The sequence below is a fragment of the Martes martes genome (assembly GCF_963455335.1).
Source record: "Martes martes genome assembly, chromosome: 15".
Lineage (NCBI taxonomy): Eukaryota > Metazoa > Chordata > Mammalia > Carnivora > Mustelidae > Martes > Martes martes.
Genome location: NC_137903.1, coordinates 22,918,462 through 22,990,550, shown reverse-complemented (window position 1 = coordinate 22,990,550; position 72,089 = coordinate 22,918,462). Strand labels below are relative to the sequence as shown.

At 34.4% G+C, this 72,089-nt stretch overlaps 1 pseudogene across 1 annotated transcript; it reads left to right on the top strand.

Moving 5' to 3' along the window:
* The first annotated feature begins 17,181 nt into the window (after positions 1-17,181).
* Positions 17,182-52,853, top strand: LOC308355911 (peroxiredoxin-2-like; annotated as a pseudogene). Its single transcript has 3 exons — positions 17,182-17,265; positions 20,917-21,056; positions 52,117-52,853. The product of its transcript is annotated as a peroxiredoxin-2-like (transcript).
* Positions 52,854-72,089: the final 19,236 nt, after the last annotated feature.

Sequence of the window (72,089 nt, the reverse complement as noted above, 5' to 3'; positions counted from 1 at the left end):
GGAGAAGGATCAGCAGACTTGCTGCTGAGCAGGGAGCTGGGTGTGGGACTCAATACCAGGACTCTTGAGACTGACCTGAGCTGAAGGCAAATGCTTAACCAACTGAGCCACCCATGCGCCCCTACATTTTATATTTTCTTAAAATACAACCAACTGGTAGATTTTCTTCTCTTTTCGTGAATCTTGAAAGAGGTTTTTATGATAACTTTTTTAGTACTAATTCTTGCCGATTCATTATCCAACATATTTTAGTATTTTAACGAATTTATGTTATCGTATCCAATTTTAGAGTCAATGTTTAAGATATACTTTTTTATTTAGTACAACCATTTTCATTAAATAGGACATTTTGCAAGATACTCTACAGAGCTTTTCAACTTTCAGTTAGAGAAATCAAAGAAGCATAAAGAAAGAGGTTTATCATGAAAAAAACTCAGAATAAACATTAGCCTATTAGGGATTTGACAAAATGAAGGATAATCAGCAGCACACTGTTCATTGATTATTTTAATATTCTTGACTGTATCAGTGCTTATAGAAACGAAATTATTTTGTTCTCAAAAAATAACTTTGGTCTAATGTTGAAGAGAATGTGTTGTTCATGGAGAATTGTCATTCTCCTCTCCAGCCCTCGGTAGAATGCTTCTGGAATGCAAAATGAGAGTTCACAAAACTGGTATTTTTGTTCTATTAATGTTTAATTATTGGGTATAATTTTGCAAAAGGAGTAAAACACTATTCTGAGAATGATGATGATGTTTAGGGGAAAAACGATAATTTATCTTTTCAATGAACTTTTTCTAAAAGCAATTCTATTTGCAGAAGCTGCACTTTGTGCCAGCTTATCACATGGTTTGGTTAGAAATTTTATCATGGTCGGTGTTCCTTAGTCTTCACAGGAACATTATCATTAGTTATTAAAGTCATATCTTGTGCATTTAGGTTACCACAGAAATGGATTTTTTTTCAAAATCAGTTCATGTTTACATCGCTGCTAAAATCTTAAACTATTTTCTTGGAAAATATAGTCATTTTGGTATTGATAGTACTACTGTTAGGTTTTGTCATTCATAATAAATGCTTTAAATAAAGCTTTCCAGAAAAATAACATGTTTCCTCAATTTGAAAAGAAAAGCAATTTCAAAACCATCATGAATTAAAAAAAAAAAAACTCTTAATTGGATTAAAATCTTAAAAAAACCTCTATGAGCCTGTTAAAATGATATCCCTCCCTTCTTAATAAGAGTAAATACTAAAATAGCACAGTCCCTTAATCATTTCAAGGGGGTATTCACTTTAAGTATCATAAAATATGCCAAAGTACTATGTATTTCTATGTCATAATTCTTCAGATATGTATATTTACACAATGTATGTACATATATGTACACACATGTATATACAATATATAATTTTATTTGACTTTCATAATGCATCATTTTATTTTTTAAAAGATTTTATTTATTTATTTGTCGGAAAGAGAGAGAGAAGGAGCATGCCTGCAAGCAGGGAGGGCTGCAGTCAGAGGGAGAAGCAGGCTTCCCACTGAGCAGGAAGCCCGATAAGGGACTTGATCCCAGGACACTGGGATCATGACCTGAGCTGAAGGCAGACACTTAACTGACTGAGCCACCCACGTGTCCCTATAATACATAATTTTAGTTAAGAAAATATTAAAGGTGGATACGAGTATTAATTTCAATTTCTAAGCCCTTCCCCATCTCTCACTTCCTTATGCCTTCCTACATCCTGTTGCCATTTTTTCAGTGTTCGTCAACGTCTACCATGAAAGAATAATAAACAGATGTACCTACACTGAATTAGCTCTTTGAGCATGCACAAAGTACAGTGAATTATTAACTAGGAAAAAATGAACTTTTTTTCATTTTTCACAAATATGTATTTGTATACCTGTGTTTAACTTATAAATGCCCACCCACCTTGCATCAAAATGAGCGATTCAAATGATTGAATATAAGCTCTTTTTATATAGCTTGTATGGGCAAATAATAAAATATATTACCTAAAAGTCAGTATTTAATAAAGGTGTCTCTATACAATCATGTTTGAAAATTAGCAGTCTTTCAATCAGAACCACTGTGACATCTGCTTTGCCTCCTTGTGGCAATGAGCCAATATAATGCATATTCTAAATACCATCTGGGCACTCGGTGGATTTTAGCACTAATGTTTAGCTTCAATGGCTGAGATAAACACAAATATAGTATTGGTAATCAGTACTATAGAGGCGCTCTTACTAAAATCTCTTTAAATAACTGAATAGTTAAACAAAGACATCTATTTCAATTGTAAAATACACCTGTTGATGCTCATTGGAAGCTAATTACTTATGGGCCAATAGACTGTCATTCAACGTGTTGGCCCACTGCCCTAAAACTGATGATGTGGTAACTTAGATTGGTTCTTAAGTTTATTAATATTAAGTATATTTTATTGTTGTGACATAATTCCTTTAAATATTTATTTATTTTAGAGAGAGAGAGTGTGCATAGGAGTGGGGGGATGGGCAGAGAGAAAGGGAGAGAGAGGATCTCAAGCAGATTCTTCACAGAGTCTTCGGTGGGGTTGATCTCACAATCTTGAGACCATGACCTGAGCCAAAACCAAGAGTTGGAATTTTAGCTGACTGAGCCATCCAGGTGCCACATAATTATTTGTTTATTTATGTTTAACAAGCCAGATCGGAGTCTAAACAGAAAGAAATGGTGCGCTTGGTTGGCTCAGTTGGTTGAGCGACTGCCTTGGGCTCAGGTTATGATCCCGGAGTCCAGGGATCAAGTCCTGCATCTGGATCCCAGCTCCATGGAGAGTCTGCTTCTCCCTCTGGCCTTCTACCCTCTCATGCTCTCTCTTAAATAAATAAATAAAATCTTTAAAAATAAATATATAAAAATGAAAAGAAGGAAATGTCTTTTAAGGATACTTGCTTGAAAACTAGAAACGTAAAAAAAAAAGTTGCAAAAAGTATCCTTTTTCTTATGTTAGATCAGTATAAGCCTACTCTAATGTAGTGATAGGAATGATACATTTCTAAATGATCATCCCTTTAGATTACTTCATGAGAATTTTGAAGTTCTCACCTGATTTTTTAAAAAATCCAAATTGGTAATCCTTCATATTGGGTAAAATAATTCACTATCCTTGGACAGATCCATATTCAAAGGCTTTAGCTATAGGTCAAATGTTCAGCAAAGAAAATGCTACTTATTTGTTTTAAAATAAAATTAAGTACTTAAAACACACATATGTAATTTTTAATGACTTATTGTTTAATCACCTTTTTAGATTAGAATTAGGGGGACTTTGCCTATTTTTATTTTATAATTGCTTCAAAAGTCTTTATGAGAGCTATTATAGTATGATGTAAATAACACTGGATTGGGAGTAAGAGAAATCTGTCCATTAACTGTCTTTTTATTAACCATGTAGCCTTCCAAAATTCACATTCCTTTTCTTTAAAATAGATTAGATTAAGTGATCCTCCAGGAATATTTATATACAGTATCATGGTACATGGTACACGGTACTTGGAAATTGTCCAATTGGTTCGTTTGTACCTGTAAAAGAGTGTTATGGAAGTTGACAAACTTTAGGGAACTAAGAAAAGTATGTTTTGAAAAATCTTTGGAACATACATAAGTCTTTCTGAACAATAAATGGTTTTGAAAAGTAAACCGATTGTTATACCCGGGTTTGGGAGTTTTGTTAGTTTAGGTGATTTTTATTTAATTTTTTGCCTGACTATACTGGAGTAGCGAACTAGTCTTATCTAGCAATTGTGACTTCCTGAAGAACTAATAAAGGAATTCAACCCATGAGCAAACAAAATCTAAATGACAGTTATTTGCAAATCAAAATGAGAAATTACATCACTCCTGAAAACTAGTCTGAGTTACTATTTTCTGAAGGGTTTCTATTGAATTTTAACTATCTCTTTTAGTACAATGTGCATTAATTCAAATAATTTAGAACTAATATATTCTTTCACAATTTGGGAAATTATATAGGGTTATCAATGAGCCTTGGCTTTATTAAGTACTACTCTATTCATTATACCTATCTTGTTAAAATGTGTTTTCTACTGAGGATTCTCATAACTACCATAATTTTATGACAATTTTAGGATCTGCATGCTATTAGAAATATAATATCATTTATTTATCCCTTCACCATTCAGTGAAAATGTACTGAACACTTACTTTGCATCGGGCACATTTCTAGCCACTGTGGGCACAGCAATGAACAAACACACAAATTTCTACTCTATATGGAGCTTACATTCTGATTGAAGAGACAGACAATAAACAGCATAAGTAGGCAAAAACTCCTTACGGTAATAGTGATAAGTGGGAAGGAGGAACAGAGGCAGTGGACAAGAAATGTTTAGGGTAGTGCAATTTTAGGTAGGCAACCAGGAAAAAGATTCAATGAGAAACTGACCTTTTGGGGCGCCTGGGTGGCTCAGTGGGTTAAAGCCTCTGCCTTTGGCTCAGGTCGTGATCTCAGGGTCCTGGGATCGAGTCCCACATCGGGCTCTCTGCTCAGCAGGGAGCCTGCTTCCTCCTCTCTCTCTGCCTGCCTCTCTGCCTACTTGTGATCTTTCTCTGTCAAATAAATTAAAAAAAAAAAAACTTTAAAAACTTAAAAAAAAATAAAAATAAAGAAAGAAAGAAAGAAAGAAAGAAACTGACCTTTTAATAAAGCAAGTTAGGATCTACACATGCAGACTTCAGGGAGAAAAAACTGTAAGTGGAGACATTAGCAAAGGCAAAAGTCTAGAAGAAATGTGACTGCTTTTCTGAAGGAGACACACACAGCAGTTAGACTGAACAAGGGGAAAGAGCTGTAGGAGATGAGGCCAAACAGGAGTATGGACAGATTGCTTGCTACAGGGCTGTTCCAAAAGTGGTCCATGAATTAGTGCCAAGATAAATACAGATATTAAAAGTGTTTAAACAGGGTGCCCAGGTGGCTCAGTGGGTTAAGGCCTCTGCCTTTGGCTCAGGTCATGATCCCAGGGTCCTGGGATCGAGCCCCACATCGGGCTCTCTGCTCAGCGGGGAGCCTGCTTCCTTATCTCTCTCTCTGCCTGCCTCTCTGCCTACTTGTGATCTCTGTCAAATAAATAAATAAAATAAAATAAAATAAAGGTCAAAAAAAAAGTGTTTAAACATTTTTATGGCTATTTGACATTCCTATGGCATCCAAGCGTTTATTAGTTTGATTTTTTAAAAATCTCTATGAATTCATTTTTTAAAAATTTATTAATTTTACAAAAGCATTGGTCCATGAAAACTTGGATGGGTGGGGGAGGGAATTTTTCTTTGCCCCGCAGATGGTTTGCGAAGCCCTGAGTTGGGAGACTCGTTCTATCTCCGAGTAAGATGGGGAACAATTGGTATTTAAAGAGAGGAAAGACGGGATATGGCCTACTCATTAGGAACATCAATCTGGCTTCTGTATTGGCAAGTGACTAAAGGAGGACAGCAGCCTAACAGTGGACGTGAGTTAGGTGGCTGTTGAAGAAACAGGTGAGGGAGGATGATGGTCCCTAAGGCCAGAGTAGAGGTAGTGAGATGTGCTCGGGTTCTGGATATATTTTTAAATAAAGGGGAAAAAATTAGAAAGATCACATATGAAAGATAAGATGAAGAGAAAGAGAATCATCGAGTCATGAAAGTTCTGCCTCAACAAGCAAAGACCTTTTACTAAGTAGTTGAGAGAGGGGCAGTCTTGGCTGGGGGAAGGCAAAATAGTATGCCAGTCAGCAGCTCAGCCTGGGGCATAGTCATTTTGAGAGACCCGTTCTTCATTCTACGGCTAAATGAAGAATGCCAAATAGTAACTGACTTGGAGCAAGAGAGAAAGTGAAGAAAGTGCTAAAGTTAATGTTTAGCTATGAAAGCATTCAAAAGGTAAAAGCAAGTTAAAAAAATTATAATTTCAAACAAATAAAAAGTCACCCTGAATTGTTTATGTACCGAAGTCTGGACCAGTCTTAAATGCTGCACCATGCATTTTCAGATTTGATCTGTATAGTACTTCTTCCAAGGTAGGCATTATTTTCCAAATTTTTGTTACACTTTGGTTTTTTGTTTTTTGTTTTTTGGTTTTTGTTCGTTTTTTTTTCATACAAGAGACTGGTACACAGAAGATGAAGCACTTGTCATAAGAGAACATACAATATCAATAATACTAAAACCAAAATACAATAACTAGAATATATTAAGTCCTTATTAAACAACCATTAAAGACTACACTTACGATTTCATTCCAGAAGATAAAAATTAGAACCAATGTATTGAGTATCTTGCTTCAGCTTTCACAAGCTTTAATTGATGGACAGAATTTTAACACAGTTGATAGATTCACAAACACCAAGATATTAAACAATTATAATCAACTACTTCCATTAGAAGAGCAAGTACTCACAATGAGGTACTACCCATTCTAGAGCTCAGTTATTTTCCTACAATCCCAGGCTATTTCTTTTCAATTTATTTCTCAAAACTTGAATATGTATCAGACACTTGAAGAGTTTCTCACTGGATGGATGACTGGGTGTCATCCCCAGAAATTCTGATTCAGTTCATCTGGGGTGTAGCCTAATAATTTATATTTCTAACAAGCTCCCTAAAGATGCTGATGGTGACACCTCTGGCTTGGGAAATACATTTTGAGAAACTTGCTGTAGTAGAATATTTCCATGCAATATTGTGAAATCTCCAAATAGTGTGTGTGTGTGTTTGTGTGTATGTATGTATGTATGTATGTATGTATGTATCATCTATCATCTATTATCTATCTACCTATCTATCTATCATCTATCTATCTATCGATCTAATCATCTGTCTTTCTGAAGGAACTAAGTTTTAATATAATCATTCCAGTCCTCATACATTCAAAGAGGGACCATAAATCTCAAATGTGTTATCAAGATGATTTTCTGCATGGAACACTGAGTATGGTGCATAAACAATGAATTCTGGAATGCTGAAAAGAAATAAAATAAAATGAAAAAAAAAAAAAAGATGATTTTCTGGCTTGGCCCCCTTCAAGACAGGGTATCTTTTCTGAAAGAGACAGGCAAAGCCACAATGACAATTTTATAAGGAGTGAAATCATGCTGACAGCAGGCAGTGTCTTCCAAGCAGAAAAGGGGTGTCACACTCAATTAGCTCTCTGGAACTATGGTGAAAGGAGCCAGGTGAATAGCTGTATTATGAACTCAGTTGTTTTTTTTTTTCCTTGTAGTTCAAAAGATGTATGATTAGAGAGACTGTGCTAAAGACCTCAATAAGAAACAGGAATGCAGAGTGTGAATAACCACAATAATCATAAAAAAGATGGGGAAAATTAGCTTCTCCACACAAGTACTTCCTCAGTGTAATTTGCCTTTGTATGACATTATTGGATAATCTGATGTATTAATTTCAAAGTCATATTTTTCTCTGTAAGACATACTTATTATTCATCTTTTATCATTATTTCCTTTTTCAATTTTACTGACAAAAATGTATAGTTGAATTCATAATTCACTTCACTACAGTTGAATTTAGTAACTTCATGGAAATCTCTTAATACACATTTAGGTTTCCATCACTTGATATTTGGCTCTATTTCCCACATAACAATTTCAGTGGAATACTTATTAGTGTTGCAGACTAAAACATTCCTAAAGATGCTCTTTTAAAGGAATATCTCTGAATTTATTTCGATAACTTTAACCTCTATGATTTTCATTCTTTTTGTTTTTGTTTTTCCATTTCTTTTTGGCTTCTAGGACACAGATGTATAGAATAAATTGTCCAAATAAGTTAGTTTATTATACTGCTCTAATGTCAAAAAGAAAGCTAAAATGTGTTAATGACATATCTGAAGTTGAAGTCACTCATATGTGTTTTTAAAATGGTCAGTTTTAAAGGCTAGCACAAAACGTTCAAATTAATTAACAGCCCGCAGTGATAGTATGCTGTGATGGCATTGAATGATGTGGCTGCCATCCACGTTTAAGGAGTCAATTCTCATTTCCACCCCTTGTTTCTCTCATTTCATTTCTTTTTGACACTTATTCTTACTGAAATATTAGGTGATAATAATGCATAACTTCTCAAAGTTTAATTAGGAGCAAAGACCTTTCTCTTTCATTAATAAGTAATCTAAATAGTTATTAATTATTCTTTTTCCTTTTAAAAATGAAAATTAGATTAATTTTGACAATTTAATTTTTCATGAGAAAAATTACTCTTTATGGGTCACATCCTTTATCTCTCCTGCTCTGAAGAGAAGTATTTATGACATGGAGCTGTATTTTAATGGATATATAAATACATATATTTTATGTTAAAAATCCTAAGGGGGTTGTTTAAAAATATGAAACCATTTCTTTATTTAGCAGTTGAACACTATATACATTTGATACATTTCATTCGAACCCTACATATTTTATTTTTAGTTTGGAGTATTTATTTAATTCTTAGTAGTTAATGCCTATGTTACAAAATTCACAAGCGCTAAGATATATTTCTCTTGAATTTTGATCCCCAATTTCGTTCCCAGAGACAGTTGCTAATATGACCTTCTTTCTAACTCTTGACCTCTATCCTATGAATCACACAGTAAATTTATATATACTATAGTTTTGTTGTTGCTTGTTTTGTTTGAGACAAAGTACATTAAATTATACATATTGTCTACACTTGCTATTTATACTTAATACTCTCTCTTATAGATCTTCCTACACTAGAATATATGTAGTTTTTTCCTTTAATGATTATGGAGAAATTTCATGTATCTGGTGGGATTCATGGAGCTCTGGATATTATATTGCTTCTAGTATTTTTTAAAAGAAAAAAATTCCCCATGAATAATATTATATATACATTATTTTTCAAACATTCATTTATATCTATAGGAAAAGAACTGATTATGAAATATCTAGATGAAAAGTTACACCTCAGTTTTGATAGGAATTCTTGATGACTGCTCCATAAAGGTTCAATTTCATTCCCACAAACATATGAAAATTACCCAGCAAGAGTAAGTTATTAATATCTGTGAACATACTAAGGTAAAAATTGTGTCTTTAATTTAGCATTTCTTTCATTTCTTTCTCATTGTGATGGAAATTTAACACTTTTTTAAATTAAGAATGATTTATGTTTGATTTTTCATAAAAGGATTAAGAATCATTTCCATTTTCTTCCCCAATTGCATTATTGAAATTGATCATAGTGATTTTCAGGAACACATCTATCTATCTATCATCTAGCTAGCTATGAAATATATATAATAAAAATTACTGATATTTGATTTCTTGGTCTGCAATAAGAGAAATCTCATAGATATCAACCTAATATTAAAATTGTCATTTTGCCTGAGGAATGGATTGAAATTTTCTTTGAGTCTATCTTGTTGTTTTTGCCTTTTGAAAAACTTGATAATAGTTTATTTGTGATTGGGCTTTGCCAAATAGGTCTAAATTTTGTAATCAAATTTTTATTTTTTATTTTTTTGTTTTCCTAATTTTGAGTCCTTTTTTTAGTCCTTTTTGCCATAAAAATTATTGTTATTAAGGTAATTAAATTATCAAATTATTCAAACAATGACAAGAAAACAGTAGACCTTCTCTTTATGTTTTTAATTATTACAATTTAATTTTCCACAGTGAATCTTTAATACACTATAACTGAATTTGATATTTGGTAAGAATTAAATTTTGTTTCCCCAAGTTTCTAATAGATCCATAAAATCTGTTAAAAAATTCATATTTCCTCCAATTATTTGAAATGTCAAATTTACTGTATTTCTGAACTTGCCTTTCTTCTGTTCACTGGTTTTTCTTTTTGTACCAGAATCACTCTGTTTTAAATATTGTGATTTTATAATATGTTTAAATATTTAGAAAGACTACTCCTTCCTGAAATATCCTTATAGTTCTATGCATGATTAATTTTATATAACTTTAGATTGAACTTGGTTAGTTAAAAATTCTGTATTAACATGCTTATGTGCATGCATGTGCATATAAATATACATGCAAATATATATCTAAAATTTTTACTTATAAAAATTTTGTTACCACATAACAAAATTACATGAACTTTGGTAGCTTAAAACAATACATGTTTATTGAAGAAAGGACTGTGGGGGTCATTGTGGAAGTTGGCTACCATAGTCTGTCTTCTGGCCCACAGTGTTCCATATCCTTCCCACATGCAGAATATACTTCTCTGCTAAGGTTCACAAATATCTGATTCCATGACAATAGCAGCTCCAAATCCCGAATCTTGTATCTAGCTCAAGTCCAGTTTGATTGAGTCTTTCATTCCCTCAGTTAGTCAATCAACTATTTGGACTAATCTTTGCAGGTGTTAGGGCATATCAATAGACCAAAAAAAGAAAAAAAGAGAGAGAGAGAGAGGGAAATATCACAGTGCTTTTATTTTAGGAGACCATGAAAAAAATTGTTTCTGAAATAGAAGACTTGTGTTTGGACTGGAGAACAAGAGTATTATTTAAAATCTCTAGACCATAGACTCCTCTACTGAGTATTCCATATTTTAAGACCTAACTACCTATATCATTCTGATTTAGTAAAATTTTGATTAAAATAATGAATCTCAACCTTAAAAAAATTATCTCCATAATCTTAATCTACCTCTTATTAGTAACATTCCTTACTCATATAGCAATTGTTATTCTTATAGCTATTATTCAGATTAAGAGGGAGAAGGTTAGACAATGAGTAGTGATGATCCTTCGATTAAATAAATCAATGGAATTGTATCTATAAAGATTAAAATGTAGTAAAATATAAAATACTATCACTAAATTTTTCTTTTTAGTTACAAAGACATCTCTCTCCTTTTCATTCACATTTTCTTTCTTTTTTTTTTTTTTTTAAGATGTTATTTATTTATTTCACAGACAGAGATCACAAGTAGACAGAGAGACAAGCAGAGAGAGAGGAGGAAGCTGGCTTCCCGATGAGCAGAGAGCCGGATGCAGGGCTCGATCCCAGGACCTGGGATCACGACCTGAGCCAAAGGCAGAGGCTTTAACCCACTGAGCCACCCAGGTGCCCTTCATTCACATTTTCAAAACCATATTTCAGCCATTAGCACATGCGTTGTATTTACTACAATATAGTCTATCATTCCTTTTATCTTCTTAGAGTCTCACTTCACTCTCCTTGATCAGTACTCTCCTTGGTCACTAGATTAACATGTTACTTTTCTCAGGTCACTGATGTTATCTATTTAACTGAAAAATATCCCCCTCCCAACAACAACAAAAAAAGATATATCCATATCCTAATCTCCTAGAACCTGTGAATGCTACTTAATTTGGCAAGGCTTTGCAAATATGACTAAGTTAAGGGTCTCGAGATGGAAAGATTATCTTGAATTATCCATGTGGCTCCTAAATTCTATTATATGTATCCTTATAAGAGAGAGACAGAGGGAGATTTCACACAGAAACACACATATATGCAAGCACACACAGAAAAGGTGATGTAAAGATGAAGCAGAAAGGTATTCAAAGGTCCTAGCCTTAAAGGCTGGAGTGATGTGGCTTAGCCCAAGGAATGCTGGCAGCCACCAGAAGCTGGAAGAAAGGGAACTGGTTCTCTTCTAGAGCCTCTGGAGGGAGTGCAGTCTTGCCAAAACCTTGATTTTGGCTCTGTTACTGATTTTGGACTTTTAGCCTGCAGAACTATGACAAGATAAATTTCTGTTGGTTTTTTTGTTGTGATTTGTTGTTTCTGTTGTAATTTGCTGTGTAGCCAAAGGAGACTAACACACCAATCAAAAGCTTTTAGTGATCCAATGATTGAAATAATATTCTTTGGACTGCCCTTAAGGCACTCACAATTCTGGCTTGTTGAAAACTGTTTATATTTTATTGCTAATGGTTGGCAAGCTGTTTCTGGAATAGCCCAGATTGAGAAAATCTTGGGCTTTGTCAGCCATATGGTTTTTGTCAAAATGACTCAACTCTGTCATTGTAGTATGCAAGCAGCTATAGACATTTCGTAAATGAATGAACATTGTTGTATGCCAAGTAAAGCTTTATTTATAAAAACTGGTGGTCTGTATTTGGCTCACAGGGCATATTTTCTGACCCCTGTTGTATATCATATACTTGCTTTTTTCCAATAATTCTTCTCCCTTTTTTTTTATATTACCCAGCGACTAGGTAGTATTCATTTTTGTATCACCTATAGAGATTATGCACAATGTTGTGCATTTACTGTATTTACCCTAAATATGTGTTGAATGAATAAATTGATGAAATCCTGATCTCCAGTCTTATCAGTACTCAAATTTCCTTCAATACCTGGTGAATATCTTTAATTTTCATCTCTTTCTCTAACTATAGAAAAATAGTTCCCTTTTCACTCTGTCTATGAGTATTCTAATCACTCACTGGGGATTCACTGTCATACTTATCCTCTCTGTGAAAACCACTCCAAATACTGTAACTGTTATTACCCTGTTAATCATTTATCATCAGCATTCCTCATTCAAAATACCATCTACTACCCTCTTCTGCAAACATTGTAAATATTTGACCTAGGTGATTTTCATAATTTCCTTCAAAGACACTGTTTTGGCACCATACAACCATTAGAGGTTTCTGAGAACTTGACTTAACCTTAAGGCTATTCTTACATTCATTCATTTATTTATTTATTTATTTATTTATTTTTACCTTTCAACTTCAAATTCAACTTCTTTCAAATTCAACTTCTTTCCATATGGAGCAGAAAAGATTCTAATTGTACATAGAAAAACAATAGCCTTTATTTTCAGCTCTGTTTTGTAAGTGTAGAAATCCTTAAGTATTCAGCTTGCTTTTCAGAGCAATTTCTAGAAATTTTACTACTTGATATGGACACCCATGTTATCATAGCTGACAGTGAATTCTGCAATTTATAGGCTTATAGCAAATATATATATTTTTTAAATGCCAATAGGTCACTACTCACATTATTGTTTGTACCATATGCTTCCCCCAAAATATTGTGTGCAAGCACTATTGCATGCAAAACATGTAAGAGACGGTCTATTTAATTAAAAATCCTGGGACAGATAAATGCTTCAACATATTCTTAAGAAACATAATCTAGTCAATTTCCTATATTAAATGAGAGAAGCAACACTTGAACTTGAGAACTAAAAAGAAATGAGTGCACAGAATATTGAATCTTGTCTCACATGTTCTTCTTAAATTAAAGTGAATTTTATTGCCATTGCATTATATAAATTTTCTTCATTAATATTATGATTTAACCTTATTAAAACCACCAGCAGCATAACATTTCTGACCACAGGAAACCACAATATATTTTAGCCAACCTTATGAAAATTAAGTTTATGTAGGAAAATATCCTTGCCAATAATGCACTATTTTTTTCGGTATTATTACTTTTCTTATGTCTTCAATAATTAGTTGCTTTGTTGTGCTTCAGTCCTCCCCAAAAATCACCTTAGGGTTTTAAAAGCATTTCATCTGTTCCCACAAAGCCCCCAAGAGAAATTCTTGCAAAGTATTGTAATTGGATATGCAAACACAAAAAGGACATCCTAAATTATAGTAGTACTCTGAGATTTTTTTCTTTTAAAATAGTGTTTTGGGGCGCCTGGGTGGCTCAGCCATTAAGCGTCTGCCTTTAACTGAGGTCATGGTCCCAGGGTCCTGGGATCCAGCCCCACATTGGGATCTCTGCTCAGCGGGAAGCTTGCTTCTCCCACTCCCCCTGCTTGTGTTCCTTCTCTTGCTGTGTCTCTCTCTGTCAAATAAATAAAATCTTTTAAAAAAATTAAAAGAAAAATAAAATAAAATAGTGTTTATACATGATCTTCACTAAATAATATAACTCGTCCTCCAGAGTTTTGTTTTCTCATTAAAATAAAAATAAAAATGACTATGTACTTGGGATAGTATAAAATTAAACAAAAGCAACTTAGGTTCATTCATTTATTTAGGAAGCACTTACTGTAGGTTTAGTATGATATAATACTTTGATACCTTTTTTTTTCTTTATGTATAGCATCTTTAATTTTATTACATTTCAATTTATTTTATTGCATTCTTTATATAAAAGCAAACAGAAAATTCCATCTTTAATTTATATCATTTCCAAACCTGACTGAATGCCTCTGATTTTATAAAAGAATGAAAACACTTTCCTTAGTTATTCTTCATTCTTAATGGCTTTTGCATGGGAACTAGGTGTTCTTCATGTTGAGATAAATTTAAACTTTAGAGTTCACTTAAATCATGTTTTGCTTACACTTCTCAAAAGCTTACTCTTTAAAATCTTAAGACTGACTTATCTTTTATGTTTTGTTTTGCTATATTAGGCCTATCCTCTATTAACCTACTGATATAGTGTAAATGGCAAAATTAATGGTGTAATAACACTGCTGCATCTCTGAATCAAATACGTATTAGTGTAATTTTAAAATTATTTTATGGAGCATACAAAATTAAAAGCATTAGTATTAGCAAATACAAATTTAGATTAAGTCTGAATGTTATAAAATTGCTTTATAAAATACAAACTTTCTTAAATTTGAGTAACTTTTTTTTTTCTTACTTCAGGTGTATTATGTTGCTTTCTACTCCATCATGAAGAAAACATGGGGGCACCTATGTGGTTCTAGCTCAGGTCTTGATCTCAGGGTCCTGTGATTGAGCCCTGTGTGGGGCTTCATGCTCAGTGTGGAGTCTGCCTGAGATTTTCCCTTCCTCTCTCTCTGCCTCTCCTGTTTTCTCTCTCTCTCTCTCTCAATCTCTCTCAAAATAAATAAGTAAATCTTTTAAAAAAAGAAAGAAAGAAAGCACAAATCAGGGCATAGAGTACATTCTGTGCTTTGTCTGCACCACAGAATCTCTTCACCCTCTTCTTTTCTAATAGCACCTAGGGTCTCCCCTGTGAAACTTTATCCCTTTGTTTTATAGCTTTGCTTTTTTTTTTTTTTTTTTTTTCTGGAAGAAATCAGTTGGAGCAAATCTTCCTCCTCTGACATGCATCATTGCTCCCAATAACTAAACCCTAAACTGATAGTGTATATTCTTTCACAGGACCTAAGACTGGTCATCTGTGATCCCGATCAGTGATAGAAGTCTCTGGACACATGTCTGGACACATTCCCTCTGAGTTTCATATGGCACATGAGCAGCTGAAACCAGTTTGTTATCAGGACAAACATGGATATATGGCAGAGAAGAGAGCTAAGTAATACACGGTAAAAAACACAGAAAATTTTGACTGAAACATATTTGAACTTTGATCCACTTATTATTTATACCAGTAAAAATTGTGTTTTCTGTAACTTTCAAGCCGATGCATATTATTTTTTTATAACATTGCTAACAGGAAATTAAGTCAGTATGAGAAGCAATAGATCTTGAGGTGCAGGATTAGCTGAGCCGTGGAGCCAGGCTTAGAAGGCAATGGTGACACACTCCTCCAATGGGCAATGTGGACGTGCTATACTTTCTACAATGGTTGTTTGCACCGTGGTCTCTTTTATATTGAGACTCAAGACTATTTACCTACAGTAGCTGTAGCATCGGGGAGTTTAGAAAAACAACAGCACCAACAAAATGAGTCTGATTCAGTATACTGGATATTTCTACAAGCTACCAGGGATAATCTAAGAAAAGGATGGAGTGAGGTAAAGTAAGAGGTTTGAAAGCTGCAAGGAAAGAAATGAGAGATTTTCTAAGAGACGTTTTGTGGTTGTAGACTGATGTTCAAAAGGAATCAGTCTTAGAATCTGGAGTTTGAGAAAATTGGAAAAATTAAGTGAGATGCCCCATGCTAAGGTTTGCATTACAAGAAATTGAGACAGGACTGAGTAGAATAAAATTATTCTTTTTTTTTTTTTTTTTTAAAGATTGTATTTATTTGACAGAGATCACAAGTAGGCTGAGAGGCAGGCAGAGAGAGAGGAAGGGAAGCAGGCTCCCCACTGAGCAGAGAGCCCGATGCGGGGCTCGATCCCAGGACCCCGAGATCATGACCTGAGCCGAAGGCAGAGGCTTAACCCGCTGAGCCACCCAGGCGCCCCGAATAAAATTATTCTTGAAGCTTTTAGCTGGTCTGGCTCACTACTAGCTTGGTGGTCCTAGATAAATCTTTTAAGATCTTGACATGTAGTTTTTTCGACATTCCATACCCCAAATAAAGTCAACCACCTGCAGCCAAAGAGCAGAGCTGCTAACCCTCCTCCTCTGCCCTGCTTGGCCACGTAGAAGATCTACACCATGGATCTGGGAGCAGCTCCTAGTTAAAATGTCATACTCCTATTGTTGTTACTGAGATTTAGAAGATATTCTTGAATATGTTTCTAAATTGTTAGATGCCTTCTCACCATTTCTCTGGGTCTTTAAACGATTATTTCTGACCACTTTGCCCAATCTTTTTCTTGCTTGTTGGGGAGAGGACGTGCTGACCTCTTTGCTCAGCCATCTTGGAAGTCCTACCCCATGTCTATTTCTCTTTGCATCTGCAGCAGGCAGTTCCTTTGGTCAGAGATTCATCCTTGGTCAAAGCTTTGGGGTTTGGAATTAAACAGTTTTTGTCAAGTTAATTTCCAAAGGTTGATGGCATCAACTGTCACCTTCTTTTATTAAATCCTTACCTCAGCAGGGCTCTTACAATGCCTTAATCTTGTCCTTTAGCCACTAATGGCTTGTGCTGTTGGTGCAGCTTAAAACCTTAATTATCTTCATACCGAATTGTGGAAGCCAAAAACAGAGCAGCGGTGTCGTTCTACAGCTTGACAGTTCAGTGCTGCCTCACAGCCAGCTCCGTCCTCTGACACCTACATACTCCAGTCCACGATACTGACTGCTTCCAAGGAGCCTTGACGGATTTATTGATTTTTCAAAACGTTCTGTAGTTGTTATTAATTCTTCAGATTCTTGCTCCTTTTTTGGTTTTTGAGGGGCAAGTGGAGAAACCGCCAGGTAGAAGTTGGAACAGCGCATGCTACTAAATGTATTCATTCTTCACTATTTGTTGAAAATATCCTGAGCCAAATAGTCACATTTGGCTCCAAGAATGAATGATGTTACCCATTTTCAAACTTTCCTAATTATCCAAAAGATACACGTAAAAGGCCTTCGTGGTGGGGTGTCATGGAATCTGAAGACCATCAATACAGCTTCCCAATTCTTCCTTGTTTCCTGCTCCGTGTTCCAAACAACAGGTCTCTAAGTGATGTATGTGGCAATCGTTTTACACAAAGGGGGTTCCTTGGGTCTTGAAATATCTCCATTTCCTACTCCAGTGATTACTTAGATGAATTTATCATTTTCTAACAGGCTATATCCAATGGGGATTAGAAGCATGGGCTATAGGAAGAGTAGCAAATTCTCTGGATAACATATGAGAAACAATGACCAAAACAGAAGATGTGCTTACTTAGTTCAAACATAAAGGGAGAAGGAATTCTTTTGAAAGATGGAGGTGTCAATATTGGTCAGTTGGGAAATGTATAGTGGAGTTACAAAAGGAGAAGGCAGCTGGAGACATCTCTATGCCCCCTATTGAGCAGGAAGACATTACAGAAGATGAGACTTTCCATCCTCAACAACTTTAGATTTAAGGGACAAAATTGTTCAGGGGCAAAATGATGAGGGAACAGAAGGCAAGCTGATGACAAAGCAGAAGCTGACACCCCACAACTCCACCCCAGCACCACTGCCACCTCCACCCCCCATGAGATATATGTGATGTTCCTCAGGCACCCCGGTTGCCCTAAACCTAAGGAAAGAAAAACAAATAGAGCTCATAATCCTGAGTCTCCCTCACTTTACAAATGTTTTAGCAATCTACAAGAACAAAGCATTTCTATCAATAAACTAGCTTCCAGAAGGAAATGTAGATACAATTCAATGTCCTTATAACCTCCAGCCCATTGACAGACACTTGAAACTGGTGGAATGTAATGTTCCTCCGGGAAGCTCCCAACTATCTTTATGTTAATGCCTTGCTAGAGGGAAAAAAAACCTTAACATGACAATGGCAAGACCTCAAGTATCCTGTGAATCTTCTTTAACATATGAAAATCCTTTTGAAACTTCCCTTTTCCTTACCTCCTCCAACCCCATACTCTGTAATCAGTCACTGCTCACAACACCCAGGCAGCAGCTCTTTCTGCCCGTGGGTCCTGTCCCTATGCCTTAATAAACCACCATTGTGCACACACCCCCCCCCCCCCAAAAAAAAAGAAAGGAAAAAAAAAAAAGAAAAGAAAGAAAGAAAGAAAGAAAGACAGACAGGGATGTTTCTTTAAAATAGAACCAAAATAAGGGAGAAAACATTTATGACCAGCTGTTGTCTCTTCAACAACTTGCTCTTGGGTGGGGGTTGATGGCACAATAGTCTTGATTTATAGCATATGCTAATTTTTGTGATGTGACTATATCACAGATGATTTTAAGCTACCAGTGGATTTGGAGTAAGAAAAGTATGTACACGACTGGTGCGGTGCTCAGTGAACCGGTTTGAGCCAACTCCGCCACACCACTGGCTATGTCTCAAAAAAACATGAATTCTGGGTTTGTTTATCATAAGCAGTCCAGACAGGCCATAAGTATTGTGCTAAAAGCATTCCATAGATTAATATTTTACATGATCTTTCTCTGTTAGAAACTATCAGGAAGATTAATTAGCATGTTTACAAACAATTTTGACAGTCACTTTTTTCATTTTCTTTTAATTTAAATTCCAGTTAACATGCAGTGTAATATTAGTCTCAAGTGTACAATACAGTGGTTCAACATTTCCATACAACATCCAGTGCTCATCACACGTGTGCTCCTAACCCCCAACACCTATTTCAGCCATCTGTAACCCACCTACCTCCCTCGTAACTATCAGTTTGTTCTCTATAGTTAAGAGTCTGTTTCTCTATAGTTAAGAGTCTGTTTCTCTCTTTTTTTCTCCCCTCTATATTCATTTGTTTTGTTTCTTAAATTACACATACGAGTGAAATGATCAAATGGTTTGTCTTTCCCTATGTGGACAAAGTCACTTTTTCAGGCATTATCAAGGTGAGGAGGATGAGCTACTCTCCTGAAGCACCCCGTTTCTCCCCACTTGTTGATGAAGTTCTAGAACATAGGTGAGGTTCAGTGGGGTGAGGTCCAGAGCCGATGACCAAGAAAGAATTCTTGAGACATCTTTGGTGCAAAATGGTGGTTTATTAAAGCAGGGGGACAGGACCCATGGGCAGAAAGAGCGGCTGCCCAGGGGATGTGAGGCGTGGTCTATTATATACCTGTAAGTTGGGGAGGGGATTAGGAATGGCTTAAGCCTCTAAGGAATTTTGGAAGCAAGGTTTCTAGGACCTTGAAGGGCTAGCTATTGTCTGGGGAAAAGGTTATTCATTACCAGTGATAAAACCTTCCCGTGAGACCCTTTAGATGTATATCAGTGGGCCATATGCTTGGGAATGATTGTGGACACTATCTCGGAGGTTTAGAGATAAAGTTTCCAAAGGAATTGTTAAAGTAGACTTACAGGATCCAGGTTGGGGGTTAGGGGTTGGTCAGGCTAGGATTGCCCTTTGCCCTTAGCAAAGCCTTAAGGTAGGGGTAGTTGAGTCCCTAGAGGAGAGTCACTCTGCCTATTTCAAGGGCTTGTCAATAGGTAAGGAAATTTAATAATTTTCTTCTGCCTCTGTTTCCCACATCATTGTCAGTTTGCTTTTTCTTTTTAGTCCTGGAGGTAGAGAGAAATGTACATATGCACATTTTTTACAGAATTTACATATATATTTTTTAAATTTCTCAATAAAGGCATACTTAAAGGGAGTTTAAAAATTGAGATGCCTATTTCTGTCTATTTTATTTTTTTGTCTGTCTATATTATTTTATTATTTGTCTTTTCTATATTTCTGTCTATATTATTTTATTATTTGTATTGTTATATTATAATTAACTTCTATTTTAGTCTTGTAATTTTATGAAGTTCAGTAGCTACTAAGATATTGGAACTGTCAGTTTTTGTCAGACTCTTTTTAGGTATGTTTCTTTTAAATCAAATATTGTGTCCTCATATACTAAAATATTTTTGACAGAAAAGGTACTACAAACTTAGTTTAAAAGATAAAGCAAAACATTTTTGTTACAGAAGGGAACTGATAACGGACATGTGGAAATTAGGTCTATAACGTGGAGTTTTGGAATTTTTCAAAACAGAGACACAGAGAAAAAGCTGCTGTCAGTTACTTTAAGAGTAATAGGCATTCCTGAAACTTCCCCCCAAAAATATTAAAATACTGACAATACATGTGAAAAATATTATGTGATAATAAAGAAAAGTGTTAACAGATGAAGGAACAATAGTCTTATTTGTTATAATTTGCGTGTTTCAACATCTCATTAAGACTATGCGCTTTTTTTGAGAGCCATATTCTATAATCATTTCTATTGAGATTATTTCAAAGAAATGAGCATTTCCCAGGAATGCCAAAAATAATTATATTACATTACAATAAAAAGAATAAACATGTTTTCTCTTGTTAATAGTGTTTAGGTATTCATCTCATTCCTCTTGTGAAATAAAATATTCCACATTTTATAGCTCAGATGGTTCCTGTTTCAAAAAGCTTTTTATCAGAGGGCCTGAACATAGATTTTGTTCTCCTTGTAATTGTCTCAATTACCCCAGGTGTTCCTGAATTTCAGGGTATTTATAGATGACAGATTATCTTGTTAGTCTTGGAATGGATGGAACATATTTTAAGTAATGTCATTTGTCTACAGAGGGATTTTCAACAAGGTCCAAAATATTTGGGATACATTAGTGTGTATTAAATATAATACACAATTAAAATTAATTTCACCTGTTTCTTTCTCCTGCAGGTGCACGTGTATGTGTGTGGTTGTCTGGTTGTGTTGTATTTCTATTCAGTGATGTTTGGCCAGAGTTTAACCACCAGCATGGGAAGCTACAAAAAGTTGAAGAAAAAGATTATTCAAACTGTAGAGTGTAAGAAATGCTGGTAAAATTACTCTGTTGAAAATGTGTTTGTGCAACAGAATCCCAATATATGTGGTGGACAAAAAGGTAGTAAATTGGATACTCATGAAAATAGTCACTAGACAACAGCTAAAGTGTAGGCAAGTGGAGTGGAAAAAATGAGTAAGTGTTCTTTAAAGTATTTGAAGTTCCATGAAATGGAGTAGAAATGGTGTGGGAGTAGAAATAAAGATGGTTAACAATGTATACTCATATTACTAATGTAATGTTCTAATTTTTGTGTCTTTCACAACTAGGGGATGGGTCTTCTAAACAATAGCATTCGATAAAAGGATTGCTGTAAAAGTAGCTTCCAATAAGGAGAGACTGCATTTCAGATGACAAAAGGATCAAATGATGGTACCTGCTGTGTCTAGTTAGCATCTTAAATTAAATGGAAACCAATATGGAAGCCACTTTCACAATTTTGTCTCATTGCAGTGTCGCTCAATATCAATATGAAAAGTTTTAGTCATTATAATGAAAAGTAAATAGAAGCAAAGATACTAAGGTTGTGAAATGTGGTCATGCAAGTTAAATTCTATATGAATGGTGCCTGCTGGGTTTAGATGGTGTGCAAACCAGTGGGAATCATTCTGCAAAGCCAAGGAGGGAGATATGTTAAATGAGTTGTAATACATAGCAAATGGTATGAATGCAGAAATGCTTTCTGTTTGTTTCCATTTTGAGAGAATTGCTCTGTGTGTGTGTATGTGTGTGTGTGTGTGCACGTGTTTGTGTGTGTGTGTGTGTGTGTGTGACAGAGAACCATTTAGAATCAGGCAAAACCAGTATTCAACGGGAGGCTCATTGGCATTGAGTCCATCACTTTAAATCATTCATATTATGAGTTTGTAGAAAGAGAAAATTTAATATTTTTATAACTAATGTGCACAATATTGCTACCATTCACTTAAAAAACAACTTGTATGTGTTTTAAGGTAATTGGTGGGTATTCTTAAGCAGTCTAGTAATAGAAAATAGGACCTTTAATAATAGAAAATAGGACCTTGGAAATCTGTTAATCTTTTTGTTATATAGCAACTGTTATAGAAGGGATGTTATCCATTTTTTTTTAAATAACTTTACACTGATTTCCAACTATACTTGCCTACATCTATTATGACATCAAGCTGTTCAGATAGGGGTTACTACACTTCGCTATCATTCCTGCTTCATGAAGCTAAGGTTCTGAATGGAAAGGGTATGTGTTCTAATGGAATTCTCCCCTGGGGCACATCAAGTCATTTTATACAGTGACATACTAAGAAAGGCAATTTATGATGTGTGACTGACTCTAATGCGACTTTTTTCATCATTTCATTTGTTTTCCATTAGTTAGGGGGAAAAAAACACATATGAACTATAGAGAAATCTTTTTATTATACTCCATGGGGGTTTTTATACTATATTAGAATTCTGAAGGAATACAATATTTTATAAAGCTTATGAAAAATGGATTTTAAAAGCATTTTTTATCTTTAAATCTCTATCAAGAATTTCTAAAACATTCCTTTTTTTCTAAAACATTCTTTTCCTTTTTTGTTTTTTTTTTTAAGATTTTACTTATTTATTTGACAGGGAGAGAGCAAAAGTAGGCAGAGCAGCAGGCAGAAGGAGAGGGAGAAGCAGGCTCTCCACTGAGCAAGAAGACCAATGAGAGGCTCAATTCCAGAACCCTGTGATCATGACCTGAGCTGAAGGGAGCCACTTAACTGACTGAGCCACCCAGGCGCCCCTTCTAAAACATTCTTAAAAGGCATTTACATTTTAAAATATTGTAAATACTGTACAAAATGTATTTTAAAAGATAAATGTTTGTTTAAAACTTTAATCAGTACTTTTAAGCAATGTTCAATTATGATAATTCAAGTTTCTAAAATGTTTGTGATTCAAATAATAAATCAAATAAAATCAGATCGCCTGGGTCTGATTGTATAGTTTAGGTTAACAAAGCTCTACTTTTAGTTATCTGTTTCAATCAAGATTTTTTGTTTCCTCTGCTTGGGTTTCCAATAAATAATCACCTAAAAACATACAAATATATCTATGAAGAAAATACAGTTTGTCATCATATGTAACATTGTAGACCATTTACATAACACCTTGAGTCCAGTTAGTCTTTTCTGCTGAAGGTGTAGTCAGCTTTTTCCTTCTCCACCCTCTTGATTTTACACCAATTCCAATTTCTTTGATGTTATTTTCATAAGGTCTTTACTATCAGTTCCATTAGTTCTTCCACTTTCTCTTCCCTTCCATTTATCCTTTTCACACGTTTACTTTCCTCGCATTATTTCAGATAAGCTATAAATTTCAGCTCATTTATTCAAGGTAGTGGCTTGTCCTGATTCTCAGAATTCAGCCTAGTTCTGCAGGAAGGAATGAATAGCCCTATAGAAGGTAACTTAAGGGTAAAAGTAAAATATAAAATAATGATCCATTAAAAATAACAATGTACTTTTGAGTTTACACTATATTTGGCATCAAGAGATAGTAGCAAAACAATATAAGAGAAAGCATAAATGGTTTTAAAATTCTATAAGTTCCTGCTATATTTTGAAGTGGTAAAGCATGTTATATGGTGTATTTTAAGAGTCACTTCTGCGTTGTGTAATCTCTAGTACAACTACTAAAAGACAATATAATAAATGAAGTAGAAGTATGAAATAACCTTTAAAATTATTTAATTTATTCTAAAGAAGACAGAAAAATGCAGTGAGAAGAACCAAAAATAATTTAGAATGTATAGAATAAGTACTATTATGGTAACTTCATATTGAAATATGCCAGAAAATTTTAAATGTCATCAAATATTTCAGTTATAAGTAAGAATGATCCAACTGGATATTTAAAAAGAAGTAAACAGGGCACCTGGGTGGCTCAGTGGGTTAAGCCTTTGCCTTCAGCTCAGGTCATGGTCTCAGGGTCCTGGGATCGAGCCCCACATCGGGCTCTCTGCTCAGCAGGGAGCCTGCTTCCCCCACTCTCTCCCTCTGTCTTCCTCTCTGCCTACTTGTGATCTCTCTCTCTGCCAAATAACTAAATAACTAAATAAAAAATAAAAAAAAATAAGTAAACAAAAGTAGATGACACACCATGAATAAAGTGGAAACACCAAATAAATGAAAAGCAAACCAGATGTACTGCACTACCAAACTGAATACTAAGAGTCTGAATCTGAGGTTATTTTGGATCCACTCCCAAATTTCTAATATTATATTTTCCTGCAGATTGTTGGTAATAATTATTTGTAATTTTTTCTCAGAAAAGGATTATATTTTATCATCATTCTTCATTTGATATTACATTTTTGTCCTCAATCATTTTAACTTAAAGTTTTCATTTGAGGTAATTTTAGATTCAAATCCAGTTGTAAGATGTAGTGAGATCCCATGTATACTCTACTAGTTTTCTCAAATGGAAACATCTTGCAACAGTATCATACAATATCACAACCAGGAACTGATATTGATACCTTGAACATATAGAACATTTCTATCATGAAGAAGATCCCTTATGTTTCCCTTTTATAGCCAGACACTTACCTTCTCAAGTGTTCTCCATCTCTATGGTTTAATCATTTCAAGAATGCGATTAAAATGGAACAATGTTGCATTTTTCTCTCCATAAACATGGAATATCTCTTCATTTATTTAGTTCTTTTGATTTCATTGATCAGAATTTTATAGTTTTTCTCATATAGATCTTATATATTTTTTGTTTGATTTGCCCTGAAGTATTTCTTTTCTCTGCATGCTAATGTAAATGCTATTGTGTTTTTTAATTTCAAGTTCCACTTGTTCATTTGTGGAATATATGAAAGTGATTGACTTTTCTATATTAACCTAGAATTTTGCAACTTTGTTATAATCATTTACTAGTTTTCAGAAGGTTTTTTGGTTTTTTGTTTTTTGTTTTTTTTTGGTCAATTCTTTTGGATTTCCTATGTAGACAATCATGTTATTTGTGAAAAAATTGTTTATTTCTTCCTTATCAATATGTACACATTTAATCCTCTTTCTTGTCTTATTGTATTAGCTAGAACTTCTGATAGACTATTCAAAAAGAATTGTGAGGGGCGTATCCTTGTTTGTACCTGATCTTGGAGGGAAAGCTTTGAGTTTCTTGCTATTAAGTATGATGCTAGTTTTAGGTTTTGTAGATATTCTTTACCACATTAAGGACGTTCTCATTCATTCCTAGTTTACTGAGAGTTTTTATCATGAATTGTGTTAGATTTTGCCAAATGTTTTCTGCTGTGAAATTTTGGGGTCCAGGATTGAACATTCAAGAAAGAATTCTTGAGACAACTTTGGTGCAAAAATGTGGTTTTATTAAAGCACAGGGAAAGGACAGAGAGAGTTGCACTGAGATTACAAGGAATGACTGATTATATACTTTTTTAGTTAGCAAATGTTAGAGAATAGTGTAAGTCTCTAAGGAATTTGGAAACAAGTGTTTCTGGACCTTGAGGGGCTAGCTGTTGTTAGGATAAAGTCATTTATTACTGTCTAGTAAAATATTAGTCATGAGATTCTTCAGATATGTATAGTGAGCCATATGTTTGAAGAATGATTACTAACATATATCTTGGGGGGTGAGTAGAGATAAAGGAAGCCAAAGGGATTTTTATATGTTGAAGAAGGCTTACAGGACCCTGAAGTTTGGTAATGTCAAACTAAGGTTGCCTTTTGCCTCTGGCGAAGTATTAACACTGAGGCAGTTGAGTTCCTTGAAGAAGGTCACTCTGCCTCTCTCAATTGTCAATAGGCTGAAAGTTGTAAGGAAATTTAATTATTTTTCTCCTACATTTCTTTTGCCTTTTTCTCCACATCATTTTCTCTGCATTTGTATGGTCATGTAATTTTTTTTTTTCTTTTTTATCCTGTTGTTATGATGCACAATATTAACTGATTTTCAAATGTTTAACCAGTCTTGCATACATACCCTTCATTCATGGTGCATAATTCTTTTTATACACTCCTGCATTCCATTTCAATATTTTGTTTAGAATTTTTACATCAATGTTCATGAGAGATATTGGTGTGTAGTGTTCTTTTTTTGTATTGTCATTGTCTGGTTCTAGTATTAGGGGAATTCTGGCCTTATGGAATGAGTTAAAAAGTATTATCTCTGCTTCTAGCCTCTGAAAAAGATTGTAGAGAACTGGTATAATGTGTTCATTAATGTTGTTTTGGTTGTTGTTCCTTAAATTTTTTTTAAGATTTATTTATTTATTTTAGAGAGAGAATGGAGGGTGCAGAGGGAGAGGGAGAGAGAAAAAGTCAAGCAGACTCTTCACTGAGTGTAGAGCCTCATGTGGGTCCTTAGCTCATGATCCTGAGACCATGGTCTGAGCTGAAGTCAAGAGTCAAATATTTAACCAACTGAGGCACCCAGGCACCCTAGTTCCATAGATATTTAATAAAATTCACCAGTGAACCCAATTGGTCCTAATGCTTTCTGTTTTGGAAGGTTGTTAATTACTGATTCAATTTCTTTAATAAATTTAGGATCATTCAAATAGATTATTTCTTCTTGTGTGAGTTTTGGTAAATTGTGTCTTCCAAGGAATTCATCTATATCTTCTAGTTTATCAAATTTGTGGGCATAATGTTATTTATACTACCCCTTTATTATCTTTTTAATATCCATATGGTCTGTAGTGATGTCCCAAAACATCTTTTTCTACCCTGAGGTATGATATTATCATTGCTTTTTTTAAAGGTGTTCTTTATCAAATGAAGGCTTTCTCCTGTATTATCTCCTCTTCTATTTTCTGGAGAGAGTGTGTACAACTGGTGTCAATTCTTTAGCCTTTTGATAGAATTCTCAAGGAAAAGAATCAAGGCCTAGAAATTCTTTGAGGGGGGGGGCGTGCTTTTAAACTACAGATTTGATTTCATTAACAGGTGCAGGACCATACAAATATTCTCTTGCATATTGGTGAGTGTGGTAATTGGTGGGATTTTTTTTTTATAAAATTTATCCATTTAATCTAGGTTGTTAAATTTTTATGTGTGAAGATATCATTTGTATTTCTTTATTATCCTTTTGATTTCTGCAGACTCTATAATGATATCCCCCGTTTCCTTCCTGACATTAGTAATTAGCGTCTTCTCTTTGTTGGCCAGTTTTCATAGAGGTTTGTCAATTTTATCGATCTTTTCAAAGAACCACATCACTGGTTTTTTCCTATTGCTTTTCTGTTTCCCTAATTTATTCCTTCTCTTACCTTATTGTTTGTCTTTTATTCTCCTTTGGGCTTGTTTTGCTCTTCTATTTTGCTTTTCTTGTTCAAGGCTTCTGAGAAAGGAAACTAAGAATATTGATTTTAGATATACATATTTTTAAATATAGGTATATAATGCTATAAATTTCCCTCCCTGACCAACTTTAAGTCTATCCCACCTCTTTTGATATGTTGTCATTTCATTCTCATTCAGCTCAATGTATTATTTGATTCCCCTGACCCTCCTGCCTTTGTCTTACAAGGACCCCTATGATTACTTGTGTCCCATCCAAATAATTCAAGATAACCTCTCTGTCTCAATATCTTTAACATAATCATACCTACAAAGTTTATTTTGCTATGTATAGTAGCATAGTCACAGGTTCCAGGGATTAAGATGTGGAAATCTTTGAGGGAAGTGCATTATTCAATATACTACAGTAGATGTTAAGATCCCAAGAGCAGGGATAACCCAGTAGAATCTAGTGCATGCTCTGCTGAGCCGGAACTGGAGCCATGGTGGAGACAGAGCCACTGCCCCAAACACCATCTAAATAAAAAGAGGGAAAATGTTATGGCTTGTCTCACTCCATACTCAACCCTTTTGTCAATACCTCCCAATGGTGGATCTAGCTGGAAACTAGATGACATTGAAGCCCAAGGAAGGCATCCTGGACGTGTTAGTCTCCATCACTATAGAATCAAACAATAAGGGAGAAAGTACAGTATCTTAGTGGAATTCCTTTGACTGTAGGGAAATGAAAAATCTCAAAATCACAATAAACTACTTCATAATGCCAGATGAACTAATGCTCTTCTAGGAAATGAAAATTCACAAAACATGAGAGGTGTTTTGTTTCTCATTTGGGATGGCTTTTACAACAAAAGAACTCTGATGCATAAAGCACTTTGTAGAGGTAATATTTTCAGTCCTTTAAAAAGCAATGGACCTTTTTATTTAATATGCTTTCATTGATAAAAATTTAGTGCACTGGTTAGTCTTTTAAAGGGGATGGTTTTACAAATTTTTGCCATTTTATGACAATCAGACTGTGCTGCAGCATGGGCTTCGGAATCAAAGTCCAGAGGCTTAGATGGTCTAAGAGCATGAAAGCCTCTCATTTAGTTTCCGCTTTTGCTTTCTGGACATACTAATCCAATTTAAATCAGAATGGACCTTTATTGAATGTGACATATCATTGCACTCTGTGTTTTGAGGTAGCTCATTTCAAAATATATGCAAGGCCCAGATGATAGCTTGTTAGAGAATTAAACAGCTCTTAGGCAGAGCTCCGTCTGTAAGCGGTGGAGCGCAGCTGTGGCAGGAACAGGCACCTGCAGCCCAAGGAAAGTCAATTGAACTAAATACACTCAAACAGCTCTGCTCCAAGGGCGAAACAGAAAATGGATGACCGCTGTTTCAGAATGGAAATGAACCTGCAATCACAACACCAAGTGGTTCACTTTAGACAGGCGAATCTGAAGCCTAGAATTAAAATAATTAGCCTCTCCAAAGAATGGCTCTAATTCTATGTAGCAGCTATAGCTCTAATCTGTTAGTTTATTGACAGCTAAATACCACGGCAAAGCTGAAATATATGGAAAAAGATGGTCACTGTATCTATACAGAATAATGGAGCCTGAATATATAGCTGTGTTGATTATATTGCTTGGCTTACATGGGGAACAGTAGATTAGAAAACCAATATATCTAATTTGAGAAAGTATATTTTGAAATGGATGGCTCTTCTTGGGGCATGTGTACAGTTACTTATTTGATTTAATTTTTTTTTTACTCCAAAATGTGTACAGTAAAGTAGATACTGTGTGTGTTAAATTAAATTTTATTAAATTAATTTTTAATTTAAAATTAGATTAAATTTTAAAATTTCATTAAATTAAGTTTTATTAAATTTTAAATATTTTATTCTATTACTGAGTACCCCCTCTCTTAGACACTATATACACTATATATACCTTATCAGTAATTCTACAATCACTCTATGGTGTAGGCATTATATTATATTACAAATATGGAAATAAAGCCTCTGAAACTAGATAACAGTAAAGAATATATCAAATCTGAGAATTTATATCTGTTTTCATGGAAGGTTTTTTGTGTTGTTTTGTTGTGCTTTTTAAATGAAACTCTCTTAGTTTTCAAGTTTTTACTTATTTTTTTGTTTTTATTTATTTATTTGTTTTTGAGAGAGAGAGAGAGCATGAGCACATGGGGGTGCAGAGGAAGAGGGAGAGGGACAAGCAGACTCCCTGCTGAGCATGGAGCCCAAAACAGGGCTTGATCCCAGTACCCTGGGATCGTGACCTGAGTGGAAGACAGGTGCTTAACCAACTGAGCCACAAGTTTTTAGATTCTGGGAGGACTTGTACCAAGTTTAAAAGGAAACTAACTTGTATGACAGAAGAAACACATCTGGGGAGGGAGAAAGAGAGATGAAAGGAGAAGCAAAGTGAAAGAATTCTTCTAAATATGTGAACTGATAACATCCTGTTTTTCTCAAAATTTCAGTAATATCTATAGTGCATAAGACATAGGTTTTACGTATGTGGATTTCTTATAAAAACCAGTGAAAGAGTCACTGATGTAGGTTAAAGAGGTACAAAGCATGCAGAAGGGGAAAACCACCTCCACATAACAGGATGGTTGGAAATGATTCACTGTAGACTTTATGAGAAATTATAAATTTCATTGTCCACAAGGTCAATCAAAACCTAGGCCATACTTAACCACCTATTTTCTTTTGGTTACTTTATCTTTTACATTAAATACTAAACATACAAACATACTAAACCCGTCTTTATGAGAATATGCCTTACACTTTCATACATCTACAGCTTTTTGGCAAGAAGCTGCCTCTCCTGAAATTCATTCCCTCTCCTCCCCCCACGTCTTCCCCAGTATAAACTTCTAATTATCCTTCTGATTTCAACGTTCCCTGAGTGCCAAGTTATTGAATCGATTTCATTTTGAAGTCTTGTCATACTTTATAGCTAATATCTATCATGCAGTTTTTAACTTATATTTTTACCCCGTGTCTACTAATCCCTGACTTGAAAGTAAAAACTCAAAGTCGGGCACTGGTATTACGACTTATACAACCATCAAAGGACAGAGTAGGCACTTTAAAGAGTTTGTTGAATGAAAGAAAGTACTTTAGTTGACTTTTTTTTTGATTCTTTGAGAATATCTTAACTATGTATTTATACATCCAAAAGCATGCATGGTATGTTGGTGATTAAACGTGTCAAAAATGAAAAATGCATTATTTTTTACAGTGTAATTCTTCATTTTTGTTAAAATGTTACACTATGTCATTTTCTTATAATTCAATATTATGGTCTACATTTTTATGCAATTGAGGAAATAACTTGTAGGACTTTTGAAATATTAAGCTGGGGACATTTGCAAGGACAATAAAACCAAATCAGTATGATTTCTTTTGGCAGTATTTCACAAATAAATATGTAGAGAAACTCCAGAGTGAAGAGATCTTTATTGGTTTCTAAATGCCTTGAGGGGTGCATACAAAATATGGTTTCAATGGCTTGTACTGACTTTGATATGACCTACAGTTTTTCTGTAACTGTTCTATGTAAAGTGTGTTTATCACGCCTAAGTTGTTTCTTCCTGTGTTACAGGAAGCAGTTTAGAAAGAGAGGAATAACTCAGTTACACATGTACAGTGCAATAGCCAGTTTTTAAATAAATCCCAAGGACATAGGGTTTATTTTATACATGTTTTTCTATTCTTTTATTTCTTTTATTTCTTATTTATTTCTTATTTCTTTTATTTCTATTCTTTTATTTCCTCCAAGATTCCAATCCCTCCTAGTTCTTCCTCTTTTTTTAGTTGACCAGACAGAACATGTGGATTATTGGTGATAGGAAACTCTGAGGGCTGTTTAGGATAAACGCTGAGATACATAGACAAGAGGAAACAGGTGCTCACATGAGCTCATCTCCCATGTGTTTGCAAATGTAATAGGGACTGATTTTATTCAGTCATGTGTTGGTATCTAACTCTTTGAGAAAACTTTTACCCTTCAAGGAAGATGATAATTTACTGTGGGGCGTTGCATACACTGTCTTTGTTTCCTTTTATTATATGCCTTACAGTGTTTTGGAGCAGGGGTTTTTTTCAAAATCCAGACTCCTAAACACTTGCACTAGAATTGCCTAGAGAGACTGGTATAAATGCAAATTTGAGACCTTATCCCATAACAGTTACATGACAATCTCTGTGTTGGAGCTTTAACAAGCTCCTCAGTGATGTTAATGTAGTTGCAAGTTATTGACTTACCAGCATCTTGGCAGGAGTTTAATAAAAATCTGTTTATTGACCTTGTTTTTGCTCATGATCAAGCTATTATCACTTGTTTGCAACTTAGTATCACTACATAACTACAAAATTCTTCTAAAATAATGAACTGTGTGATGTAGTTGTAAATATTTTTAAAGTAAATAGAAAAAAAGGAAAGAAATGATTGCAAAAAAATAAATTCTCACATTTTCATGTTAAATTTTCAATAAATTTTAAATATCCAACAACAACAATGCCCCCAGTATGCCTGTTACTTAGACCTCAATCCCCGCAGACAAGAGGATCAAAGGGTTTGCCATGGATACCAAGTTCTTATGACAGAATGGTCATTTTATTTATCAACAAATATGTGTTGTCTCAGACCCCTGCCCCCAAAATGAATAATTTTAAGTGGATTTTCCACCTCTTCCTATGAGACCATCAGGATCCATCTTTTCAGTTCCAGCAGAGAATACGACCCTTCTCCTCTCACAGACACCTGTGTCTGGGTATTTAGGGGCACACTGACTTCTGGCCACAACATCACCCCCCACTCTGGGTGGTGAGAATGCATCCACTCTCCCCTCTGAAATTGGAGGGCTGTCAGAAGCAAAATTCTCTAACAACCATCACCTTGTAGAACCTTCCCTCTGACTTTTTTGCTTTCTCTTTCTCTAAAACTAGTCCTATTCCCTGACTCCCACCTCCTTTGGCAATCAAGAATCCCTGGGGCTCATTCAGAAAACAAATTTTATTTTAATTTTCCCATATTCTTTACATTTCCAGTTCTGAGTAAGAGTGGATGTCTTTCTTGCTCTGAATTATCATTTCCAGATACTTCCTGTGATGTACCCGTTTAAAAAATAAAAAGGTTCAGGGCATGAGGGGAGGGGGTAACTGTGTGATGGGTATTGGGGAGAGCATGTGATGTGATGAGCACTGGGGGTTGTGCACAACTAATGAATCATTGAACACTATATCAAAACCTAATGATGTACTATATGTTGGCTAATTGAACTTAATAAAAAAATAAAAATAAATGAATTTAAACAAACAAACAAACAAAAATGTTCTAGAAGTACATTCCGTACTAGTCCATCTCAATGCAATCAGGTACCTTCATTCTAACCAGGGCCTCTAATTCATAGTGCCTAGCTTACTATCACTTTCTCCAGCATTTATAGTGTCATCACTCAGTGACTTAAAAAAATCCATGAAAGAGGGTCTTTCCACACACCTGGTTTACCGGTCTCTTAGGTTTCTCACTTCTGAGGACTACGTCCTCTACTCTACATCATCCACACATTTCCAAAAAAGTCTGTGTTAAATCATTGATATTACACATATATTTTTTTAAAATTATCATCATCTTTTCCCTGTTCTGCAATCACTGTCTTCATCAGAAAACATGCAAAACTGTTTTGTATGAAATGTCTATGCATTTAGTAAAATGTTAATAGCAAGATTTCCAAGAAGCATAATTAGTGACATTTCATAGCTAAGTATTTCCATTTTTAATTTTTTACTGTTAGTTTCAAATGTTTTTAAACGTGTAATTTTTGCCTTGAAAGAAAATTGTATGTGTATATATTTTTATATAGACTTCTTTTAATAGCAAAGAGAGGTCACGGATTTATTGCTTCATGCTTTTAATGTACTAAGTTCCAATTAACCCAAATTCCGGTGTTAAATTATTGGTAAAATTCTTTGGTCCTAATTCTGTTTCTTCTCATTGTATCAGCAGAGAGGTAGTATCAGGAACCGAATCAATGTTGCTGAGACTGCTATTTCTGGCCAAGATGAACTAACAGGGATGAGATTTACCTTCCTGCTTGAAACAAGCAAATAAATAAAAAGCACTGAAACATAAAATGATGGTATTTTAGGTGCTGAGCATCAGACAACCTAGTAAGTCAAGCGAGACCTGAGAAAAGGAAAAAGAGGTTAGGCCTGCGTTTGCCTTGATGATTGTTTTAACAGTTTCCAGGACTTCAGATAGGAAGTGTGGAATCTACAAGAAGCGCAAAGCTGGTTTCTCTAAGCTGAGGAAACAGAACTGAGACTCGAGGGAGACCAAGGTGGCCAGAGATAGGAGAACTGTGTATCAGAGAAGAAGCAGCTGTGCAGAGAGAAAACCCCAGAAATCTCAGGAGACTGTTCTTCAGATATGCAGCCTATGATGCAACTGGTCAGCAAGGTCACGTCGTGAGGAATCTGGGAAAGAATGATCTGGAAGGATTAGAGGGAACAGTTCCCAGTGCCTACACTGGGTCAGGAATAGGGCCTCTTCCCACCACTGTGACTAAACAAAACTCAATTCAGAGAGTGCTGAGTAGAGTTTTCAAAAAGATCTTGTTTCAGCAGTGGGTAATAATTAGCCCTATGCTGAGTCTGTCTGTGGAATTGTTTAACAAACCATAAAATCAAGATGCATAATGAACAGTTTCCATGTTGCTTAACTGTAAGGAAGAAGAATTTTTAAAAATCAAGAATATTTATAGGAATCACCAGCTAAGCACTCAAATGGCCTCAGAGTTCACATAGCCTGTCTTCCACTACAGTCTACTGATGGAAGCAATCATAAACCCAAAGGGATCGTGCCAAGGAATTTGGGGGAGGCATATTTCAAAACCATCGCAGCCATACCTCAAACTTATTTTGTTGTTACTGCATGAATATTGGTACCAGAATTACTGAGACAATTATAGAAACTGCATGATCAATTCATGATTAAAAGAAAAAGGAACTACTCCAGTATGTAGAAGCAAACGAAAGTGTTTTAGATATTCAAAGCATTTAGATATTCATACAAATGTGTAATATAAATTTAAATATACATATAAAACAAGTGAAAATCAGGTAATATCATTACATTGACATGTTTGCTGTGTGAGTATGGTTATTCCCATTACTTCCCAATTTAGTTCCTTGGTTTGGCATATGGCAAAATGGAAAGAAATTTGATAAAGTACTAAAAACGAATTAGTGTTGTAGGCATACCTTCTGTTTCTGTCAAAGTATCCCTGTGGGATCCAATTAATATGGTCATGGCAATAGTATGCGGCAATGAGTCAAACTAAAACATTTTTTCTGTGATTTTCCACATAGATCACAAAATTTATGTCAATGATGCAATTGACTATTGGTTAATCCTGTGTTTCAAGTAAAGCAATATAAAATAGATCAGTCTACCATAACCACCCTAAAGCAAGAAATGTCTAAGAATTGAAAGGACAATTTATATGCTTTGATCATTCTAGAATTAGTTTTGTGTATATTTTAGTTCTAAATCTTTTATATTCTTTACCCTACACAGACAATTAAACTATATTGAGTTATTCTTTTAGAGATAGAGATGCTAAAGGGGTAGACATGTACTTGATCTTAAAAACTTTTAAATGGTTTTACAAATTTAAGTTAATAAAGCAGTAGAAACGTCCTAAAATGGTAGTATGCTCCTCATGTTAAAGTAACATAGTCTTAGCAATATGGAATAGAGTTTCAGACATTCACTAATAACATTTTCAGTATTTACTGAATTTTAAAATTTAAAATTATGCTTATGTGAGGTCATTTACATCCATCTTTAAATTGATTTTGATCTTTTAATAAGGTGACTTAAACTCTATCCATAGCTATTGTTTTTGTATACAAGCCTAGTCAATATTTCCGTGAAACTGACTGATTCAAGCTTCTCTATACGGTGAGTCTAAAATGTGTCAGGACTGGTAAGAGACAAAACAAATCACATAGACACCTAAAGTGTGCAATGTTGAAACTCATGGCATATTCATACAACCAGGTTACATTTTTACCTAAGTTTTTCTGGAAGAACTGATAATCAACTCATTACTAATCATCATACTTTACAAAGAGAAATGTATTCAAGTAGTGCTTATGAGTTGAATATATTACATTTCATTAACTCGAAAACACTGCCAATTATAAGATGTGTCATTATTTCATGTACATTCTGAAAAGAAACCAGCTGCAAATTAAACTACATAACAATGTTTTGTTACTACCTATATATTTTCTTTATTTCGTACACACAAGTTGTAGTCTTCTGAGTTACTTAGGATTTTCTGCAAAAATAAAAAGAAAATATACACGAGGTAAATTAAGTACTTCTGAACTGCAAGCACAAAGTCCATTTCTTCTGAATAAATATTCTTTAAAAAGATTTTATTTATTCATTTGAGAGAGGGAGAAAGAGAGAGAATGGGGGGAGGGGCAGGAAGAGAAGGAGAAGCAGACTCTGCTGAGCAGGGAGCCCCACGTGGGCTATATCCCAGAACCCAGAGATTGACGTGAGCCAAAGACAAACACTTAACCAACTGAGCCACCCACGTGCCCCCTGTAGAACTCCCCCACCCCACCATAGCTAATTCTGACATTTTGCTATGGATACCATGTTTTGTGCCACCAGGAGCATTGATGATGATGCATTTCTTTTAAAAGTTGCAATTCTCTTTTTAGGTTCTTTTTCCAGGCAATAGGGGAGTAGCCAAAAGATCACTGAAGTGGGTTTCAGTTACATGTTGTTAATCAAGCTCACACTGGTCTTAGCCAGTAAAATTTTCAGAAATTTTACACAAAGGGAACAGAGCAGCATCTCAGCAGCAGCACCAAAGAGCATCATAGAAGACTCATATGCATAAATATGATTCCCAATGTCACTGCCCCAAACAAGTTATGTTTGGTCTTGAGACAAGACCTAATGAAAGTGAGGATTACATGAACACAGCAAAGCTAAAGAGTCTAGACCCTCCCAACATAAACATCTTGCTAGTGGAGTTGAACTTTAAAGGGTATGGACCATTGTAGTGCTGCTGAAGTCAGAGTTACATGTTACACTTCTAAAAATATTAATAACCAGTTTTTGAAATTCAGAAACGTTCTTGAATCAATAATCAATACATAGCAACCCCAGGAGGATGCTCATTTGCCTCCAACTGAGTATATGGTTTCAATGAGTGTTTCAAGGAATTTCATGAAGGACAGACATTCCCTTACTTTTCCTTAATACTGGAGTCAAGTGTTAAACTTTTCCACTAGTATCTTTGGCATTATTTCAGGAGTCTGATTAGATATGCAGTTTATCCCTTTCATTCATGTTACTTAGTTTATTTTAATTTAGATTTACCTACTCTATTTTGAATTGTTCTCTTATCCCAATTTCTTGAGGTATTAATCTTCATTGTTTCTGGATACTGTCATTCATAATAGACTTCAAACAGATTTGATAATAATCCATCAAAAATTCTAGGGCTTTTTCTAGGGTGGTAGAGTGATGAAAGTGTATAAATCAAGAACTATGTTACCAAAACTATAAAAGATACATTGTTTTTGAACCCAGTATCAAACCCTCATGAAATATAATTAGTTCTGTCCCTCATAGTTCTTTAATAAATTGTTAAGATAAATAACACCTTTTTTTTTTTTTTTTTTTTTTTAGGCAGTACCCTATCATTTAAAGGATTTCTTTCTGGTCCCTCTCCAGCCCTGCTGTTCTTTATAGATGAGGAATCTGGGTTAAGGAGATAATATCTGCCCTTGATGGTTTTCTTTGTGCCTCCTATTCTGGTCCAGAATTCTGAGGGTCCAAGAATTCTAAACCCAAACTTAGTCTTCCAGGTTGTTATGAAAGTATAATTTTCAAGATGAGAGGATAGAACATATTTTATGTAATGTTTTAATGACTCAATTTATATGTTTTAAGTATCAAGACACATGGTATGTAGGCCTTCTTTTTTTTTTTAATGTAGACCTTCATTTTTATACCTTAACCAACCCTGTAGATGCTAAGGGCTGGTCTTATCTCAGGATCCAGTAAATGTAAATATCCGACATACTCAGAATTTTCCTTTATGCTGGCTTACTGCAAATAAAATGGAGAATGTTTTTCCATGTTTATGGGTTGTTTCAATAATATATTTTCCAAATTTCTCTTCCTTCTAATCTTGTAGTCACTTTTCTTTTGTTGGGAAATAATTCATTAAAAATGGATAAATTATGCATAAGAAGTATTTTAGAGTTTTTTTTCTTCAACTCACTCCTTTCTCTTGGTAGTAAAATGCAGCATGCCAATGTTTAAAAATGCAATTAACACTATTTATTTATTCAGATTGTCACAATTTTCACCTCCTAAAACTAGTGAGAATTTTGTGCCACTTCCTTCCCAGTTTCTCCCAAGAGTAAATGTGTTAATGATATCTGTAATACCTCATGCTGTAGCAAGAAAATAATGAAGTCTCAAGCTCAGACACCCTATTGTTTTTTACATTATGCTTTTCTAAACAAAACAACTGGAGTTTTCTTTATTAATTTGAATTTGGGGTTGTTATAAAAAAAATTATTCACTGATTATTGCTTGTATTTTCTTGTATCTAACAAACTGATAATGTAATCTAGCTATAACACTATGCCATTAATGGTGTTAGTAATTGCTAAATAAATGTCTCCATTCAAACTGGGTTTCAACATAATAGAATATAATAAAATTTATTATTGAATATTTTATTAGATTGGCTATTTGGGGGGAATTTCAGAGCTCTAAGCTTTACCTCAAAACTTTGGTGATCGTTTTAATGATTGTCACAGATTTAACAGTTTCTAAGAAAAGAATATTCCTCTGTATTGTACACCTGCTCCTCGATTTGGTAGATTCCTCCTGAATTTGTCTTACATTTTCTTGTGTTCTAAGATAAATACATTTGATGCTTTTAAAATATCATCTTTTAAAAATATATATAATGTAAAACAATGTGAGAGCATTATATTTGAAATTCCTGATTTAATAGTGCATATAGTCTGTAAAATTAAAACTGACAATTTCTGTTGAAAATTTGCAATGTGAAATTGATGAACGGTGTAACAATTTTCTCCTAAGGTTTTAACTAGATTACTACAAAAATATGACTGTAAAAATATCTGAGCATTTTATTAAAGTGATAGAATTTTATATGCAAAGAGAAAACTCTAAACACTGAACAATGTTTAATTAAAATTATTTTGTTATCATCCTTAAAACTTGAATGATTGATGATGTTTTTCCCCAGAATATATATTTATTTGTTCAACTTTGGGGGGAAAAAAGTCAATAGCACAAATACTCATTTACTTTACCATTATTTCATATATTTAGACTCGATAGCTTCAGGGTACTTTATATCTTCTGTACCTAAAAATAGTGAGCTAAAACTTCTGACATACTCAAGATAATTTTTTCCCTCAAGCTTTACCTTTCTTCCTCTTAATTGATATATCTCTTGCCACACCACTATGAAAAATTTAATTCTCCTTCATTTTAATTGCCAGTGGAGTCAGCACATTCAATATTTGTTGAAAAACTTGTAATTAGTTTTCCTTTCTATCATAACTTTTCCAATGGACAGAAAAAATTTGCATTGAATTTGGGAGTTCTTATAATTTTCACTTGAAAAGAACTTGATTTTTCTTTCTTGTAATGCATTATTACAATGTACAAAGCATTCCTTCTCTTTTAACAATACTTTCGGCTAATTAGTCTCTTTTTTACAGATGCAGAATGCAAGATTCAGATAGAATAGATGCTAGGACTGTCATTCAAATTTTAGATATTTGCCTGTAGACTATAAAAGTATTTCTTTTGTACAATATTATTTTGAGGGTTTCTGGAGTAATAATAATAATGAGAAGAAGAAGAATAAAATTAGGTATAAGACTTTGAAAAAGTTTGAATAGGAGTAGTTATGCAAGATGTCCTTGCCTACATATGGATTGTAGGAGAAAGGCATTACCTTTCAAAACTAAGTATGATGTTAGTTGTAGATATTTGTAGTTTTTCTTTGTCAGATTAAAGAAGTTCCCTTCTACTCGATATTTGTTGAGAATTTTTAAAAAATCATGGCCGAATATTGAATTTTGTCAAATACTTTTTTTTCTTCCTATTGCCATGATTTTACTTGTTTACTTTTTTTTTCTTTTTTTTTTCTTATTTATTCTTAATATAATGGGTTGCACTGATTTTTTAAATGTTGAACTTGCCTTTGCATTCCTAGTAAAAACCCTCTTGATCTTTATGTGTTATTGTTTTTATAAAGTATTTCAATTTGTTGTTATTTTCTTCAGAATTCTTACATTTATTTTTATGAATAATATTGATCTTTTAAAAAAATAATCTCTGATGTGTCAGGATATACTGACCTCATAAAGTAAGATGAGAACTGTTGTTTCCTCTTACATTTTCTGAAGACATTTTTAAGAACTGGAACTAATTCTTTTCTAAATGCTTGGTATAATTCACCAGGGAGACCATCTAGGCCTGACTCAACCCCAACTTCCCCCAATTCCCTAGGAAAGTTTTAGCTACAAATTTAGTACAGTTGAGGTTATCTATTTCTTCTTGGGTGAGGATTCATTTTGTGTTTTTCAAGGAATTGATCTATTTCATCTAAGTTGTGAAATTTTGTCAGTTGGGTTCTCTACATTCCTTCATTATCCCTTAAATATCCGTAGAATCTACAGTGATAATTCCTATTTCAGTCTTGATGTGGGTGACTTGTCTTCTCTCTTTTTTTCTTGATCAAACTAAATAGACATTTAATCAATTTTATAGATTTGTTTGGTCAAACAAGAAGTTTTTGATTTCTTGGATTTTCTGTAGTGTTTCTTCATTCTCAATTTTATTGATTTCTGATCTTATATTTATTAATCCCTTCTTTCTGTTTGCTTTGGTTTAATTTTCTATTATTTTTTATAGTTTCTTGAGGTAGACACTTACGTTATTTACTTGAGATCTTTATTTTCTCCAATAAGCATTCATATATTTATCTCTAATCTTGTTTTAAGTATATTCCTCAGTTTTGATATGTTTGTATTTCACTTTCATTTTGATCAAAACATTTTCTGTTTTCCCTTGAGACTTCCTTTTTGATCTGTGGATTATGTAATACGGTGTTATGTAGTAGGCTTGCTTTTAAATATTTTTAGGTCTGCCAGATAGCCTTCTTCTATTTACATTTAATTCTCTTTTTGTCAGACAGCATAACTTGAGCAGTTTTGATTTGCTAAATTCAATAAGGTTTGTTTTGTGACCTAGAATGTGATCTATCTTAGAGGTAGATGAGGGCATTCCTAAATCATGTGGGTCAATTCTTTTTTGTGTAGAATTGTTTTATGCATTGGAGAATGTCTAGCATCTAGGTCTTCTGCCCACTAAATGCCAATAGTTTACAACAATCATTTTGCCAGGATTTTCATATTTTCCTCAGAAATGAGAGAGAGGGAGGGAGAGAGAGAGAGAGACTACATGAATAAGAGCTGGAGGTGAGGAGGGGGATGGCAGGGGCAGAGGGAGAAAGAGAGAATCATAAGCAGACTCAGCCTGAGCCTGAGCCTGACTTAGAGCTCCATTCCACGAGGCAGAGATCATGACCTGAGCCAAAATCAAGAGTCAGATATTTAACTGACTGAGCCATCCAGGTGCCCCTTCCTCAGAAATGTTTAAATGCCTGTTAGGAACAACAATGCAGTCTATTGAAAATAACTGATTTAAACAAAAAAAAAATAAAATTATTTCTTAGGCTAGGTCTTTGTATTCAGGATATTTTAGATTTGCTTGTTCTCAATCCTATTTTAACCATTGTAAAATGTGATAATTATTCATTCATTTTACCTTTGTCTCTTTGAATTAATTACTTTATGTAAAGAAGTACATTCAGGAAAAAGTACTTATCAGTAAATTGGTATTTCAATTTAGCTTTCTTCTTTCTGTGTGTGTGTGTGTGTGTGTGTGTACGTGTTCAGTAGTACAGGTTAGCCATTATTAATATTGGAGATTTGAGAGGTTTCTTGTATCATATTCATCTATATTTGCAGACTAATAACAACTTTACATTAGGAAAAAAGTCACCCCTTTCATGTTTGTAACTTTTATTGTGGTGAAATTGATGTACATTTTTAAAAGAAAATAATTACTTTGTAGTTTTTGTCTAAGGGAATGTGGCTTGAGCAAATGTCTCTTGATTGGTGATGGTGGGCAAATTGTGAACCATTTGATAATCACTTAATAATGATAGTTTTTGAGGTAGCAATTTAGACCAGCTGCACTGGACAGTCTGATCTCCTCATTATTTCTTCTCTGTGAAATAAGCTGTCATTATGGTCCACACAAACACATTTCTGTTTTTTTCATAACTAGACAGTTCACCTGGGACAATCAACAAGGGAAAAAATCTACTAGAGGATAGCTTGCTATAAATATTATTATTAATGGATTTAGAAAGGCCATTTCTCTTATTTTGTCCAGTCAATGGTGTTTTTATTTTCTTTACTTATACTGATGATAATGATTTAAAAAGTCACAACAGTTCCTCTCTCAGCTGAGATAAGTAGACTTTCATTGCTGATTGTATCAGCCTTGTCCTCATAGATTTGGTAATGACTGGTTATAACTGATTGATAATAAGTGATAGTTTTGTTTTGTTTTGTTTTTTCAACTTTTCCATGTCTTAAAGAGTGTTGTGAAAACAGGGCACTTGGTGAATTTACAAATTATTTTCTGTAAACAACTTCTATACATTTCTTCAACTTCTCTAATACATCAAATATTCCAAATCAACATGAAATACATTATTAAGGTCAAACTATGCTTTGCATTCCAAGAAGTATCAACACTTTTTACAAAACCAGTTAGTAGTGATCATATTACTACTACGACTATCATATTCTTGAAGGCTTGCTTTGTGCCAGGTGCAATCCTTCAATGTCTACTTTAGTGTATTTCAATCTTCACAAGAAAACATGGGTTGATGCCGTATCTAGCAAATGAAAGACATAGAAATTTAAACCAGACCTGACTGTTCCACAGCTCTCATTCTCTAGTACTTCTCTATTACCCTCAAAGTGTAGAAATTCATATAGGATGTTGAGAGTAGGAAGAATGTGCAAGGAAGTAAAAAGAGGATGTTCGAAGGTTCGAAAACAGCCAAGCGTGTGGCTTTGTTACTGATCTGTAAGGAGATCTGTGTAGGGTTAGACAATAAACTTCAAAGTGCACATTTACTAAAAATGAGGCTGTGTTGATATTCAGCAGCAAACTCAGGAAGGACTTGCAAACAACGTTAAGCTGTCTGGACTTAACCCTGAGCATCAGGGAATCACTGAATTTTGAGCAGACAAGTAATATCCTTATTATGCTTAAAGAAACTTTCTTTGTATTTATGGTTAATGTATTGTAAGACCATAAGAGTGAAACAGAATTTATCAAATCAAGTCTGCATTAAAGTTGCTGGTTGGCTGAGTCTTGGATTTGGGTCATGGAACCATAGCAACTTTTGGGGTTTTTGAGAAAGTAAGACTTAAGAATAACACCATGGTTTCTGGATAAGAGATTTGCTAATTTTCATTTGTTTGTCTGGCAAGGGCTTAAGTATCCTGAGAAAAAATTGGAGGGCACAGCAGTCTGAAGATGTTGGATGCATTTATCTTCATTACACTATTTTCATCTTCTGCAGAACTCTGTACTATGGCCAGTTTCAGCATACAGCTTTCTTATAAAACTTTTTTCTCTACCAGGTATTAATTATGTGAAAAACCAGTTTTCTTGTGGGTTTATTCGCCTATTCTTTTAAAAAAGAAACATCTTCTCTACTCTCCTCTGTCTAGTTCCTGCTTAGGAAAGTCACTGGGCAAACCTTACCTGATTTCAGACCATTCGTGGTGTGTGTTTGCTTTACAGCATTGAAGAATTTAAATCTTGTTCCCACATTCGCCTTTTGGCTGTTCTCACCACCTACCACACCTGTCAAACCTGTGTATTAGTGGAATGCGTACAAAGGTTTTCCAATTATTTTCTGAGAATCATTCTTTATTAGGAGGGCAAATTGTCAGTCTTGGCATTATTTTTTAACCTTGTTTGTGTGTGCTACACAAAATGTGTTCAGTTTCAAGAATCAATGCAGGTTTGTTTCCCTTTTATACATAGTGTGACTCATTTCATTTGGGATGAGAAGTTGAAGGTATAATTAGCATTTTTAAAGTCAAGTCATTTCATTACTCAGAACTATTCTTTCCTTTACTTTCCTGTACTTCTTTTCTACTGTGTTCTGTTTAGCTCACTTATTTTACCCACGAGTACCAGATATCTATCCAATAATTCCACTGAACACTATTCCCAAGGAAATCATGGCATTCACTTCTTGTTTCTGTTCAATCTGATTCATCTAAAATTGACTTCTCAGGCCCCAGGACTTCTTTGACACTTACTCGTATAACATATCTTGCCATTTAATCATATTCTATTGTTCTTACTTTTCTGTAAGCAACTGATAATCCCATTACTTAATGAGATGGTGTTAGGCATCTGAAATGATGGAGTCTTTTCTACTTTTATACTATTTTCTTAATGATCAAAGGGATCCATTTAATCTCAGAAGGATTTAGCAAATCAATGAGATGTTAGTGGATTCTAGCCTAAAACAAAAAAAAAGGAGGGAGAGAGACCTCAGGCATTCTCTGCACACAGAATTTCACTTTCAGATGTCTTAATCATAGGTGTTATTACTGCTTCTGGTTTGGTCCGTAGATGCCTTGAGAGATTTTTAAATCTATACTCCTGAAATGATACCGTTGTTTGGCTTTTGGTATAATGTATTCTGTCTTATCTCCTAGTTTCTCTCTTATTATTAATTTTCAGCCTCATTCACAGGATGTCCTTTCTTTCTTTGCTTCTTTTATGTGTTGCTATGCCCCATGTTCTTCCCTAAGACCTCTTCTCTACCTGTTCTAATGCACGCCTCATCTTTGTACTTGTTTTCTCCCATGCTTCAAATTCCATCTCTTTTAAGTGGTTTTAAAGATTATTTATTTTGCCCATCGCATCCTCAAAAGTTTTGTCCTCTGTATCCTGGTGCTTGATGACTCCACGAAAAAATGCCATAGATATCTCTGTACTTTTCCTCTTTTTCTTTTCTTGACTACAGAGATTTCCTCCATCTCATTTAGGAAATAAACCTGGGAACTATCTTTTAACCTTAATTATGTTTTTAATCCCTGTTCCTACAAGTGCCAACTTTTGTATTTTTTCACCTTTTGTTCATGTGTTCAGTTTTAACTCCACAGTCAATGCCCTAGTTCAGACTCCCATTTTCTCTTCTCAACCATTGTCATATTCTTCAACCTCATTCCTCTGGCTCCTAACTTGCTTTTCTCCATTCAGATTTTCCATAACAGTCAGAGTGATTTTTCTAAGATGAAAGATTACCATATTACTCCCTTGCTTAAAAATCTTCAATGGATTATAGTTTCTTACAGGATGGAACCCAAATTTCTTAGTATATTATGCCTGGGCTTCCATGATTGGGAGGTTCCCAGTGCCCAGTTGGGCCTTTTTTCACTTTACCCCCAATTTTTCCAAACCAACCTTATCAAAATATCTACAGTTCTGCAGAGCACCTTATTTAATGACTCAGGTGCCTTTTGGGGTTGTTCTTAATTTCCAAAATGACTCTATTTACTGGGCAGCAACTACTCATCTGTCAACATTCAACTCATTTGTTACTTCTCCTGAACTCTTCAAATGAAATAATTAATTCTTCCTTTGTGATCTCACTACAATCTATATATTCTGTCCCTAAAACATCCTAATAAATTTATTTGTTTCTGTATCTGTCTCCCTCATGTGAATTCAGGTATTCAGTCAAGAAATAATTAATGAGAATGTCCTTTGATAGGACCAGGGTAATTGAAGATGAGTAAGACATAGTCTAGGGAATCATAATTTTATACACAATTTACCCTTTCCTCCCTTATTCACAGAATCAATATTTAGCAGACTTTAGAAACATTATATACATATATTTGAACATATATGTGTAGCATATATATGTAAGAGTCATTAAAATTACCATTACCTTAATAAATGATTAAATGATTCATTGGTGAATGATTGCATTAGTAAGTAAAATAATATCCTCTCAAACTCTCTCTATATAGCTTACTCCTATTGACTATGTAAGGTCAATTTTTACTATAAAAGTTTCCTAATTTATTTCATTGAGACCTGGACTCACAATCTGATCCTGCTGTTATGTTGCCCAGTTTGTGTGTGTTTCCGTTTATGATTAGTGGTACTTATTTAGCAGTCTTCTCAGGCAGACTCAGGGAGATGCCTGTATTCAAATTCTAATATGTGTTAGGTGCATAATACATTCTTGTGTTGTTGATTCAACGCCCAAATTCCATAAAGTTTAAATTATAAAGTAGGTGCTCTAGCCATGTGGTCTGTAGCATATTTTTTAGCTTATTTTTTTTAACTCCTTTGTGTATTTCTTAATTGATCTTTTAGTAGCAAATTACTCCAAAATGAATAAGCATACTTTTTATTTCTTTTTATCCTTGTTATTCTTTAGCATGGTGCCTTATATTTCAGAGTTGCTTAAAATAATCTATTTGTGGAGTGAATACATTTATTTTCCATGTGCTACCCCCTTCACCATACAAAATACAAACACCCCTACCCTACATCCAAACAAGACGGATATTCAAGGCTCCTGAATATAAGATTGTTGCACTGAATTGTGAAAATATATTATGAACACTTAAAATAAAGGAAATGCTTGTTGTTATTGCCAGTAGAAAGGAAAATAAGAACCTGTTCATAATAGTAAAAAAAAAAAATACAAAAATGAACCCTAAAAAATGCAGAAATAAATTCAATCAGAAAGCATGGGATATATATATATATATATATATGTATATATATATATATGAGAAAATTATAAAATTTTATTTAAAAATTGGGGTGCCTGGGTGGCTCAATGGGTTAAAGCCTCTGCCTTTGGCTCAGGTCATGATTCCAGGGTCCTGGGATCGAGCCCCGCTTTGGGCTCTTTGCTCAGCAGGGAGCCTGCTTCTTCCTCTCTCTCTGCCTGCCTCTCTGCCTACTTGTAATCTCTGTCTGCCAAATAAATAAATAAAATCTTTTAAAAAATTAATTTTTTAAAATTTTAAAAAAATTATAATTTTTATTAAATTTATAATTTTATAAAATTTATAATTTTTATAAAACAGAACTGAGTAAATGAAAAGATATATGTTGTTTATATCAAGATGGTGTGATGGAAGTTGAAATATATTGTGTTCAATTATTAACAAGGCCGTAATTCCTGCATTGTTCCTTTCTTAGTTTTGTTTCCTAAAAAGGATAATTCTGGAGTATGCTATGATGTAAAGTAGTGCATCATGATAGTTGTCAGATAGTAGCTACATAACACAGCAGCCTTTTGGAGATGTGGGGGAAGTGAAGAGTGATGTGGGGGGGTGAATCAGGCTACATGATCTTCATTATTTCTTTCAAAAAAAGGTAATACCATGATTTCTTCAGGACAGTTGCAACCTAAACTAAGATTCTTTTTCTAAAAGTATATACCATTGAAAACTAAGTTTAAATTTCTCAAGACAAACAGAAAGAATGCAAGTATTTTTCAAAGAAATGTCTTGTTTACCTTTCTTTCTTTCTTTCTTTCTCTCTTTTTTTTTTTTAACAGAGCTAATAGCAGTCTGTCTTCAGGGAGTAAGTCCCAAGTATGATAGTGCATAATCCAGTATAACATTACTCATCTTTTAGCCATGACATATTTAGTTTCTAAACTTTTATATTTATAGACCAAAAATTACTTAATTTTTATTCAATCTCTCACTTTAAATTTTCGATCTCATGAATATTGTTTAAGAAGAGACAAACTACAAGCTATTTTCCACCTATTACAAGTGTCAAAGGTCTAGGATATTGTTCCCAGGATAGTTTTGTTTTCAGCTTAGTTTTGTTTTCAGCTTAGAATGAACAATACCAGTAACAATATGATCAAAAATAAAGTTAAAACAGTATCTTCTCCTTAGGATGGGGTAGTTTTTTTTTTTTTTTGTTTTGTTTTTTTTTTTCTTTTTTCTTTTTAGCTCAGAGTGGACTGTTCAGTCTGAGCAGATTGGTTTCTGAGAAAGCAGAGTGATCCCCCTGCACCCGTATTTTCAGTAAGCTCCACTGTCCTTAGGTTCTAATGCGGCATTTAAACAACTTCTTGAAAGCCTGTTGAACCTCAAGCATATTCACAACAGTTCAAAAGAAGTCCCATGCATCCTCTTACACTATTTATGCAACACACATTTTTAAAAGGAAGACTTATTTTTAGAGCATGGAACTCCCTCACTTCCAAAGGATCCATGCTGTAATGAGATAGAGCTGGATGAGAAAGGGCTCCTTCCTTCCCCAACCCCACATCCATCCCATGCAACACCACAAAGATTGTTTCGCAAATATTTCTAAATGTCCTTCCATGAGCATTGAATATAAAGTGTTTCCCCCCCTTACTGCTAAACAAGCCCACTACAGCCTACTGCCGCTCCTATTTCTACTACTATTACCATCACAGCTACTATTGAGGCACTTAATATGTTTCTGATGGCACTGAACAACACTGTTATTATCATTTTATGAGACTGACGCACTACCTACTGCGCTGAGGCACCTTGTTATTATCATTTTAAAAAGACTAGTAAGCTGAGACAAAGAGGTTAAGTAGGACAAATAGAAAAATGACATAAAATTGGTATACAGTCTCTTTAAGTCAAGAGAGAATCAGAAAACATGATACAGAGATTTACCTTTTACTTTAGTTCTTCATTTGAGTTGTCCGTTATTCTTATAAATACCAGTGGAATACCAGCTTGCTTCCTGGTTTAGAATGAAATTCTCTGATGTGTAGTTTTGTGGGTTGCCATCCTCACAGAGGCAGCAGTGCACCTGTGCTATGTCAAACGTTTTGTCTCACTTAAGTCAAGATGAGATTATTTATTTATTTATTTTTCTCCCCAGAAATGAAAGTTCTATTAAATAGTCTGGGTCAGTAAAGAGAAACTCCTATTAAGTGTTTTTTTTTTTTTTTTTTTTTATTTTATTTATTTATTTGACAGAGATCACAAGTAGGCAGAGAGGCAGGCAGAGAGAGGAGGAAGCAGGCTCCCTGCTGAGCAGAGAGCCTGATGCGGGGCTTGATCTCAGGCCCCTGAGATCATGACCTGACCTGAGCCGAAGGCAGAGGCTTTAACCCACTGAGCCACCCAGGTACCCAGAAACTCCTATTAAATATTGCTTCAAAATAATTATATACTTTATACTTCAATACTTGTAAGTGTTGTGTTCTGGTTTAAAAAATAAAAAAGAAAGAAACGCATCTTCCTAGGATTTAGAAATCACTAAATACTGTTATGAATGTCACTTTAGTACAGAAGACATTTTTTCTTAATTAAAAACAGTGTCACAAAAAGTAAGACCAACAAAAACTTACAGACTGAAGGAACATTTACTGTATATTAAAAATGATAATGCAGTTTCAGCAAAAATATTTTTTTCTAGCTATTGATGAGTGTATATAGATTCAAAACGTATGAGTTCAGAAGTTAATTCATTTTTAGAAGCATTTAAAGAAATCTAGTAGTAAAGTGGCTGAGGTTTTGAACAATTTGAAGTCATATAAAATTAAATTTAAATCACAGTTAAAACTGTGTAAACTTTGATAAACAACTCCACATTGTTGTAAAATGGTCATGATACAACCCAGATCACAATGTCATTTTACTATTATGTGAACTAATTATGTAAAGCAAGACACAGTTTACTGCACACAATAGATAATTAAGTTAATGTCAACTTAAAATTATCAGCTTTATTTCATTGTACGATAATTTTTAAAATTAAAATATTGGGCTGCCTGGGTGGCACAGTTGGTTGAGTGTCCAACTGTTGGTTTTGGCTCAGGTCCTGATCTCAAGGTCAAGAGATCAAGTCCCGCATCAGGCTCCGCACTCAGTGTAGTCGGCTTGAGGTTCTTTCTCCCTCTGCCCCTCTCACACGTGCTCACTCTCTCTCTCTAAAATAAACAAGTAAATATATTTTTTAAAGATTTTATTTATTATTTGACAGAGAGGTAGAGAGAACAAGTAGGAGAGAGCAGCAGAGGGAGAGGAAGAAGTAGGCTCTCTGCTGAGCAGGGAGCCTGATGTGGGCCTCAATCCCAGGACCCTGGGATCATGACCAGAACTGAAGGCAGAGGCTTAACTGACTGAGCCACCCCAGGCATCCCTAAACAAGTAAATATTTAAAAAAAAAAATTCAAAGAGTTTAGGCAAATTAGATTGACAAGTTATATTATCTATATCCATGAAAGTTTCTATAATATATTCAAAGAGGCCTAAAATAACTTAGGAGATCCAGAAACATTTTCTTTAAGATTATCTCCAAAAGAGTGGTCTCGGTATGCTAGTTTCATCCATATGTTCAAGAGATACTCTATAGATACTCTGTTTCAGGCACTGTGCTAGACTACTGATTAAACATTGGTAAATAGAAGAAAATACAAGTAGCCTCTACCCTATAGTATCTGTTGTAGTGTTTTGGATCAATTGCCCAGTAAAATGAAAGACCACTTGTGAGTTATGTTGGCACTAGGAGTCTAGTTACAGCAAAACAGATAACAATGCCCTGAAGTAAAACAATAAAAAACATGATTATTTTTAATAAGTTCTCACAAATTTCAGTTAGGAAGAAAGGGAAGGATCCAGAATCCAACAATTAGTTTATTCATAATCAAATACATGGCAATATACATACAGAGAAGCTATTCTATTAAGAAAGAAGAGACATTATTGAGACAAAAGAATAGATACTGAGATAGACAAGAAAAGAGCCTTAGAATGGAGCTTTTTTTCACAAAGCATGGTGAAGCCTAGAGAACTACTATAATAAAATAACAGTTAATATTTTGTAATTGCTTACACAATGTCAGAAAGTGACAAGCCAATATGTATGTTTCATATCCTGTAATCACTTTAAATAAAATTATTACCATCTTATATATGAGAACACTGGATTTAGAGAGTTTGGTAATTTGCCCAAAGTCACAGAACATGTCCTGTGAGCCAGAATGGGTTCAAGCACAAATCTTCAGGTCTCCAAAAACCAACCACTCATCCACTATATTCTGTGGACAATGACTGATAAATTGGGGACACCAAACTTTCTATATCTTTTTAAGGGAACCAACTTCACCGGTGCTTTCCTTTGTTTTGTCTGGATGGTAACTAGCTCAGAATATTTACTTTGTGAACATAATAAAATTAAGGAAAATTAAGGAATGAGAGGAAAAACAATCATGTGAAGATGCAAGCCATGATACATTTGATTTCTGAATAATTTTATTATTAAAATTAAAAACCTCTATTAGAAAATTATCAAAAAGCTTATTTGACAATTAATTGGCTATCATTTAACTATTGCTCATATTTTGTGAATATCTATTACTGATATTAATCAGTGTTTAAAATTAAAGTAAAATATGTAGGATTAAAATACCCTTATGATTTTTTTCATACAATATTATTGGACATACAGAAAAATAAAGAAAATCACATAAAATAGCATATTTAATAATTTCCTCTATATGACTGAATATGTTATCAAGTATAACCTAATTTTCAATTGGATTCCAACCTTAATTGGAATTGTCTTGTTCAACAAATAATTATGCACCAATCACACAAAAATATGGTAATATGCTATGCCATGTGCAATAATTTTGCTTTCTTGAATTACTGGAAGGATTTATAAAGCTCTACAGAGTGTACATAAATGTGAAGTATATTATTCAGTAGGAGGGGAAAAGCACAGGCAATTATCAGGCAAGAGTGAGACATTCAAAAACAGCTTTCAAATTGTCACCTCATTGGCACAGAACACTCTTTATCTATGGACCATAAAGCACCAAGCTAGATATCAGTTACGCTGGTCTCAGAAGCTACAGTCTCATCTGAGAATGGGTATTTTGTATGCTATCTGGTTTTACTGTCCAAGCTTGGCTACATGATCTGACTCAATAACTCAAAAACTAAAACTAAAAGTTAACTCAAACAACTAAAAGATAACAGAAACTCTAAGACTGAAATTTATATTATATATGGATGTGTGTGTGTGTTTGTGTGTGTGTGTGTGTACTTATAAACTGGATACAGGCTGGCCCATGATATGTTTCAAATCTTACCACAAAATTATTTTAGCCATTAAGCAACACATGTAATCTTTCATTGGCCATGAATCAGCAGCACGGTTCAGGCATGTCTAGAGAAAAATCCGGATTTGCAACAAAGCAGCTGAGAATCATCCTATGTATATATACATATGCCATTTAAAAATCTCAGCACGTGGATTTTAATCGAATGCAACACAAAACCAGTTATCTAAGAAAGCCGTTTTGTAGTATTTACACAAAGGTATTCATTGATCTGGAATTTAGGCTTAAATTTAAATGAACATATTTTAAATAATTATAAAGAAAGGAGAAATTGTAACGGCATTAAAGCATTTCCAAGGAGGGGGCACGGAGGAGACGGTCCGTGAGTCTGCCATCACGTGTGTCCCGCTCTTGCTCCGGCAGCTTTCAGTCATGACTTCCCAGCAAAACACACTTGGGAAAGCCCGCCCAGAACTACCAGGCCACCTTCCAGGAGGGGAAGTTTTGTGACTACAGAGAGAAATATTCAGACCTCTTTTTTACCAGCTGGACTTCGCCTTTGTCTGCCCTCTGGAGATCACGCCTTCCAGTGAGCATGCCATGGACTTTGGCAAGCCAGGCTGTGCGCTACTGGGGGTCTCTGTAGACTCCCGGATCACCCATCCAGCTTGGATCAGCACTCCAAGGAAGGAAAGAGGTTTGGGCTCTCTGAACGTCACCCTGCTGGCTGATGTACCAGAAACCTGTCACAAGATTATGGCCTGCCGAAAGAAGATGAAGGCATTGTCTACAGGGACATCTTTATCATCTATGGCAAGGGTGCCCTTCGTTAGATCACTGTCAGTGATTTGCCTATAGGGTACTCTGTGGACGAAGCTCTGAGGCTGGTCCAGGCCTTCCAGTACACACATGAGGATGGGGGAGTCTGTCCCGCTGACTGGAAGCCAGGCAACAACACAGTCAAGCCCAACATGGACAACAGCACGGAACAGAATACTTCTCCAAACACAAGGAGGCTGGCAGACAGGTGGAAAGCTTGGGCTGTTGGTAACACCTACATCCCTACCTGGATACCTCATGCTGACCCAAGAAAGGCCAGACCCTCCCCTTTAAACTCCATAATCCACGACCCTGGAGGGCTAGGCCAAAGCCTTCTCATTCTCTCTGCTGGGAGCTGGTGAATAGTGACGCCCTTCCAGGAGCCCACCTAGCTGGGCATAGGCCCAGAAGTGGCCAATAAGGTATGAGGACAAAAAAAAACAAAAACAGAAGCAAACCGAACAAAAACAAATTTCTGAGAAAGGGAAGGCCTTATACTAGTACACTTTTACAATGAGAACAAAATAATTACACATTTATGATTGATTAAAGACCTATATCCAGAATATATAAGGAATGCCTACATCTCTTACACATCACCAAAGAAGATTTACAGTTGGCCAAAAGATGGTGAAAAATGCTCAAAATCATTAGTCATTAGAGAAGTGAAAATTGAAACAATGTCGTACTCTTATACACCACTGCAAAGGCTAACATTAAAACAACTGATGCAGTAAGCTTGTGCAGTTGGTAAGAAAGTCAAAACATAACCACTTAGGTTGGTGGTTTCTAATAAAGATGAGCATAATACACTTGATTATCTCACGTCTGGGTATTTACCCAAGAGAAATGAGAATACGTATCTGCACAAATCCTTCGAGCCCACATAACTTACTGTTCCTCTTGTAGACTTCATCTTTGGAAGCATTCAAAAGTTGTTTTCTTAAAATCCTGAGGGGAAGAGTCAGGGTGCTTTTACTGTGTAACTTGAACACATGAAGGGACGTGTTTGTCACATGTCGCACCTGGTTTATATTCTCCTGTGTTCCACAGGCTACAAGATTCACTTTTTCAACCTGCCTTTAATTCACCTGGTTTCTCTAAGGGTTGTCCTCGTTTTGTTAATGTTTTTCTTGACTAAAAATTCCAGGGGAAAGGAGGGACAAGAATCTCAAGCTGCCTTTGAAAATCTTTAACGGAACATCATTACATTTATGGTACAAACCGTGATCACTCTTAGAATTTTTTTCTCAGGAGAAAATTATTTGATTTTGGCATGGATACTGCTGAATAAGGGAAGATTAGTTTATGTGATTCTAAATCTTATATAAAAAAAAAGTCCATGTGCATGAATGTCCTTGACTGAAAAAGATTGTTATTTTGTGAGTATTAATAAATGAGCAATATCAATCATTATACCTTCAGATTATACTTAAAATGTGATAGTCCTTGGAAACACTATGTTTAATAAAGGGAGTAGTGAATAAGTAAAATAAAAACTCCATTTGATCACAAATATCTTTTTTTTGTTTTTAAAGGTTTTTATTTATTTATTTGACAGACAGAGATCACAAGTAGGCAGAGAGGCAGGCAGAGAGAGAGGAAGGGAAGCAGGCTTCCCGCTGAGCAGAGAGCCCGATGTGGGGCTCGATCCCAGGACTCTGGGATCATGACCCGAGCTGAAGGCAGAGGCTTTAACCCACTGAGCCACCCAGGTGCCCCTACAAATATCTTTTTATCTCTTTCATCTCGTATTAAAAAGTAAAATTCTGGTTATAATAAATTCTTTGAATTATTATACATAAAATGAAAGATGCTTTACACTTGTGTGTGCATATATGTTTTTGTGTGTATCCCTTCTTTTCTATACAAAGTAGATCCTTTTTTGTTACAAACAATTCAGTACTACACGAACTTTGCAAAGTTAATTCTTGAAATTAAAAATAACTCTTTTACATTAGAATTTGGTAAGAAAATTACAATAGATATCTGCTATTCTTTTGAACATCCATATTCTTTGAATATCCCTGTAATGTTTTTATAAATTTCCACTTTAAGATTCATGACTTTCTGAGGTAAGACTAAAAACAAAACATGCTCATAACCTACAGGGTGATCCACATTTTGTAGTATCTATTTCTGCCCGAAGTGGGCATACCTTATGACCCAGCAACCCCAGGCAACAAGGAAAATGAAGTCTTCAGCCACGTCCAATAAACCGGATAAAACTTAACAGACATGATGCTGAGTGAAAAAAAGAAAAAGGGGTAAAAAGCAAACAGTATATATTACATGTTTCCATTTATATGAAGTTAAAAAAAATTAAAACTGAACAATGGACTTTGAGGTCAAGGCAGCAGTTAAATTGGGGAAGGATAAATGGAACACTTAGGAGAGGGTAAATGGGAATTCTTAGAGAGACGATGCAGTTACACCTCTTTTAGTGGTATTTACCTGATTGTATTCACTCTGTAATATTTCTTCAAATTGTAAATTATGGACTTCTTTTTTTTTCTATGCACATTATACTTCATTATAACTCTTTACAAAGTTTTAAGGAAAACCACTAACCACTGGTGGGGGGAAGCAAGCTGTTTTCATACTTGGCAAAGCTATGTTCAGCCAAGCAGACCCAGACGCATCTGACATGGATAAGGAAGAGTATATTACATTAAATTGCTATTAAGGTAACACGCTTTGTGTTCATTATTAATTTAAAAATCTATCTCTTATAAAAAAAATTCTGATTCAACCTAGTAGAGTAAGAACTTAACACATATTTGCTTCCTAACACTGAAATAAATCTATGGTGGCTTGAAAAAACAGATCAGAGAATGGGGGTTTGGGTCATCACTGTTGAAATACAGATTTTAACAAATTTCCGTGAAGAGAAGATGAAAATTAGAAGAGAAACGGATGAAACAGGCAGAGAATGACAATGTAGAATCAGGGTATTGCTGGGGAGGTGGCTGATTGTAACAATAGCAAATATTAGTTTCCTCAAATCAATCAGATACTCAATGTCCTATGCTATGCAGGCTATTTCTATATAATAAAACATTTTCTTACCCAAAATGCTGTTATTATTTCCCTAAGAAAGCTGCCAGAGTGTTTTGAGATAAGCATATTTATTGTGTGTAACTGCTGACATTTGTCCACTGAGATAAGCACAAGAGTAAATTGTTTCTCTGTTGACATTTGTTCTCAATGAAAGTTTTTGTTTCCTTTTCTAGTACGTAATGCCCTCGAAGTGTCCACTGGGTATTAAAACTGTGTCTTTTGAAATTGGCAAAGTGGTTTTTTTTACACTTAAAAAGTAAAGCTTCTCTCTGGTTTGAGGGCTTTTTAACAGCACCCTTTTGGTATTCTAACAGTATTTACATGTTTCTACTCAGTTGGATATTAGCTCATTTATGGTTATTATAGCATTCTTTAAATTAAATGAGTAATTGATTGAAATAGCTCACAATACTCCTGGAAACATTAATTAATGTCACTGAATTGTGATCTCCTCTCTCAGCAGGTTATACACAAACTTTTCTTCAAAAACAGAAAAATATGTAAGAACTGCTTAGCTGAATACGAATATTGCATAATTGGGGTTCTCAGCTGGCTCAGTTGGTAGACCATGCAATTCTAGATCATGAGGTTGTGAGTTAGAGCCCCATGTTAGGTGTGGAGATTGTTTAAAAATAAAATTTTAAAAAATCTTTAAAAAAAAGAATATTATATCATTATTTTTAACCAAATAACTGACCTCAATTTGTATAGATAGACAGATGGATGTAGAGTGGGACAGCATAAGCCTTGCTCAGTGGAAAAATGAGATTAGGGTTTGTAAGACTGTCTTGAGGGGCGCCAGGGCAACTAGGTCAGTTGAGTGCCCATATCTTGGTCAGGACTTGGTCCTTGTCTTGGGGTGTTCAGATCAAGGCCCCCACCGAGTTCCAAGCTTGATGGGAGTCTGCTCGGGGATTCTTTTGTCTTCATCTGCCCTTCCTCCCACTCACATGTGCTTTCTTTCTCTAAAATAAATATATCTTTGTTTAAAAAAAAAAAGACTGCCTTGAAATCTAAATTGGAATGATAGCAATAAAAGGACATTCAAGTTTCTAAGACTTTTAGTAAATTCAGTAGTGTCAAAAAAAGAAAAAGGTAATCATGGCAGAAATTCTTTCTAGAACAGATTGTGTGAATGACTGGATCTTGCTTTGCATAAAATCATATTAATATTACCAAATGTGGAAAGACATCACTCAAACTATGTAGTCTGACCCTCTCTAAAATGCATTATAGATAGGAAAAACTGAAAGAAGATGCAGAAAACTTGTAATTGCTCATAGCTAATTATCTCCAATAAAAAGAGATTTTAGAGAACAGAAGTCAAAAGAAAAAATAACTAAAAAGAGATCTACCAAGACAGTAGTGGCAAGGGAAGAGATATATGCAGAGGGTTCCTTTTAAAAGTAACCTAGCCCTAATATCTAACTCAGCTTTCTTGCAATTAACATACTTACTATTATCCATATTTAGACATTGTTATAAAATTAGTAGCAAATGGAAGCACAATTATTCTAGTTTTGTTCTTTCTCAGGATTCTTTGGCTACTCTGGATCTTTCATGGTCCCATATACATTTCAGAGTTGGCTTTACCATTTCTGTGAAAAATGCTATTGGGATTTTGATAGGAATTAACTTGAATCTATCACTTTGTGTAGTATGGTATTTTAACAATATTAATTCTTCAAGTCCATGAACATGGGACATTATTCCATTCATTTGTATCTTCTTCAATTTCTTTCATCAATATTTTATAGTTTTCCATGTACATCTTTCACCTTCTTAGTTGTTTATTCCTATTTATTTTTTGATACTTTCATAAATGGAATTATTCTTATTTTTTAAGGTTAGTCAAATGAAACAGTGAGAGTTAAGAAGGAATAAGGAAGTATGTAACTGGTTATAATCAACTAATTTTAAACACTGCTCTACTTGGTTCAGTTAGAATTGCTTTCTTGATTTCCTTTTGTTGATGTAAAAAAATACAACTGATTTCTGTAGGTTGATTTTGTATCCAGCAACTTTACTGAATTTGTTTATTAGTTACAACAGGTTTTTTTTTCTTTAAGATTTTATTTATTTATTTGACAGAGATCACAAGTAGGCTGAGAGACAGGCAGAGAGAGAGAGGAAGAAGCAGACTCCCTGCTGAGCAGAGAGCCCGATGTAGGGCTGGATCCCAGGACCCTGGGATCATGACCTGAGCAGAAAGCAGAGGCTTTAACCCACTGAGCCACCCAGGCGCCCCAAGTTACAATGTTTTTTTTTGCATATTTAGGGTTTTCTACGTATTGGATTATGTCACCATCAAACAGATATTTTTACTTCTTCCTTTCCTATTTGAATGCCTTCTATTTCTTATTTTGTTCTTTCTCATCTGCTTGTTTGTGTTAGTACTTCCAGTACTCTGTTAAATAGAAGTGGGGAGGGTGGACATTCTTGCCTTGTACATATTTTAGAGGAAAAGCTTTCCCTTTTTCTTCACTGATTATGATGTTAGATTTTTTTAGCAGTGGTCTCATTGTGTTGAGGGTGTTTCCTTTTATAGCTATTTTGTTGAGAGTTTTCATCAGATATTTACACTGAACATTTCAAATGCCTTTTTTGCATTTATTAAGATATTATTTTGACCTTTTATTTGGTTATTGTGGTATATCCCAGGGATTGATTTGCATATATTAAATCAATCTTTTATTCCAGGGATCAATCCCACTTGGTCTTTGTGCACAATCTTTTTGATGTATTGTTAAATTCAGCCTACTAATATTTTATTGAAAATTTTGCATCTATGTTATTTATTTTGAATACATTTGATAGGTAATATGTAAGTTACTTTATCCTGAAGATACAACCTGTAAGGTATTTTATAATACAAAAAGAAAACTTTTATTTAATAGACAAAAGAAATTACATAAAAAATTAACAGGATTCAAAAGACACAGAACCAGTGACATAGTAGCGATGCAATGGCTAATTTATTTTCCACATGAAAGATTAAATGCCCTTATGTACATTTAGAAAAAAAAAAAGGAAATGCATTATAAGAGTGACACATATTATTTATCTTAAAATGAAAGTTTGAATTAATATCTAAAACAAAAACACCATTTACAGATATAAAAACAAGTAGTAAATTAGAGATGTTATTCTTTCCTTTTTTTTATTGTTAGTATATATTATTTCAGCATGATTTTATCAGAATTCTTATTGAGAAATGTGTATAACTCATCAAAAACAAAAACAAAAAAATAAATTATTATTTTAGAACATAAAAGTTCAGTAGAATAACTTGTCATCATTGAGTTTAAACAAACAATATCAAGTTAAAATGATTGTGTAGTTTCAACACTTTTCTTTAATAGCAGCTCTTTTTAAAACCTATGCTTATGATTTTTATGCAAAAGTGTAATAATAATTTTTTAAATTAAGTTCTGTTGTATGAAAGCTCCTTTTCTGTCAAAAAATGAGAGAATATTAAGAGCACCAGAATATTAACTACATATGTGAAGAAAGTAGAGGACCTTTCTGAACTCATAGGCTGTTATTTGACTCACGACATCTCTAGTTAGATGGAAAAAAAATAGAATCTCAAAGACTATATTGAGGTATTTATTAAAAGTGTAAAATTTTATGGTCAGATAAAAAATAAGAACCTATGCATTCTTAAGACTTTAGTTGTAAGGACAACTCACTGTGATGTATGAAACTTTCATTATTAATATAATAGGGTACATTTGTAGCAATTTTGCATGAAATTCAGATGTGACCAAAAAAAAGATATAGGGTTTATATATGGTCTTTTCAGTACTTAGCTTATCAGTTAAAATAAAAAATTATTATTTTCATATGTAAAGATGATTTAAGTAATAGAATGCATTTTTTTTATTTATTCATTTATCAAACAAAGATATAGGAAATGACTGCTATATTCTCTATTATTTAATAATTCCTCTGTGTGTGTGTGTGTGTGTGTGTGTGTGTGTGTGTGTTTTACAGTGGTGTCTGACTTAGCCACTGAGTAAATACCCAGTGAAACAGATATTATTTTTGTTTTCAAGGAGCTCATGACCCACTAGTGCACATACAGAGTAAGTTAAGTTTCAACAGAAAATTTATAGACTAGAGAGTAAATTGAACTGACAAAGAAGAACTGATCTGAGAACACGTTCGATGATGGTAAGTCCAATATGTCTGAATGTCAATGAGCAACTTCAAGTGAAAGATGGTTCAGCTTAAGAGCTAATTGTGAATGAAGAGTCTTTTTTTTTCCTATCACTTCATGGAATGTCAAAAAAATATTGCAGTTTCTACCATAAGTCAAGAAAAGGGATTCCAGTACAAGACTGAATAAAGTTCCAAAATGCCACAAAGTAAAAAAAAAAAAAAAAAGCAAGCTATTAGCTAAAGGTGAATTAAGAAAAGAAAGAAAATCTATTTCTCCTGCAGAGCAAGAGAGAGCATGAGAGGTTTGGAGGAGGGGAAGAAGAAGGGTGAAGGAGGAGAAAAGCAGGAGTATGAAAAGAGGAGGGAGAGGGAAGAAAGAGGAGAGAGAGGGGTTTGTATTTAGTAACAAAAGTAATAAGCATTAACTGTGGAATGTTTAGAGAATACCAAAATGCCTAAAAATAAAATAAAAATCATCTATAAACCTAGCAGCCAATAAAAATGATCACTAATATTGTAGCAAATGAGCTTTTAGATATATGGTTTTTTATGCATGGCAGAGGTAGCTCCACTTTCAATATTTGTCCTCTCTTCATCCTGGGCATACAATCAGCTTATCTTTTTCATATTTCTGAACAGTAATTTGAGGCTTTGTGCCTAAATTTTGGAAAAAGCTACCTATTCAGAAGAGTTGAATGAGGCTGTACTTTTCAGTAGCCTGATCAGCAGGGCTCTACAGGGGGTTAGGAATTCGAAGTGGAAGTAGAATCTCTCCTAAAGTTGCTTGACTACAAATTCTTACACTGCGTAATGAGAAATGAACTTTTATTGTATAAGGTCCCTGGCTTTTTTTTAAACAGCAGTTTGCATATTTTTAGTATGATCTCAATAATTTTGGGGCACCCGGGTGGCTCAGTCGGTTAAACATCAGACTCGGTTTCGGCTCCGGTCATGATCTCTGGGTTGTGAGACAGAGGCAGGCTTTGGGCTCCATACTCAGTGGGGAGTCTGCTTGAGATTCTCTCCCAATTTCTCTGCCCCTCCCCTGCTTGCGCACTCTCCCACTCAAAAAAATAGATCTTTTAAAAAATAATTACTTTATCGTACCATTATTTTGACATGTTGGGGATAATTAATTTAATGTTTCATAGAGCAAGATCAACAAATAACTAACTGCTTCACAAAGCATTGATTTTGGAGAAAAGTTTACCAAATTCAATAGCAGTGGTTTTGAGGTGCTTGACGCATGTGTTTAATGAAAGAATGCAAAAAAAAAAAAAAAAAAAGAATGCAAAGTATGCAAAGTAATTTTTTATTGAAATTATGGCTTATATTTAATTTTCAATGGTACTCTGTTTAGACATTGCACATTTAATAATAAATATTTAATTTATAGATTTACTATGCTAATAAATTGTTGCTATTAATTAGATGGAATGGTAATGATTAAAATATTTTAATTTAATATTTTAATTGAAAATATGATTCCTCTCAACATCCCCCAAACTGGAAAATAATGTGATTCTTTTGCAAACATCTATAGTACCGGGAATCAAGCTGATTTTAAAGGCACCTTGAACTCTCAGAAACAGCCTCAGTTTTAAAATCGAATCAAGCCATAAATGGATAAACATTGTTAAGAGGACTAACAAGCGATAGATTGGAATCTCATAAAAGTGAAGTGAGTGGCTATATCTCACCATCCAGGCTGTAATAACCTAGTTTTCTTTCCAAGACCAGTACCTTCTATGTCACTAGGTTAGAAACTAGATAAGACTTTAGGAAGAGGTGATTGGAGTTCTGAAAGCAACCTGTGAAAAGGAGAGGGATTTATCTTTTTTGAGTTTTTATAAGAGATGTTTAGTAAGATATACTGTACAGGTACAGAAATTTAAATTAGCACAGGCAAAGATTTCATAGAATACTTATTCAATGTTTAAGGTAAAAAGAGAAATACCATTTATTTATCATATTCTATGTAATGATTTCTAATGAAAAATATCTCATTTATTTCTTTTTTTTTAAGATTTTATTCATTTATTTGACAGACAGAGATCACAAGTAGGCAGAGAGGCAGGCAGAGAGAGAGGAAGGCAAGCAGGCTCCCCGCTGAGCGGAAAGCCCGACGCGGGGCTCGATCCCAGGACCCTGGGACCATGACCCGAGCCGAAGGCAGAGGCTTTAACCCACTGAGCCACCCAGGCGCCCCCTATCTCATTTATTTCTCTATGTTAGTTACTATCACCTCATTTTATAGAAGAGACTTGGAGAAATCTAAGCTAATGATGCTAATAAATGTTGGACTTGAAATTAGAAGGTAATTTCTGTGATCTTGTACCAGTATTATTTAATGGGCTAACCATGGTTACAGAATGTGGAAGACAAAGACAGGGAAAAACAACAACAACAACAACAACTGGGCTGATTACAATGTTTGTATAAGGTTGATTTCAGATTATATACTATGGACAGTTTTAAATATTATGAAACTATGAAAGAACTCTCTGAGAATGCTCTGAGTATTTTTGTCTTCATAATATGTCCATTGATAAGGAGAGGCTTAGTATCTTCTTTTAAAATAGATGCCAAAGTACATAATACTATATACATATTCTTGCCAAAGTTAGGAATACCCAAGTACTAAATGGTGAACAGATAACAGAGGGATGGCTGATAATTTATTAGTAAGGTATATCGGGCCTTAAATTTTAATGTCAATAAAAATAGCACCCAGTAACCCAAAACAAAAAAGGGCAACCCCTAAATCTGAATCCAGATTTTAAAACCTACAGATTTTCATCAAAAGTTTAGGTTGGAACAATACGGTGACTTTCAGCTTAATAAAGTTTTTGAAGTCCTGCTGAAATCCTTTAATCACTGGGAATTAAGTTAGCCCCTTATTCATTAAAGAGGCAATTAGTTCAGTACAGGTTGTGCTGGAATGACATGAATATGACAAATAAAGCTATGAGAGAAAATATCCCACATTTTTCACGAGTTATTTTCATTTATATTCTAAACATGAAGGCATTCCAATCACTCTAATGGTTAAATAGAATATAAGATTGCCCTTACAGGAGAGTGGATACTTGCACATTTGCTTTGAGAGCATAAAACTAAATTAAAATATGTATAAATATGATACTTAAGAATATTTTAGTAGTTAATGTACTCAGCTTTGGGAACATCCCCAATAAAGGGCATTTAACAGGTATGCTGTGAAGGTCCCAGGTTGTGAATTTTGCCAGTGTACATTTGAGATTTGGATATATCTAGGGCAGTGTTTTGCTGTTCTAGCATTGAATGGTATTCAGAAGTTTAATTAGTAGACAATCTTATTTCACACAGCAAGTTGCATGGGAAGCCGAGGTATTGTAGGTCATTTTCAGTTATCAACTTGCTTTATTCACCATGCTTGATGACCAAGCAGGTAATTTTTCTTCCCTTAGGTCGTGCTATCAGGACCTGATCCCATAACATTTTCCGTGCTTGCACATTCTCATTCTATCACTGGTGAGCTCTTATGAAAGTATCAATTTCACAGTATCAGTCCTTTCCAAGTGATACACCAGATACTAAATATACTATCTGGTTACATTTTACACTCAGGTTGCTAAGGTTCACCCTTTCATCTAGAATATTGTAGCATATTTTCACTTTCTGTTACTTCATTTGTAATGTTCTCCCAAATATCTCAATACACTTTCCTTTTCTTCTTTTCACCCTGACTGTGGTCACTTATGAAAAACTTGTTCTCACCATATGATATAAATTATAATTACCTTCTCTGACAGTCATTATCAACTTACTCTGTTTCATTTTACTTCTTACACTCCGAACTTGATATTTGTATTCTACTTGTATATTTTATTTTTCCTCCATTAAATTGGAAACTCCAGGAGCTCAAAGATTACAGTGTATCATTATAGTATACCCACTGTTTGTAACAGTGCTTGCCATGAAGCAGTATGCAGTCAACAAATATTTGTCAGATAAAGCAATAGTAGTTATTTATCAGATAAAGGAAAGAATGGATAAATTCTTGGAGGCAACAGAAAAATATCCCTGAGTTTCTATGAAAGAGGGTTTTGTGTCTCATAGACAGTTCAGAAATGGTCAGTTCAAAAATTTTACTGACCAGCGAAATATTTAAATGTAACTAGAAAAATTCTATGGATAAACTTAATTAATTCCACTTTCTACTTTGTTGGTTTCTAAAAAAAAAATTGAAAACCTTGCCTTGATAATTTTTTGTAGCAAGTTTCATCCATTTATTGAATAATATAACTGATCATTTTTATATGAACTTACATGCCTAATAACAAAATATTTGCCCAATTGGAAAAATTTATTTTTACCATGACTTGACAACAGATTTATAAAAAGTATTCCTTAGGAGTCAAAGAAAATATTAGTTTTAAATTCTTTTAACCAACTGAAAGAGTCAAGTCTCTATTTTAAACCTTTATAAAGATGAATTGAACCTATGATTGTAAAGCAAACACAGTTTAAACAATTAAAAAGCTTTTTCTCCAGATGAAGGCAACTTTCTCAAAAGTGTGGATAGGATGGGAACATTAATTTTTATCAATCATATTTATGATAAAAAATTTTGTATGGTAGGTCAAAAAAAATAAAAAATAATGTTATTTTCTTGAAAAAATAACAAATAGTTTACCAACTCCAAGTGCATATTATGTTTTGGTTGTAAGTTTTATATGATACTATGTATAAAGTAAACTGAAGTCTGTTATTCATTTTTTTCTTTTGCTACTAGTGTGTCTAATTATGGGTGTGTATAAATCATGTACAAAATTGATTCTTATTTAAAATGACAAAATATGCCACTTATGAAACAAATACTTGTATAATTTGAAATAATTCCAATTTCTAAATCAATATGAACCATTTTTTCTAATAATACTATTTATTAAAATATTATACCAATTTTAAAGAGCCATCCTATTAATTATATTATTATCTACAAGTATAGAATTTTTAAGTTATTGAGTCATACTGGTCAAAGCTTAATAAGAGTTTCGTAACATTCACTTAACCATATCTAAATATTTAATGAAGTTAAATTGTCTGGTAGGAAAGCAACATGATGTTGCACAATAATTTCTACTGTGGATCCCTATGTATATATTATACATGTCCATAACATATCCTTTATATATACATATAAAAATAATATATATTCATCCATATATATTTTTGTTGTTGTTGTTGTTGAAACCACCACTAATATTTAGTTCAGAAGGAAAGCATTTTACTACCATAGCAGTGAATTAAGACATAATTTGAAGGAAATTATGAAAAAAATATTTAATGTCAAAACTGAGTTAAAATTAAAATAAAATAAAATTTGTTGAAACTAAAAATAGATTAAAAATAGAAAAGAAGGAGAGCTGTGCTCATCGAAGATGAATACATTTATAGTTTTGAAACAAGATTTACTACTAGGATTAATAGGAGAAATTGAGATCACTCTGCTCTCATTAAAATTCATCAGTATATTTATTTATATGGAAGCAGAAATTTTTAAAAACATGTTAAGATGATACAGTGATATATATATGTCCAGATGATGTTTTCAGCTATTAGCACAGCTAACATTTTTCTACCCCATTTGACTGTCTTATCTTTCTGGGGCTCCAGATATATGTAGAGATCTGTCTTTATGGCTAGGTAATGAGGTATGTGTTTTAGCATGAAAAATCAAACAGGCAAAAATATTAGCAGACTTTAAACTCGTATCAGAATTATAGTTGACATTTCAGAAAAGTGAATAAAAGATCTTGATCTCCTGTGAAAAAGAAACACAAAGACATTCTTTTCCAAATTTGACAAAAGACATCAACCTATATATCTGAATATTTAATTAAATTCCTAGTAAGTTTAAAAACAACAACAACAAAGAAAACTAAACTTAAATGTATGATGTCTAATTCAATGGCCACAAAATAGTCTCAATCAATAAGAACAAAAGCAAAAAGAATCCAACAGAAGTAGTTGTATATACCAGATGTCAACTATTGGAAAGATAATAGACTTACTCAAGTATAAGTTATAGAATAGAAAATTTTGTTTCTAGTTTTATTAATTATTTTATTTTTTAAAATATAGGGGCACCTGGGTGGCTCAGTGGGTTAAAAAGCCTCTGCCTATGGCTCAGGTCATGATCCCAGGGTCCTGGGATCGAGCCCCACATCGAGCTCTCTGCTCAGCAGGGAGCCTGTTTCCCCCTCTCTGCCTGCCTCTCTGCCTGCTTGTGATCTCTGTCTGTCAAATAAATAAAAATTTAAAAAAAATCTTAAGAAAAAAATAATCCAGAGATCTTATTCTAGTAACTTGTAATTACAGTGCTTGCTTGTCAAAATGGTAACTGAGAATAAGTATACAAAACAGTTGATGTGTATTGAAAGCAGTAAGAGTTTCCAGGCACCAAATATACCAGTGATGAGAATTTCCCCAAGATGAAGCTGAACAGCTCCAGTTTCTTCAGTGTTTATCAAAATATAAAAGAAAAAAGTAGAGGTTGTTGTTTTGATGGCAAATCTGACCCTTTCAGACTAAAAGTGTGAAAGCATATGGAGAGGGAGGGCTCCGAAACTCCAGGCATGGAGGCTCTAGGATGACCATCATGGTCCATTCTGCATGGTCATGATAGGGGCCCTATGATTTGGTCTGTCTCGGGTCATCCTGCAACCCCTAGCGTTTGTGCTTGCACTTGTGCTTACCTAGCCACCCAGGAGATGGGCTCGGGGCTGGGGTCACCGTTCATAGACCCCTTGGAGGGACCCCAGCCTTCCCTTGAGTCAACTTGGGCACTCTGGCTTGTTCCAGGCTCCCTGGCTTCTCACCAGCAGGAGGGCAAGCAGGCAGGCCAGTCACACTAGACAGACTATTTTTACAAAGCTAGTTGATGAGTCTATGACACATCATGCCTGTATATATTTGTTTTTGCCTGTAATGTCTGCATTTTGTAGAAAATTGCCAATTGTTTGCTACAACCGAAGAATGCTGTAGCACAGGACAATTGGTTAAATAAGAAAAATGTAGCCAAATTAGGAGTTATTTCTTCTCTTGATTCTAACATTTTTATCCATGAAGATATTTTCAGCTGAGTAATAAAAGACACAAACAAAAATAGTTTAACCACTGTGCCAAGTAATTATGTGATAGATGGAGAGTTATTCCATGATTAGACCAGTTAACATACCCATATCAGCAAATCCTAAATTCTTTGTATTTTTTTTTTCCAATGTGTGTTTCTTATTAAGTCTTATCTTAGCTCAGGCTACCATAATGAAACACCATAGACTGAGCGGCTTTAAAAAAAACAACGTTTACTTCTCACAATTCTGGAGACTAAGAAGTCCAAGATGCCAGCTGATTCAGCTCCTGATGACAGATCTCTTCCTGGCTTCCGAATGTCTACCTTCTCACTGTGTCCCCAGGTGACTTTTCCTTAGTACAAATCAGTGGAGGGAGAGAAGGAGCTGAAATTTTTTTCTCTTTCTTACAAGGAAACAAATGTCATCATGGGAGCCCCACCATCATGACCTCATTTAAACTGAATTATCTCCCAAAGACCCCACATGCAAATACCATCACACTCAAGGTAAGGGCTCCAACATATAAATTTGGGGGATAACAAATATTCATTCAGTCCATAAGAAATCCATGACTTCTCCATGTCTCCAGATGCCTGTCATAATTTCTGGTTACTAGATGCATATATAATAATGTCAAGGAGCAGTAAAATAAGCTTTTTTACCTTAGCACCTCTTTTTATCAGAGAAAACCTTACTCATATGCCCTTCAACAAATTTTCCTCATTGGCCAGTATTTTGCCACATCTTATTCTCTTAAATTTCAATCAGTATAGCTAGTGGGATCACCGTGATTGATTTAGATCATTCGAGATTCACTGTCCAAGTTTGTGAAAGGCTCGTTTTTCTCTGAACCACAACTTACTAGGGTTTAGATTACTGCGGGATGTGGTAGGGGAAATGGATATTTTAGGCAAGGGAGAGAATCTAAAGTAGTCATTGACTCCTAAATAACCTTGGCAAATCACTTAATCCTTCTCTGCCTCAGTTTCTTTATAAATTAATGATGAGTTCTATTAATTATCTATTGATATATTAAAAGGTATCCCAAAATTCAGTAGTTTAAAACAACAAACATTTAGAGTCTCACAGTTTCTGAAATTCAGTTTAGCTGATTGTGGTTCAGAGTCTCTTACGAGGTAGAAATCTGTCTATTAGCTAACCGCAGTCATCTGGGGACTCAGCTGAGCTGGAAAGATCTGCTTGTAAGCTCCCTGATGTGGTTTCCTGCAGGGCTTACATCCTTCCTGGTGTCAGCTGGAGATTTCAAGTTCTCACCATGAAGATCCACCAAGAATGGTATGTTTTATTCTGAATTCTTTACCAACTTCTCTCAAATGATGTCATAAAAATGCAAATTTTATCCAGAGTGGAAGATAACATTTTCCTGAAGGGAAAGTATTCATAAAGGAATTTCTCACAAATTATATCTTGGCAAAGAATTGACAAATCTGACCCTTGAAAGAATATTTGGGCTTGACGGGCGCCTGGGTGGCTCAGTGGGTTAAGCCTCTGCTTTCAGCTCAGGTCATGGTCTCAGGGTGCTGGGATCGAGCCCTGCATCGGGCTCTCTGCTCAGCAAGGAGCCGGCTTCCCTCTTTCTCTCTCTGCCTCTCTGCCTACTTGTGATCTCTGTCAAATAAATAAATAAAATCTTTTAAAAAAAAGAAAAGAAAAGAAAAGAAAGAATATTTGGGCTTGAGAACATTATCTGTCATTTGGATTCATTTCTCCACACTCCCCTACATCTTCTCCCTCGGGATTTCCAAAATACTTTTACTAACTTCATTTCAAGCGGTCTGAAAACACAAAATTTGCCTTCGGTGAATATGCTCAGAAGTCACTAGAAAATTCAGATTTTCAAAAGAGAAAGAGAAGAGAAAAGAGAAGAAAAAGCATACTCATCATGAGGATCCAGGGTAAGAACAATGTTCTTTCCTTTTCTTACTCAGATAAGCGTTTGGATTTATAGCACTAGCGGATATTTGACAAAGGCTTAGACACCGCTACAGCACTGGAAGCCTTTACTGAGAGAGGAAAGTGTTCGCGTCGTTGGCTCTTCCCTTTAGATGCCATGGCTTTATATTCCCTTAATGACAAAAGTGTCAGTTAGCTATACCTGAGGTCTGATGACTAGAGAGTAGTATGACTTTTAAAATTCCGGTGGCTTAATTTAATTATCTTTGTATTTTGGTTCATTTATAGTCATAATGAAACTGGTAGGTTCATAAAGATTCAAATAAATTAAGGATTTTCCCCCATAAACAATTTATTTATGGATAGTCTAGAAGAGTGTAACATAGACAATTTTATTTTCCATCTATGCTGCTGATTTCTGAGTTTAGGAATTTTTTCTTTTTGAGTTTAGGAATTTTTTAATAAACCTTTTGATTATTCAAGTCAGATAAAAGCAGAAGTTACCTTTACAAAACGAATGTGTCATTTCTGTAACATTGTTTTAGTAAGATTATGACCTATGTCACTGTTCTGTAATAAGTATCTAATACAACTTAGGAAAACAAAAATTCAGTTTTTTGTCTTAATAATCTTTAACTTTATCAATAATACTACTTAAATAGTTGTTTTGCCCCATTTTCTACTAAGAGAAATGGTGTTATAAATGAGAATATTTTTGAACACAGTGTTTTTATGACATGTTTATTTTACTCATTCTGGCTATTATTATAATGTAATAATAGCTATTACGATATAATAGCTTTATCTCACACGTTATAGCTATTAAAACTGTATGATACCTTTGGTGATAGATCTCACTAGATTTAGATAATATTTTTAGATGATGATCAATATTAATAAGATTTCTCAATTTACATATACATGGTTTAAATTATTAGAAAAGTAGGTGAACTTTTTGACATTCATAATTCAGTACTTTTTTTTTAGTGTCACTGTGCATCATTTCTGTTCTTGGGAAAGAGACATACTCTCAGGGTTTATTAATATAATATATTCTGTAAAATAAATTAGCATATATCTGTTACACTAGAATAGCACATCTCTCCAGTTTCTAATCTTGACTTTTATAAAAATACATGGAATCATTATGTGGTTTTGGAACATATTAAGATTTTTTTTATAACATTTAGAGATTTGTTATCTTAATTTCATTCTATTTAGGCTATTTGAGATTCTTTATATTCCCTAGATAAACAGAGGGAAGTAATTCTTTTATCTTTTTTTTTCCTCTATAAAGAAAGAAAATTAAACTATTCTGCATTTGAGGATTTGTGCTTCTGGCCACCACATGGTAATTGGGGCTGGCATATCTCTTCTCCTTTAAATAGACGATCAATAAAATATATGATAAACATTTCAAATGCTAGAAATTAGGAAGCACAGGAAATTGATCCATGAAAGAAGCAAAATGAAGTAGGTGAGTTTTCCCTTGGTCCAGCTTATTGACTGGAGAGAATTTCCATGTTATAAAACAGAGGGGGTTCCTAAACAGAGCTTAGTAAGCTCTCTGAGTTGAGGAATTGGAGTTCATTGAAGCTTAGATGGGAGCTTCTTCTTTGATGAGATGTTTAGGAGCTTAGAATTTAGAAGCCACAATAGTGGAGAGGAGGATCCTACAGAAAGAGAGGAAGCTCAGGAGATCTGTCTAATTGTCCTCTTGAGTCTTGAGCAGAGTTCTGAACTACGCATGGGTGAGAAGAATTTAACCTCAGCCAGGGAAGAGACCACAGAAAGTGTGTAAGCAGGATAATCCTTGGAGCTCACACAACTGGTGACTGGTTCATGCTCCAGTCAACTAGAATGAAAAACCTCCTAAAACAAGGGATACCTTATCAAATGTTCAGACCAGTTTTTATTTTACTACTGGTGTAAAATCAGGCTCCAGCTAAAGGCTGCCCTTGACCTGCTCTAACAAAGCTTAAAACTGATCTTTAAAGAACTAAATAGATTAAAAATAAGCTAACTATACCTTAAAAGTCCAGTGACATTTTCAAAAATATAGCACCAACCAGAGTAATTTAGCACCAACCAGAGTAAAATCCACAATGTGTGGCATTCAATAAAAAATAACCAGGTATCCAAAGAAGCCACAGAATAGACCCAGAAACAGGATAAAAATCAATTAACAGAAACTGGCATAGAAAAAAACCCACATAGTAGAAAAGACAGATACAGCTATTAATAAACCTATTATAAATATAACTCATATGTTTAAGAAAGTAGAAGGGGGCACCTGGGTGGCACAGTTGGTTAAGCGTCTGACTCTTGGTTTCAGCTCAGGTTGCGATCTCCAGGTGGTGAGAGCGAGCCCCACAGTGTGCAGAGTCTGCTTAAAAGACTCTCTCTCTCCTCTGCTCCCCTCCTCCAATAAATAAATAATCTTTAAAAAAAGAAAAAAAAAACAGAAAGTAGAAGCAAACATGAATGTGATGAGGAGAAAAAAAATTAAAAAATAAAAAATAATAAAATGCAATAAAACTTGTATTGCAGAATACAGTATCTGAAATGAAAAATATACTAAATGGGGATAAAACAGATTAAACACCACAGAAGAAAAAATTACTTATAGGATACTGCAAAAGAACCTAGCCAAATAAATCACAGAGATGTAATGAGCTACAAAAAATAAAAGGACAGAGTGAGTAGAACACTAATGAACTGTGTGTTAACATCAATTGATCTGGCATTACATAATTGGAATCCAACAAGAAGACAGAGTGGGGAGAGAGGAAAATATATTTGAATTAACAATGAATGCATTATTTGAAGAGAAATGAATATATTTTTGATGAGAATATTAAATATTAATATTAAAGTATTAGGTTCACATTGCTAATGTAGCACATTGTCACAAACCTAGTGGCTTAAAATGACACAAATTTGTTATCTAAAATTTCTAGAAATCTGAATTCAGAAGTGGGTCTGGGCTAATATCAAGGTGTCGGAAGTATCACATTCCCTTCTGGAGGCTGTAGGGGAAAATCACTTTTCTTGCCTTTTAGAGTCTGCCTGCATTCCTTGGCTGGTACCGTTCCGTCTTCAATACCAGCCGTGGCCAGCCCAATCTTTTTCACACTGCCTCACCCTGACCCTGACTCTTCTGTTTTCAGCTGCCACTTTTAAAAAGTCCTTGTAATTACTGTAAAAAATCTGGAGATAACAAATTTTAAACCACAAAAATCAATAAATAGTATCTAGTAAGAGTTTATCGTGTATATAAGAACAGTTCTCGAAATGAGAGCTTTCAAAAGATAAAAACTGATGAATGTTAGAGGCGTG